We start from the raw sequence: 71,922 nt of genomic DNA, 5'->3' as shown, positions 1-71,922 counted from the left end.
CAGCGTGAACACTGCACTGCCGCCAGTGCACTGTCCTGATAACTCGTGTAATCACCATGCCGGGTTCCGCTAGCCTGGCAGCCACAGAGGCGGTAACAGAAAGGGTCGTGTAAGAACACAGCTTCGTCTGCAAGTTGTGGACTGAATAGCTGAAAATAGCTTGCAACACTGACAGGCGATGTTGCATGAAAGCAAATGACAGCTGTCTACGCCTTGTGACGTATTTTCTTCGTTACGGTATGCAGGGCTTAATGTCCCAAAGCACCACATTGTCTTATACCGAGAAATCCTTGAAAAGCGCAGTTTTCCGCGGGAAGTTGTGTGTGAGTGTACTTTTTTCGCATATCATAATGAGACACTGTAACAATATATATGTCTGCTGATCCTTACTTGGGACGCTTGATGTTTTCTGCTATTTGCTATCCAAAAACGCACTTCGTTGATTTTTTTATGGCAGTCTTAACCACCAGGTGCGAGCGTAGGGCAGATACTGCAAGCAAGAATTCAGCTACGCACCGGTAGGTTACACCTTAAAATGTTCTATAGTTGGCTCACCCTTATAAAGACTCCCAAGAAAGCTCCACTCGATGAAAGAGGCTGTAGTGGTTGGCTTGTTGTAAAATTCGAAATAATGTGATATTCTGACGTCTACTGCCATTAATTTGGCACTTCGTTTTCATCGAAATGTCCATCGAAATGTGGCCGCCGCCTTCGAGATTCCATCCCGCAACATCGATCTCAGCACCCGAGAGCCGTGGCGACTAAGCCACTGCGGAGGGTGCTGTGTCCTATATGCGCAACAAGCAGCTTTCACCGGGAATGAAAAATCGTGACACATTTATGTGTGCTTTATACTGCAGTATTCTCTCCTTGCCGTTACGCCACAGCTTCTGTTCACACACTCTCACTTTTCCTAATACTTCTGCCGGATGGATCTAAAACTTCCATACCGCAGTTATGCCCATGAGCAATGACTGCGTTACCGGTAGAGAGGGAATGAACTGTGTGCGCGGATACCACCGCAACGTATATTTGCCGTTGTTTTTGGACTAGCCCCACTCAGCGACACATATGGTTGTAGTGGTAGTGTGCATTAGCCATAATGAAAGCATTAAGTTTGGTGGTAGCCTGCCTCGCTCAGGGCGTGCGCATGATCAGTATGCAGCCGGTGGATCAGTGCATTGGAGGAAGGTTTACGGATCTCGGTGAATGAGAATGAGGATTCTGTGCCAATGTTGCTTTTCGGTGCTTTCAAATTAGCACTTGTGCAATCATAAATATGCGTCCACATTTTTAATGCGGTATATGTGACTTTCGAATACGCGGCCGTATATATGTTTGCCCACTCCAAGACCTCACAGACGCTAGAATCTGAGCTACCAAAATAACAATGCAGCGATGCTTGATATCGCACGCTTTGTCCATGAAAGAGGTGCATGAGTAGAGACAAGCAAACAAATAACGCAGTTTTACAGCACAATAACCATTACTCATTTTCATATTATATTCACACTAATCTTCACATTAAAATTGTATTTCATGATTTTGCAACGGCTTAGGAAGTGCACCGTCTAGACGTGAAACTCGGGTTCAGTGGCGAAGGAATTACTGCTCATTTCGTGCACTGACGCCGTGGAGATCGATAGTGTTTAGATGCCATCTGGACAGGAGGGCAGTCATAAGGCACATTTTCTTCTCTATGCTTCGTTATTGCTGACTGAAGCGAAAAACGGTATACGCTGCAGTTGAGGCCAGCAGCTGGACGCCCCACTCCAGCTGTAGTGAACAAAGTGTTGCGCGCGTGTGTTTTTCTCTCTTCATTGTGAACTAATCACGCCCGAAACCTGTACATATTTACTATCGTGTAAATAGTTTTTGTGTTATTCCCTCTCTTTCCTATCCTCTATTCCTGTCCCCTCACCTCTTTCATTTCATTTCACCATTCTGTCTGATATCCCCTATTTCGGCTGCCCTAGCTCAGGTGCTTCGGTATCGATGGCAGATGCCGGGGCTAACAAAACTCTTTTACTTCGTTTCTATTATTATTTCAATAGAATCCCTCCATCATCACCAGTTAAGGCGAGTGGCCATATTGGATCTCCGTGCAGGTGCGCGCCGAGCATCCAGAGTCAGCCGGCCTGCTCTTTGGTCTGTCCATCTTCCCCTACCACCTGTGCACCCATGCTGTGTTCTGCTGTTCGCACGTCAACGGCTCGTCGCTGCTCATCGAGGCGCCAGGAGAGGCGGACAAGTTCCCGCGCTACCTGCGCGGTTTGAACCCGCACCTGCGGCCCATGATTGGCTTTGGGGCAAAGATGCCCACCTTTCTCATTGCCAGCTGGGACTGGATGTTCCTCGAGAGTGTCCTTGTCTGGCTCACGGTATGCCTGCTTTCAACGCTTAACTGACGCCTCCACTATTGCAGTGCCAGCCACAGCCACAACTCATGATTCGTAATTGGGCCCCATTTGGACGCCTTGGTTCGTTTACACGTCGAGATGTTCATGGCGCCACTCACAAGAACCGATATTTCACGCCAGAGCATGGGCAGCAAGAAATTGCTGGCGAGTTCTGTTATAGGTATACGGCGCAAGTGCATGGGAGGAAATTAAAACAACCTTTAATTTCCTCTTTTAGCGAAACAAGTTTTAACAACTTTTAAACAACTTTTAGCGAAAGCACATCTTTACGCACTCACCGGGATTCAGCGATATGCGTCTATCTGAAGCTGTGAAAATGAAAATTTGTTCTGAAGAAAGGAAATGACGCATTAACTGTCTCACATATCTCGCTGGACACCTTACCCGTGCCGTAAGGAAAGGAATAAAGGAGGGAGTGAAAGAATAAACGCCGAAAGAGGTGCCGTAGTCGAAGATTCCGGAATAATTTCGACCACCTGGGAATATTTAACGCGCTCTGACATCATTCAGCACGCGGGAGCCTTTTTGTGTTTTGCCACCATCGAAACGTGCCCGCTCAGTCGGTTTCCAACCCGGGTTCTCCGGCTGTTGTTATTGCCACTGAAGAAATAACGGAACAAATATTGCACGGGCCCGCCCACTGCCTCAAGCTGAGCCACAATCGCTGCCACGTGAAGACAGTAGGAGAGTTAAAAGTTATGGTAGGACAGAGAGAGAATAAACTTTATTAATATAAACTAATTACGCAGGTGGTCACAACCACGTCATCTGAGACAAAGGTTTAGCAACAGATACCCCCGGTGAAAAGGAGCCCTAGCAACATGTGCGAGAGCCCCTAAATCGCAGCCCCGAAAGACCGGGAAGCCAACGCATCCTCTTATTCTGTATTTGCACATAGTGTACATTACCACCTACCACTATCCTTTCTCACTATCGCTCCATGCTTCGTTTTTCATCTCCTCTGTCCTCTCCCTCTCCTTTTATATTTCCGCTAGCCGCAGCTCAGGTGCTTTAGCTTTCGATGCCAGATGGCGCAGCTAGCCACATCGTTTTCTTCCATTGTTATCTTTATTGATAAGTAGCCACTAACATAAAATTCCACCGGGTACTCCGGCTCAGTAGGCGAACCACTGACCACGGCTGCTTAAGAGGCCTCTAAATAGCAAGCGTAGCTGGCTCAGTGGGTTGATGGACACCCAAATCCATCAGTCCATCCGCCCATAAGTCCATCCTGTCAAATTGACAACTATGCGCCTTCCCTTTCTTCAAAACTACCGGGAAGTTGATAAAATGAACACGAAATAAAAATTGTGAAAAAGAATAGCGGAGTAATTGTCTGACATATCTTGGTCGACAACGGAACCGCGCAGTAACGGAGGCAGAGACCGTTGATTTTGAGGAAACCAAAGGCGCATTCCTTGCTACCTGGGTGAGTGGACACCTGAACAGCGCCTCATTTACGTATTGGTGCTGCAGTGAGTTTGACTCATGCGAGAAGATGACCTCGTGGGTTACGTTGTCGAACGCTCCTTTCAGCTCGAGCACGAGGACAATTTTGTCGTTTTGGGGGTGTGTGATGGGGTTCAAGATTTCACGGTCGAGTTGAAGCAGGACATATTGTGCCGATCTGTGTGGGCGAAATCCGAACATTACCTTAAATTATGTGAAAACGTTCTCACGGACAGACTGTCCTACATCCGAATACAGGACTAAGAGCATTGACCTTTCCTGCTCGGCAAGAGGGGGACTCCACAAGGCGCGGTGCTGCCCCTTCTACTATTCAACATAGCCATGATGCGCCTACCTGCCCTTCTGGGTGCTGTCGAAGGGGTCCAGCACGCGCGGTACGTCGACGACATCACCCTCTGGGCTACGCAAGATGCCTAGGAGACATGGAGACGAGCCTGTAAAACGGCCACCGGCATAGTGGAGCGCTATGCCCGAGACAGTGGTCAGCAATTCTCCCCGCAGAAATCGGAATTCGTGCATCTGGGCCCCTTGCGCACATGCTCGACACAAATCCATCTCTCCTTGCAAAGCTGTCCCATTCATGAATCTAAATAAATCAGACTCCTCGGACTCTTCATACACAGCCGGCGACGCTGCGGCACAACACTCGCCAATCTCCGGCAGATGGGGGACCAGGTGGGCCGCAAGGTCCGCCGGGTTTCCAACAAGCGCGGTGCGTTACTATGCAAAGACGCCTTGCGGCTGGCGAACGCATTCGTGACCAGTCCAATATTGTATTCGACTCTCTACGTCCGCCTGCGGAAACAGGAATAGGATGCCCTTGAGGTCATCCTCCGCAATATCATGAAACGAGCGCTGGACCTCCCGGTCTCTACCTCTAGCAACCACCTCATGGCACTGGGGATGGGGAATATTTTCAGGGAACTTCGGAAGGCTCACCTCAACAACCAATACACTCGTCTCACAAAGACAGGGTCGGGTCACCGCCTTCTATCCCGTCTTCACATCCAGCACACCCAATTCACAGAGGAGAGATGCCGCCTTCCCGCACACTGGAGACGAGCGCTCCACGTGCGGCCTCTCCCCACCAACATGTCCAAAGAGGACCATAATGGCATGCGCCTTGGGCGGGCGGAAGCCTTGCACCGCCATATTGGGAGAAAACCAGGAGTCTTCTACGTGGACACCTCCGGCCCGGACCTCAGGTGATGGTACACGGCCGCGGCCGTCCACGAAGACAAAACAGCAGACGGCCTTACTTTCAAGGCCCAGTCAGCAATTCACGCAGAATAGGTTGCCATCGCCCTGGCAGCCTCCGATTCCTCCAAATACTTAATCACCGACTCGCGAGGGGCTTGTTGAAACGTCGAGCAAGGGTGGGCTACTCCCCTGGCTTACCGCATCTACCAAAATTGTAGCCGAGACTCGGATCCTGCGCACCGATATTTCGTTCGGGCTCCAGGTCACAAAGGCCTCTGCGGAAACGAAGCAGCCGACGCCGCCACCCGAGCCGCTCTCTCTCCGGGCATTTCCCGCGGGACCCGACGCTGACCAGGACTCCAATTTCAATCCGGTTTACACTTTTAAAGAAATATGCGATTATTACAAATCCACGCACCAAACTCTTCCCACCCCGTGCAAACGGCTGGGGAAGGCCAACGAGCGGGTACTCCTGCGCCTGCTCAATAACAGGATGCTGTGCCCTGCAACTCTAAAGCTTTTCGATCCTCAATTCTACGGGCGGTACTCACACTGTGGGGAAATGTCTGACACCTAACTCATGGTGTGGGCCTGCCAGCAGAACCCATCCCTACCCCCTATCCCAAACCCCACCCGAGAGGACTGGGAGGCGACACTGTCTGGCTGCTGCACCCTCGAGGCCCAAAGGGCCTTAACGCAGCGCGCCTGGGCTACAACCTCCAATCGGGTGCCTGACTAGGCATCTCACGTTGTGGTTGTAAGGGCGTGACCCTTCAGGTCACGATCCCCAACACCTCTCTCTATGATCAATAAAAGTTTTCACCACCACCACGTCCTTTATGTGGCAGTGGGGGCAGAGGTGTGCGCTGCATGCGTTGGCGCTGATAACGTTGTGGCAGAAATGTGGTAGCGTAGCAATAGGCCGCCGGCTTGCATTGGGTTCATTGTCCTTTTTGACAACGTTTAAGACTCCGTTGGCCGATTCCGCGAAACATAAAACAACCAAAATATTTAATATTTTCAATTTCCCCAATCGCTTTGTATCTTATGCACATATTGTTCAGTTGGACAGCATATCATTATAATTGGTTTTTGGGGAAAGTAAATGGCGCAGTATCTGTCTCATATGTCGTTGGACACCTGAACCGCGCCGTAAGGGAAGGAGGGAGTGAATGAAGAAAGGAAGAAAGAGGTGCCGTAGTGGAGGGCTCCGGAATAATTTCGACCACCTGGGGATCTTTAACGTGCACTGACATCGCACAGCACATGTGCGCCTTAGCGTTTTTCCTCCACAAAAGCGCAGCCGCCGCGGTCGGGTTCAAACTCAGGAACTCCGGATCAGTAGCCGAGGGCCCTAACCACTGAGTCACAGTGGCGGGTCAGTAGGCCAGCAGAGAATCTCAATTTCGTAAATTTGCATTGGGTATCGCAATATGAAAGCCTTGATATATTTTGCGTGCTAAATGTACATGTGAGCAAGATTATGTCAGGCTTACTTTTGCAATTGTGGTGAAATTGTTGCTCGGTACAAAAAAAAATAATTCTTAAACGACGCAAGTCGCAAATGAGACTATTTTCAAGATTATTTCCTATCAAAAGCCCCGCCGCGGTGGCTCAGTGGTTAGAGCGCTCGACTACTGATCCGGAGTTCCCGGGTTCGAACCCGACCGCGGCGGCTGCGTTTTTATGGAGGAAAAACGCTAAGGCGCCCGTGTGCTGTGCGATGTCAGTGCACGTTAAAAATCCTCAGGTGGTCGAAATTATTCCGGAGCCCTCCACTACGGCACTTATCCTTCCTTTCTTCTTTCACTCCCTCCTTTAGCCCTTCCCTTACGGCGCGGTTCAGGTGTCCAAAGATATATGAGACAGATACTGCGCCATTTCCTTTCCCCAAAAACGAATTATTGTTATTTCCTACCAAAATATAAAGCACGTCTTCTTCAACATTACACACTAGATGGGAATCGAAGTGCTAAAAGCATGTAAAGGTTTTAATTGACATAATTTAGAGCTGTATAATTAAAAGAAGTGCAAGAAATATCGCCCTAAATTTAGAATTTTTGAACTGGAGTGTTTTTATTCTGGAGTTTTCAATAATAATGATAATAATAATTGGTTATTGGGGAAAGTAAATGGCGCAGTATCTGTCTCATATATTGTTGGACACCTGAACCGCGCCGTAAGGGAAGGGATAAAGGAGGGAGTGAGAGAAGAAAGAAAGAATAGGTGCCGTAGTGGAGGGCTCCGGAATAATTTTGACCACCTGGGGATCTTTAACGTTCACTGACATCGCACAGCACACGGGCGCCTTAGCGTTTTTCCTCCATAAAAACGCAGCCGCCGCGGTCGGGTTCGAACCCGGGAACTCCGGATCAGTAGTCGAGCGCCCTAACCACTGAGCCACCGCGGCGGGGCTGGAGTATTTTTCAAAAATAAAAAAATGGGGATGACGTGTTTTTTAATATTTGGAGTATTTTTCAAAAATCAAATTTAAAAAACACGTCATCCCCATTTTTTTTTAACTCCTGAAACAAATCTTCATGAAGAGGCGAAAAAGAATAAGAAGGAACATGTTGCATTACTTTGTTCGCAACTATTTTATCCTAGCTGAAACTTGTAGCTTCTTGAGCATCGGCAGGAGCGCCTAAATGAAGAGGTGGAAGCAGCAAACACACCCTCGCTGCTCTAAGGTTTCCTCAAATTTCAAGACTGAGACGTTTCCCACCGAGAGAGCATACCTAATTAGTTTTTGTTGTCAAACATCGATCTGTGACGTAAGCAGGATCGGTGGTGCCGCTATCACCGAGTGCTGGTAACAACTGGGAGTGCGGCCCTTAGGAGTGGTTGTGAAGAAAAATTTTGAATGTAATTTTCTTAATGCACAGTATATATATGAAGACGTGCATGCCCCTGGCCACCGCTTTAACGTTCCACTCCAGGCACACCTTGGAAAATTCGTTTTTGGAGAAAGGAAATGGCGCAGTATCTGTCTCACATATCAGCGGACACCTGAACCGCGCCGTAAGTGAAAGAAAAAACGAGGGTGGCTAATCTTCTTTTCTAATCCATGTTTCATTACAAAACAAATTTTGGTTTCTTTTCTGGTCGTTGTTCATTCATTCTAATTGCTTGTGCTGGTTATATGCTGGACTGGTAAGCCATGCTGGAGTAGTCATTCTCTCAACTTATGGGCAATTTTCATTAAGTTTTTGAGTATGTCAGCGACTCGAAAATGAGTAAATGAGGTCGTCTTTCACTAACAAAAGACGATAAGAGTCTATAGTAGAGATTGTGGATTTTAAGAACGTTAGCTCTAACTCATCACGCTTCGAGATTTCGCAGGGTCTGCAACCACACTGAGATCACAGCGCCATCTGTGGCAGCAACTAAAAAACAGCACATCGCACACTGAGAATTGCACCGCCATCTACAATAGTATTGTAGGAACAACCACTTGCCGCGTAACAATGATGACGTCACGGTCTGATATGGTGGATAGAGGGAAAGTGTGAGTATATGACGGCAGGGGACGAAATGGCGCATAGTTCCTGTTTCACGAATCCAAAATGGCAGCAATTAAAATTAGTTGCGTCCTCCAATCCCTTCCCCATTTACCCTCCCTGTATGACGTCAGGGGACGAAACGGCGGCATAGTTTCGGTTTCTCGACTCCACCCTTCCATTTCCTCAATATCCTCGCTATCACTAGTGGATAGCGACGCCGCAAATCCTGCTGACGTCAAAGATCGGTCCTTATCCTAGAAAGCAATTAGGCATGCTCTCTCTTCATGGGAAATGTCTTAGTCTTGGGATTTGGGAAAAGTTTAGAGCAGCGGAAGGCGTGTTTGTTGCTTCCACCCCTGCATTTAGGCCATTCTGCCGATACTCAAGAAGCTAAAAGTTTGAGCTTCGGTAACATTGTTGGAATCAAAATATAGCAACATGCTCTTTGGTATTTTTGGCCTCCTTCTGGAGACTTGCTTAAGGAGTTTTAAGATAAATGGGAGTGGTGGTATTTTTTTTCCTTTGATTTTTCAAAACCACCACTGTGTGAATAAAATGGAAGATTCAGGGCGATAGTTTTTGCACTTCTCTATATTATATAACAATGAAAGCTGGTACACTCTTTCAGGACCTCTAGTCTCATCTAGATCGCAAATTTGAAAGAGACGTGTTCATATTTGCGCAGCAAAAAAATTCTTCAATATAGCCTCATTTGAAACTTTCGTCCTTTTCGAATTTTTTTTCTGATGAGCGACAACTTCGGAACGGCGAAAATAAGCCGTAAAATACGCGATAATATATCCATCATGGGTTTCATATCTCGATTCTTATGTCACTGCAAATTTGCGAAATTCAGCTGTGCTTGAAAACACTGCCTCGACCACGGCGTCATCATTTTTTTCTCCTGACATATTAGCATTTTCACAAAACGAAATTCACTCTTGGCGTAGCGATTAATGTGTACATATGTAGAAAGCAATTGGTAAAAATAAATTTTCAAATATTTAGGCACTTTGATCTCTTGTGTAATCACGCCTTTGATTTTGAGTTAAGGAAGCGCTTATAACTGGCTCCCTGGGCCGGTGGACACTCAATCGCGCTCTAAGGTACGACGCGGTGGTGTCCACCTGCGAAACTGTGCTTTCGCACATTATTTTGTCTGCGCCATTGCTTCCCTCAGAAACAATGCTCATTTCATTTTACAATATTTCGTACTTTGCAATGCTCAACCGCCAGCCATGTTTTTCGTCCAATTCTCAATTTATGTCAATGGCCATTGGATGCCCTCTTTCTCAACGTATGTGCGTGGAAGACACGAACTCCAGTAAATACGAATCATCGGGATGCGTAGATTGATTGAGTGACTGATTGACTGATTGATTGAGCAACTTTTATTTCCACCAGAAAAGACATTTCTCCCCGCCCCAGGCACGGAAGCCTGGGAAACAGGGAGTTACGCGTCCGCGGTTAGAGGCTGGCTGGCAGTCCTTTTCTGGTAGCGGCATCTTCCGCCAGTTGGATGGTGGTGCGCTAAAGCTCAGGATCCGGGCTTCTTAACAAGGTTTCCCCGGGCTTCTCTACTATCGATATTTTCGCTCAGGCCGGCAGAATTGGGGCAGTTCCAAATTATGTGGTAGGTCAGTCTCACCCCACTGTGTGCATCGGTTATGCGACCTCAGCCCTAGGTACACGTTGTAAGCCTATACCGGGTTCATAAATGTTTTGGTTTTTAGCCGCCTCCACGCGACAGCTTCTCTGTTGTTTAATTTTGGTTCTAGTGGGGAGTAACCTACGTCCAAATTTGTAATGGTCAAGAATTTCCCCGTAATTTTGCAGGCGGTCCTCATTCCCCAGTGCTCGGGGGGCTCTACGGCTACCCGGAAATAAAGAACTTGGGCAAGCTTGTCAGCCGCCTCGATACCGATGAAGGCAACATCTTCTGGACCCGATGTCAGTGCACGTTAAAGATCCCCAGGTGGTCGAAATTATTCCGGAGCCCTCCACTACGGCACCTATTCCTCCTTTCTTCTTTCACTCCCTCCTTTATCCCTTCCCTTACGGCGCGGTTCAGGTGTCCAAAGTTATATGAGACAGATACTACGCCATTTCCTTCCCCCCCCCCCAAAAAAACAATTATTATTATTAAGCTCTGCAAAACAGTCCGAAATTAGATTAGCAATGGTCCGACACACGTTCAATGGAGACAACGCAGAGTTTAAGGACAAAATGGTAAAAACGCACATTGGAGACACTCAACGTTCCCCCCCCCCGGACTTTGGTGAGGCTTCGAATGGGGCTCTAGACGCCCTCATATCAGAGGCGGAGGTAGGGCAGAAATTGTCAGAATAAAGGCGGAACCGGCTCCTGCCCTGACGGAGTCACGAATAACAAGCTAAGGAATTTAGACAATGAATCAATTGGAATCTTAACAGAATATACCGGACAAGATTGGTACAAAGGCAAGCTACCGGAGCAATAGAGGACAGCCACCATTATACTCAGACCGAAACCAAAGACAAACCTCAGGCCAATTCCCCTCAGGCCATGCGTAGGGAAATTGATGGAGCACGTCATGCAAACAAGGCTGACGGGCTTCATGGTGCAAAACAACCTGTGGCCACACGACATGGCCGGTTTCCGGCCACATTTCTGCATGCAGGACGTGATGCCCCAAGTAAAACATGACAATTCACTCGCGCTCCAAAGGAGCAAAAAAAATTTGGGGCCTAGACCTCACCAAAGCGTTTGACAATGTCAAACGTGAGGTGATCCTCAACGGGCTGAGCCAGCTCAGAGTTGGAAAGAGAACTTAAGAATATATCAAGGACTTCCTATCGAGCAGGAACACCTGTACGTGATAATAATAATAATAATAATAATAATAATAATAATAATAATAATAATAATAATAATAATAATAATAATAATTGGTTTTTGTGGAAGGAAAATGCGCAGTATCTGTCTCATATATCGTTGGACACCTGAACCTCGTCGTAAGGGAAGGGATAAAGGAGGGAGTGAAAGAAGAAAGGAAGAACAGGTGCCGTAGTGGAGGGCTCCGGAATAATTTCGACAACACCTGGGGATCTTTAACGTGCACTGACATCGCACAGCACACGGGCGCCTTAGCGTTTTTCCTCCATAAAAACGCAGCCACCGCGGTCGGGTTCGAACCCGGGAACTCCGGATCAGTAGTCGATCACCCTAACCACTGAGCCACCGCGGCGGGTTTTACGTGATTCCAAAGCTTATAATCTGGATGGCACTGAAATGAAAAAAACGTTTTCAGAAATACGCCAGAGTTCCCGGGTTCGAAACCGACCGCGGCGGCTGCGTTTTTATGGAGGCGAAACGCTAAGGCGCCCGTGTGCTGTGCGATGCCAGTGCACGTCAAAGATCCCCAGGTGATCGAAATTGTTCCGGAGCCCTCCACTACGGCACCTCTCTCTTCCTTTCTTCTTTCACTTCCTCCTTTATGCCTTCCCTTACGGCGCGGTTCAGGTATCCAATGACTTATGAGACATACTGCGCCACTTCCTTTCCACAAAAACCAATTATTATTATTTTATTAATACACCAGGATGTCGGTTTATACTATGTGCGATTTTTATGATGTTTCCCGCCGCCGCGGTGGTTCATTCGTTAAAACGCTCGTCAACTGAGCCGATGTACATGGGTTCGAACCCGACCGGTACGGTCGTGTTTCGATGGAGGCGACAAGCAAAAGACGTCCGTGTGCTGTGCGATGTCAGTGGACGTTAAGGATTGCCCAGATAGTCGACATTATTCCGGAGACCTCCAATACAGCACCCGTTGGTTCCTCTTCTTTCATTCCGTAATTTAATCCTTCCCTTACGGCGTGGTTTGGGTGTCCACCGAGATATGTTTGTGTTACTGCGTCATTTCTTCTCAAAAGAATTGTTTTTTTTCATTTTTATTATTACATTCTGTGCTGTGCGCGCTCTCCTATGCCCGACCTGTGAATACGTAATTGTGCAAATATAACACATTGATATTGCACCTCTCTCCCCTCTATCCTTGCTGCCTCTGCCCTCACCTCTTTCATTTCATTTCTCCAGTCTGCCAGCTATTCCTTTATTTCCGCCGCTCTAGCTCTGGTGCTTCCCGTAGCGATGACATATGCCGGAGCTAGCAAAAATCTTTTCCTTCTTTTTAAAGATTCTTTTAAATAAACCACTACTACTACTACTACTCTTTATGATGGTCGCAGCCATTATTTCACTTTAAGAGGGAACGCGCTTTTAAACTCACGAAAATCTAGAAAAGAACTGAATTTTTTTAAAAGAACGGATTTCGTATCTATTAAGTCTAATTATATTCAGGAGCATTTTCCCCCAACAGGCTAGAAGCGACCTGAATGAAAGTTTTGTGACCATAGGCAGCAAAATATTGGCCGTAATTGTGGTCAAAATGCCAGTTTTCTCTGAAGTGTTTTTGGGCCAGACTTCTCTGCTTGCAAAACACGTAGAGTGACTAATCCTTTACGGGGTACCTTGCGGTTTGTTGCATTGCATTTCTTGAAATATTCATGCAGTGGCGTGCATGGTTGGGCGGATCAGATTAAGAAGTTTGCTGGCACACGGTAGCCGCAGCTGGCAAAGGGAAGGCTTAATTGAAGAGACATGTGAAAGGCTTTTGCCCTGCAGTGGGTGTAGTAACTATCTCCAGGGAGGTATCCCTACGCTGGCAGCTCATATTCGTCCCCGTGAGAGCCAATTTCGCGTCCCGCTGGACAAACTGGAGCTTACGTCGGCGCTCACCCAAGCAGCAAAGGTCATCGGCCCAATATTGCAACAGGATGGTCCCATTCTGGTCCTTTGCAGGGCCAGCTTTGCCAATACAGTTCCAATGTTAGGCCTCTCTCTGTAAAAACGATCCTCTGTAAGAGGATTATTATTATTACAGAGGATTATTATTACAATGTACTCATCTGTAATAACGACGTTCACGTCTTTATTGCAGAGGAGTACATTTCTTGGACATAGGGTGTTGAAAACAAGACTTCAAAGACTACAGAAGCACAGCACGTAAACATGTTTACACATCGTATGCAGTACATGTAAATAGAACCACTTTGGTGTCTCGAGTGTTGCATGTACCCTGTTGCTGGTAATTAGCGAACGAATAAGACTATTTTCGCCGATTAAGCTATCCGGCCTCTTGTCGCCTTTGACAAATCTAAATGCTGCGGCTCGCCTCTGCTGGCAGCCTCGAGGCTACGAAGGCGCCGTGCTCCTGTGGAGAGTCTCGCTCGACACCATGGCGGCACGGCATGGCTACACCGACCTCCTGGACGCCTTGGCGCGCACCCGGGGAGTCGAGGAGCAGCGCTCAGCGGTGCTGTACGAGAAGAACAGGCTCCAGGACACACTCAAGCAGCTGCAGTTAACGCTGAAGCAAGTGCGTATAACACTACATGGATGGTCATGTACAGCGATGTGGTGCGTTCGGCCCTGAGGTATACAAGGGAGATAGATGTCCCCGATGTTCACCTTTTTTAGGAGGAGCAGTGGTGGTCGTTTTAAAGCTACAGCTGCTCTTATCGGCAGCTACACTCTAGATCTGTCATATATCGCACGCGGGTTGGCAACAGTTGTGGAAGCGCGCCAAAAGGGGAATAATTGGCCGAGGTTGATGAGCTGCGTTTCTTCAATCACGTAAGTGTTATTTTGTACAAAAATCCCAGTTTGTTTAACATTGTTCTGCGAGCACATACTGCTAAGCTCTTAATAAACAGCTGGACATTGAATATTACCTAATATCCACGCCAAGAGCTGTTTTTGAGCATATTTTGCGTCTTGGGAAATATTTGTCATTATGTGCATTATGGAGCCTATTTGGGCTTTCTAAACTCGCGGTGCTTGCCTTTCTAACTTTTGGAAAATGTGAGCGAGTTACACAAACAAGATGGTTGCTTTTCTTTCATAGCAAAACGTTCGAGAAGTGACGGCCCTAGTTCCAAGTTTATTTTGCATTGCAGGGGGATGTCGGGAACACATTCCCCTCCTCATATCGGAAAAGGAGATTCATCAGATTCTCTTTGCTGATGAGAGTAATGGCGAAAGGGCGTTGGTTTTAGATGAAAACGACGTTATGCTTTTAGAGGACGACGTTTGGTAACGTTGGAACAGAAATCACTATATAAACATCCTGAGAGAAAACGTTGTTCCAAGCCACCACGGAAGAGTGAAAGGAGGGGCGGCAGAATTCTTCACCAACACCGCCGTAAAAAAAAAACACAGAAGACTGGCAGAAAATCGCCTTGGCCTGGAGAAAGCAACATGATTCCAGGGTTTTATATACTCATCAGAAGTTTCACAACGATGCACTGCTATATACTTCCTACATAAAGGGAAGCCGACCGCGCTACACCACTCGATTTTTTTTTCGGCGATAGTGAGCTTTGACAGCCTTATTTCTGATGTGTCAATCAAGGAGAGTATTCGCTACGGCGAGCAGCAAGGAACTGTACTTCCAACAAATAATGAAGAAACGAGAGCATTCCTTGGCATGAACTTGGTGATGAGCTACCACACGTTGCCTACTATTAGGACTTACTGGCTGACTCAACCACACCTTGGCGTGGCATGTGTAGCCAATGTTATGCCTTTGCATCGATTTGAAGAAATTCGACGTGCGTTGCACTTCATAGACAAGTGCCAGCCCGAGAGAGGCGATTCCTACAAGGTGCGCCCGCTAATCACCCACTGCAACCAGGCTTTCCAAGCCGCTCCCGCCGCGGCGAAACGGCAGTAAGTCGATAAACACAATTAAATTCAAAGGACATAACATAATGAAGCAGTACATGAAAAACAAGCCGATTCGTTGGGGTTTAAAGATGTGTCGATGCGATTCTGAGACAGGCTTTTTGAGTGTGACATGTACACCGGCAAAAAAACCCACGGCACTGAGATGGGACTGGGTGAGTCGATAGTGCTTCAGCTCACAAGCACTCTGGGTGATCTCGGATGCGAAGTCTTCTTCGACAACTGTTTCAGTTTTCCAGCCCTTCAACGGGAACTGAGCGAGAAAAACGTAAAGCTTGTGGGGCAGTGCATGCAAACCGCAAAAGTATGCCAAAAGAATTTCCAAGCAAAGAAATTAAACGAGGCGACACTGTGTCGCTCTCCGCTGAAGACGTGTCCTGAGTATAATGGATGGACAATCGAGCTGTCTTGGTGGTGTCGAACTTCATTTTGCTGACAGAAAGTGTCCAGGTGCGGAGGCGTTGTTCTGGTAAAAATGAAAAAAATTCAAATTATGCGTCCTTTGATTGTGAGAGAATGCAATCGCTAGATGGGCTGCGTCAACCTCATGAACCAGAAGACCGTGACGTACGATGAGAATCGGCGCGCAAGGATCACATACTACATTCGGGTGTTTTTTGATCTGCTGGACGTCACTGTCCACAATGCCTACATAGTTTACACAAAGCTGCAAGAATAAGACTTGGGCATTCCGGCTCTCACCTCCCTGGAGTTGTTCGGCAAGGGGTTTCAAAGGGGCCCATAGGCAACTTCTCTATTTGACAGCGCAGTGCGTCTACTACCATGCAAAGAGCAAAGAGAATTTTGACTTCAACGAATCCTCAAGCTCCTGTGCACCAAATTGCTAAAGCCACCCAGAGAAAGCGCTGAGTAATCTGCGCCAAAAGCTAGGTCTAAAACCACACAAACATCTTTTGCACAGTCAACGAAGTACACCTGTTTCTTAAAAGCAGAGAAACTGTTCCAAGGCTCTTCACTCTGGGGAATAGTCAGCAGCCTCAGTGAGGTCATCGTACCGATACCGCACATAGGGACATATTTGTCCCAGATCATATCTCTCGTTCCATTAAGAATATTTCCTGTTCGTTTTACTTTCTATTTGGGGACCCAAATAAAAGAAAACAGCCATTGGGCCAGCTTCCTCACTGCCACATTTCTTATGTACCTGAAGAGGTTACAACAACAAAGAAATGTATGCGCTCAGTTACCCAATGTAGTGTCAATAGAATAACGCAGAATTTTGTTGGGCTCTTCGCTGCTTTGTGGGCATATTCTTCCTATATCGCTGTCTATAATGATACATGAAAAAACAAATTTGAAACATGGACAAACGAAAGGTGCAGTATCTGTCTCGCATCTCGGTGGACACCAGAACCGCACTGGAAGGGAAAGGATAAAGGATGCAGTGAAAGAAAGGCGGCTGCCGCGGCCGGGCTGCGCTCTTCGCGAAAAGGTGACTTGTAAATCATTTCTAACTCGTCGGCCAGTAACCCCACACTACCTACCGAAACTAAAAAATAGACCGCTGAGCCCTTCCTAGAACAAAATATGTATCTTAGCTCTATGCTGAGATTTTACAAATGAAGGAAGTAATTAGTGAGATGATGTTCATACAGGATCCGTGGCAGAGGTGCGGGGCGTGCCACGCCAACTTTCAGGCACACGTCTCACAATGCTAATTTGCATGCCTTGAAGATTATGTACTTCGAAAATGCTTTATTAACACGGATGGCATGTTCGATACATATGAGCCGGGCTGGCTTGCATGCGAGCTACGGCTCTGCACTGTAATGCGCGCCAAGGAACAACCTTTCTTTAGTAAATACAAAATATCTTCCCGGTAATGCCTTGATGGTGACATCAAATAGAAAGTATTTTGGGGATTGTAATCCCGAATGAAGAATTTCATGGGGGCATATGTGCCGCAGGGTAAACAAGGTAAGGGGCGGATATATCCTGGTGCCTATTTATGATTATTATAAATAACACACAAATGGGGTGCGAAAAGTGATCCACAAGACACCTTTTAATTACGTGCATGCTACATTCTTGCAGTAAGAGTTGAGAGCGATGTACTTAACTGTAAGCTAGTGTTTACGTCCTAAAAGAAAACTGCGTCTAGGGAGCAGCTTGGTGAAAGCGCTGTCAGGGTTTGACAAGAAATTTTTAGGCACGCAACTCTCAAACGTGAGCATAATTGAGGTGTTTCTGCCAAGTAGCTGACTGTTCTAAGAAGTTTCACTTTATCTCCCTTTGCCTGTCCGTTGCGCAGATGTTTCACTCCAGCAAAGTGTTCGAGTTTGGAGTGGTGTCCAAGCAGGATGCCACCTGTGTGCCCCACCTTACAGAGCTCGTGGTGCCGCCGTTGGCGCGCTTCCTGCACGAAAAGTTCAGGGCACGCTGCTACGGCTTATGGAAGCTGTGCCACGACGACTTCGCCGGAGTTTCTGGGGGTGGCAGCACCCGCTGATGAGGATCCTCGCCAGCATGTCCTAGTGATCATAGCTCTGCGCGTGGGCGCTGGGAACTCTAGGATAATAATGAAAGTCTAAATAAGTGTTGAACAGCCACCGGCTGAAAGTGTCCACCGTTTTTTTTTTCCAAACTGGCTCAGTGTGCTGACCGGAGGTGTCAAATTATGTAGCATGAGCGTAGATATTAACGACATCCCTTGTCCACTATGCATGTTGATAACCTCGATTAACTGCGCAGCGGGCTGTGCATTCACCTCATGATGGGGCTGATACCATGCACTATCTTCTAAATGGTAACTGGAATTGTTTTTTTTTTCTGAAAGATGACATGTAGAGCCCGGACAACGAAGTTTACGCGTTTCTGCAAATGATACAAATCTGTGAAGGTCACAGCACCAGAACTTGCGATGCCGCCTCGCAGATTTCTCTAGGTGCTTGTTGACCTCCAGCTCCTTAGCACCTGGAAGCGCACACAGACAGGTCGTTATTTATACAATGTATCGCGCACAAAATAACAATGTATTACAATTTTGACTGTACATCTGTACACAGATGTACAGCGAGAGAGGTCTTGAGTTCGGTGGCATTATTATTTCTCATCTAATGCTTCCCTTTCCGTGTTAGGTGTCACTGCGTAACTGGAAGTTTTGGTGCTGTACCGTAAGAAGAATAGAATCGCAAACTTAGAAGCTGCACCGCAGACAGAATGCCGTCTTAGTATTATATGCCAGTAGAGCAAGATTTGCGGTCATTGCGCGTTTGTGAACATCTGGCAAGAAGCAAAATAAGCAGAGCTGTAGTGCTAATTTTCCTTTCATTTTGATGCTGGCCTTTAGGGGCAAAACAATGTTTAATAATTTGAGCTTGTCCCGTCGCTTTGGGATACAAAACAGGAAGTTTGTAAGGGAGGGGTGGACTTCTGACTCTTCTTCCATGCTAGAGTCCTCTATAGAAAACCGTAATTCTCTGCTACGCTTACAGAGGCCAAGCAAGGAACATTTCACTGACAAACAATAGTGTGTGCGAGGTACACTCTGCCGTTTTTCGTTCTTTGCCAAGTGCAGTTAAATTTCCGCGGAAACACCTAGTGATAAGTCGTGAATTTTTTTCTGTATTACATGCGGTGAAGTGAACAAAAATATAAAAAATACAACGTTTTAACAAATCTGGAATGCTTGAGCTCTGTGTTCTCACCTGAAACGTTAACCAGTTCCCACCTCTGGTGCTTTCTGGCGTCTGATCGCCTTGGCGACCAAACAGTGCGTAATGCCTCAGCACAACTCCTTTCCACCCCGAACTAATCTGGAAATTTTGGTCGATTTATATCATATTTTTTGGCACCGGCATCTTCAGACGAATATAGATTTGTGATTTTCTCATTGGATGCGAACATGGCACAGAGTAGCGGCAACAACGTGACTGTGCTCCAAGCACAGCCCCCCCCTTCCCCCCCCCACGAGAGACATTTATGTAAAGCTTATTGTTATCCACTTGTTGGGATCCAATGTAAAGCTTATTTGGGGTGCACGGTGCCTTGTGTGCCTTGTGTTCAGCGTATGCGCATTTCGACACGCTAGTGTTCTAGTGGAGGAACTGTGTCCTTACCCCGCGCGTCAGTTCATACTAGTAAAAGCACCTGACGTCATATCTTTGCAATACGTGCCCGAAATCGGTCACCTGTTGCACACCTTGTAACTTGCCCTCGGCAGTGCACAGTTACTGCACAGGGCTGAACGTAGTGTTACTTTACTCGAGCAGGCGATCAACTCAGCGTGCAAATTAGATAAACTAAGCATGTTTTAAATCATTTGGCTACAAAGATTGCAACGGCACCTTCTTGCTCTTAATAACGAAATTTTGTGCTGAAAAGCGGTTCGAAATTTTTGTTATCGTACGTGCTTCTTTCGACGCATGAATGGATATTCTGCAACCGCAGGAACAGCATGAGCATGCCAGTCAACAGAGTGCGAACGACCCCATATTACTCTGTAAGGAAGCAGCAGAGTAGCATGTAAAATGAAGATTTGTCTAATGTAAGCTGATTATTCGCTAAGAAGCAGTAATCTTTTTCAACGTGAGATAACTTTCAATGGCTGCCCACATGTCGTTCCACATCGGTAAATATGACGTATGAGGTTTGCGGGCATACGGTGGACGCAGCTGGCAAAAGACGGGGTTAATTGGAGAGACATGGAAGAGGTTTTCGACCTGCAATGGGCGTAGTCAGGCTGGTTGTGATGATGATGATGATCTAAATCGCTGTCTGTCTCATTCATCAGGTTTAAATTCAAGAGTGCGTCTTTGCAAAAAGTTCGCTGTTCTATATGCGCCCTAACAAGGGTTTTCGTTAATTTTTTCTTTCGGTCATTAGCACGACTTTTGAGGAAATACGTGCTTCGAATTTCAACCTTCTGCAAAGATCGCGAAAGAAAATTCAAATGACCACAGAGGTCGTCTATTGTGCTTCTGTCTTGTGAAGGTGCCGTTCGGTGTTGACTGATCGGTTTATTTCTTCGCTCTTTTGTGCCTGTGCTCTTACTGCGTGCTTTCTTCGCGGAACAGCAAACTTGGAGCAGCTTGCTTTTTGATACGTCCGGCATGCAATAACGACTTTCTGGTACTTCAGTCAGGTGTTCAACTAAATAATGCCATACATGTAAGCACCAAAGGGAAGCCAGAAAGCACACGAAGACTGCTCATAGATGTTGGTGGCTGCACACTGCTGTAGGCCTGGGCATTTGGCTGCTAGCAGTGCCTGTCTTCGCCCACTTCGTCTTCGAGTCAGGCAGCGCTCTGCTTGTTGGCCGCTTTCCTGGTTTGAGCAGCCTCTGCGTGTTACGTTTTCTCTTCCAAGGGGTTTTCCAGATGTGAGCGCCTCATATGTGCAGCTAAATAAATCAATAGTAGATCCATGGAAGTCAAACATGCAAAATTGTGCGAATGCCTAATAGTGCCCCGTGAATCACAACGAAATGGAAGAGATGCCTGTTTAGGCCAAACTTACGGCCACCATTCCGAATGAAAAGTCGACATAGCAATAAAATTCATGCAGTAAATATACATCGTCACTTCAAAGAACAATCAAAGCGAAAGAGTAACCCCGGATTCAGAGGCCGTGACTTCTTTTATTCTAGACCTGGCATTCAGCTTGGACATCGCATTCGTCACAAGTCGCCATGTAAAACGTTTTGCTTCAGGAATGTCGAGGACATTGAACGATGACGCTGTCCCTGCTTCACGTGTTGGGACCCGTGGGCTGATTGAAGGCCCCATATGAGGAAGCATCACCGGCCCCCAGAGAAGTATCGCTTTCGGTTTCCGCTTTCCCAGGCACGACTCCAGGTGAACGGGAGCGCTTGAAGCGCATGAATGGATATTCTGCAACAGCAGGAACAGCACGAGCATGCCTTTCAGCTGAGTGCAAAAAACGTTTCTGCTAAGCGCGGACAAAAAGTTAAAAAAACCTGATAACGGCTTTGTTATGGGAACCACAGAATGAGACTAGAAATTGTATGTAATAAAGGTACACAACCTCTCTGTTCATGCTAAACATTGCGGTCATTTTATATTTGAAAGCAATCGCAGCAGAGGAGTTATATTATCGTGGTCTTATTAAAAATCAAGCAAGTCGGCCTAGACAGCAGTCAGGCAAGCTGGATTGGAACTCAAGCGAACACCTCATTGGGTGAACTTCGGCTCCTAAAGAATACAGCACGGATAAGCCATCGATGACAATATTAATGCGCTCAGCCAATCGGGTAAATCGAAATGCCTGCGGCCTCCGGCCGCACTAAGACGTGACAGGGAAGCTTGCACGGCTGCATCGACCATTGTTACTGCGGTGCATATAACCACGGTTTTATTAGAGGGATCTGATTTCTGCTGGTAGATGTAAAAGTGGTAAATCCACCCACCTGGGAGACAGAATGCAATAAGCCAGCATGGCATTGGCGATATCGGGAAACTAGACAAAACAGGGCTTCCTGGCATCGCCTAGCCGTAAGAAATATTTTAACAAAGCTCATACTTTTTATAGTACTTACGTGTACGTCTGTGAAACTACATCAAGAAGAACGCATTCTCATCTGATACAGGAAAAAAATATTGGGCGACTTCAAGAAGCAAAAAACTTGCCGCCAATGCTGACTCTGCAGGTCCTCAAGCGGGCCGTCATCCACGGGGCTACTTCCTGAATGCCGCGCTTCTCGCCGATGCATGCCCTGTTCGGCTGGGCGATGGCTCCATGCGGGGTCAAGTCCACACTCTGAGGAAAGACGATGCGCCCATCTGGAAGGGTGAAGCGAACCCGCTTCTGTCTTCGGGCCATGGCGGGGTGGATGCGAACCCGGTTGACACCTGCTACTTGCCCTGTTGCTGCTTGTGCATTAACGACTACCAAGGGCGGCAGCAGGTATCCACCGTCGAGACGGTTGTGAAGCAGGGCTACCTACAATCGTCCTTCTCTTTGTTCACACTCCGTTCTGAACTTTTTCCTCGCTTTCCTTAAAACAGGAAGTTTTCTGCAAGGATTTACTCCAACATTTGATATTATGGAGAAAAGTATGCGCAGAACTGCACAAAAATCTAAACAGGGAGCAAGGGGTCATTTTAGGAAAATTTCATTCGAATACTTATATAAATCCTATCAATCTCAGCTATACGTTTCTAAATTCATCGGATCGGCACGACGCCTTCTGCATTGAAATGGCTGGCTTATACTATCCGGAATGGGCATGTCAGAAAAACCCAGGCATACCAAGAATCAATGACCCAACCACTGAGAACTGGGAGGCGGCGCTGTCCATCTCACATTCGGAGGGCGAGTTTTCGCTGGTGAACCGGGCAAGAGCGGCGGCAAAAGCCAGTGGGCTCCTGGAATGAGGGCCCACCCAGACATCTCTATCCATTAAATGTTTTTCTCTCTCTATTTGTTATCCTATTCTTTCGTCTCTCGAAGTAACCGAGAACATGATCAATAACGGGTGTGTTCAAAATATTTTAAGAGCGTTAGCTCTTATTAATCACGTTTCTCGAATTCTTGGGGTCTGCGACCACCTCTCTTCGGCGTGAAATTTTTTGTCCGAGAAATTCAAGATGGTGGTCCCCATAGTAAATCCATATAACAACCCAACTGGTGATTGATTGGTGAGGTGACCGATTTTGCAACGTCATAATTAACTAGTAACGTGACTACGTTTAGTCGCTTATAACTCAGTAATTAATGAGGTCATCATAAAACAAATTAGGTATTTGGAATCCTCTAGATGATTTGAACACGTTAGACACCAATATTAACTAATGGATGAAATATTTATTTATGATTATGCTTAAATTTAATTGCTTATATATAACTAACCAATGAAGTCATTATCTTACTGTTGGAATATTCGTAACTGCCCAGTGACGTCAGCACTGGGTACCTCAGAGGGTGCTGAGCGCCCGCTCGCAGTGAGGTATGAAAAAGAAGCCTAACCACATGGTAATACATCTAATCGACGATAGAACGCGCTACCAAGCAGCTAACGCTCGTTACTCCAACGTCTTTCAGAGGTGGCTGCATAATTCTTTCGCCCCTTCCGGCTCCTGCTTAGTGGTGATTCTCTCCAAATAATAACCGACCTCTCTTTTAGTGTCGTTATCTTTTCCCTTTTCTGTTCTAAATTTTATCAGTGGTCAATGTAGAAGCGTATTTCCCTCGGTTTCGGTTTTTCGCCGCGTTGTCGTCCCGTCCGCATGCCAGTTATCTCCAGCTGCGAGAGACATCAGCGTAAGGACACTACCAGCAGTAAAATATAAAGCTGCCGAGCCGAATCCTTTGCAGTACCCCCTGATCCATACATTTAAGTGATGACCACTTGATCAAACGATATTGTACCATAGTTTCTAACCTGGACCGAAATGCAGTGTGTACACTTCTCTTCAGGTTCTTATCCACCCCGAATATGAAATATGCTACTGCTGCTATTTGCATTTAACCCATGGCAAATATATAGCAGGGGCAGTAATTCCTACCTTCATCACTGACTTAACCGTTTCCCGAACCAGCTAGCGTTGATCACTGGTCGTACTCTATGCGCAAACCGTTTTTCTAGAGCGTTGGCTCTTATTAGATTGTTCGCCCGGTTCGTGCCGTCGTCGTCAGCGCCCGCAGTGCCACGTGCCACCTGCATCGGTTGGCAGGTGACAAAACGGACAGAAGGAAATCCCCCTCTTCCCTTTTTGAAGGGAGAAGAGAGATAAAGTGGGGCGTAATGTGCGGCAAATAAGATGTAGGAAAACCCCCTCTCCAGTTTGAGGGAGCCGGTGCAGCGGGAAAGAGGCATAAGGTGGGAGCCGAAGGCTGGCTCAGTCGCTTGAGTCGCCGCCTGTGCGGCGAAATGTGGTTCGTTCGAAACGCACTCCCGTGCAATAATGGGTACAAGCGTCCCTCAGCACGGCGCCTTGCTTGCTTATGGGCGTGCGCTAGAAATATGCTCCGCAAACTCCGCTGGGCCCTTTCCGTGGAAATCCCAGTTTGGGAAACCTCAGGCTGCAAATTTGATTCGTGTAACTGTGTCCACACGAGTTTTCAAGTTGAAGTGCGCGTATTTGGACACATCTACAAGAAATCTTGTGCTGTCAGGCCGTTCCTGACACTCAAACAATCATAATCATCCTGCAATATGTTTACTACTTCTTTCAACGTTACTGTAAGGCTTCAAAGTTGACTACTGAACTCAATGTTATAGTTGCTGACAAGTGATAAAACATATTGCCGGTATCATTTTATTGCTCGCTATTTTATTTTTTACCGTTGTTTTTCAGTTCATAATATTTTTATACTGCAGCGCCTCCTGTGAACAACGTTCGCTTCGCCCTACGGTCGTAAAAATGTACGAAGTCGCCGACTTATCGTCAGCTTACATTTTACTGAAACGCTCTTAATTATTGTAAAAATTAAGAAGGCATGCTTCTCGCTTATAATAACCACATGAATTCCTAATTCCGTTTCTGTATTCATTCATTTAGAGCATACTGCACACCCAGTGACAGGCCCTGGCAGGAGGGGCACAATAAGTACAAAACAATAAGTACAAGGAAAGACATCAGCAAAAACAATTCAATGAACAGCCTGTTCTAAGGCATCCGTGTCAACTTCTGATGATGTTGACAGTGATTCCACTCGGCAGAAAAACCCCCTCTCCAGTTTGAATACGACACTTCTGGCAAAGTAAGGTTTTAATGATTTAGTGTGCCCGTTTCTTGTTGACCTCGGCATTATCGGTGGAAGATACAAATCGGGAGCCATGGACAATTTGTTATTTTTTGTCGAAAGAGAAATGGTAACCTTAGTATTCGGCTCCGAGATTCAAGGCACTGTATATCATGTTGAAGCATTAGAGCAGATGGTGAGTCAGTAGTGCGATATTTAGAGAATATAAAACCGAACAGCTTTCCCGGTAAGGAACCTAATCACTTATAAAACCACTGTAACAGTCAAAATTTTCTTAATTTGGACCTTGAAGTATCTGGAACATTGCTACGCACTCTTTTCTTACAACACCGATTTCTTACAACACCGCTGAGTTCTCGAGAATCTTTTCGGGTCCTCAACGAAGCATTCGCAACCTAACAGCGTTTCTTTTTTTCTCCAAGCGTTGATATTCACAGTATGTAGCCTCGTCATGACCCGGATTGGCATTTCAATTATTCTTTTATGAACTAAACTTCTCCACGCTACACTCTTGACGAGCGCTACTCACAACTAATTTCTTGAAGGTTGAAGCCTGGAGCGTTGATAAGGGTGTGTTCAAATAAAACGGCAAGTAACGTCCTATGTCAATTTTTCCTTCCAATTATATTTCTACCTCTGATATGCCAACGTGGCAACACAAAGGTACAAACCGTAATTTTTCAAGATACGGAGTAGGTTTGTTGGAAAAATATTCTATATCAGAAGGGATGAAAGACGACGATTTTGTGGTTCCGCAAAATTTAAAGGTTAACGCAGATTGAAAAATAATTTTTCCTTGAACTTGCACATTATGTCAATAAATGCATGCAATTTCTTCAGAGGTAAGTAGTGCAAAAGCATTTCTGGCTTTTAAAATTTGTCATCAAAAATGTCAAAAATCGTTCCAAACATTATGGTTCCAGAAGGATACTTTTCAACATCATACAGGGAAAAGAATGATAGAGAAGTTGAGGCTAGAATTTTCCCCAGTATTTGTCAGTCCTTACCTGCGTCGGCGATAATTTCCACATCTAAACAGGAATTTTTTTCTGTACTGAAACTGTCTTGAATTAAACATCTTCGAAAATAATGGCCGACGTAGACACCGATTTGAAATAAACTATTATCAAGGGCTATTTTTTCTCTCCAGGGCCATTATTAGTTCCTGGTACGTCCAAGCTAGCAGCCAAGTTTAGCATTCTAATGTTTTCAAGAATAAAATTAATTGCCTCATGCAGACTGTTAGAAAGCGCTAACGGCTAAGCATTGGATTTTTAACTGAAAGCATGTGGTCGAATTCTAGTAAGAATGTTAGAAAATGACTTAGAAGCATGTTTTTTCTTTTAAATCCTGTTAATTTGTCTCCTCTTTGTCTTACTCTCGCCAGCTCTCATTCATGTCCTAAAAAAGAAATATCCTGTCATTCCTAATATGCACATTTGTAATATATGATTTATTTTATCGCAATGCAAATGTATATTATATTTATTTCATTGTTGTTATCTAATTCTCTTTCTAATACTGCTGATTCCTGTTTAAATTAATGTGTATACGTTGTTATACGCTTATTTTCTTGAATATTAATAACAATCATTGGACGTGAGAAGGCATTTCGAGCCAGTAGATTAATTTCGGTTGAAGTACAAGTCTAGCCGGGCTTTGGTGTCAATACGTAGGATTTTTCGTGAAGTTTCTTTTTACAGGACACTGGCAGCGCACATTAACTGACTAACGAGCGCGTCACCTATGTATATTAGTTTTAGTATTCTGGTGTTCATACATGGCAAAATGTGTCGACAATATTTATTCTGCATATATGGGGTCGTTTCAGTTTCATTGTCTTTGGCGAAGATGCCTTACATAAAGCGGGAGCATCTTCGAACAGAAAGCTTCTTCAGGTGCAGTATTCCCATTCTGTAAACTGTATTACCACATTAAGAAGAATTGTTCATGTTGATATTTTCACAGCCAATGGCCGCCACAGAAGTGTAAACTAGTTCAGGACTGAATCCATTCGTAAACTGTTCTATAGACCGTATATGAACCGTACAATGTAATCGCGTATTAAGGCGATAGCCTTTAATCGCTCATACTTGCGGTGGCCGTCTGTCCGTTACATTGCCACCTATGTCACGCGACTTTGTGATGTCACATAATCTTAAGGTGACATGACCTTAAGATCACCAAAAGATCTATAATTTGGGTAAAAATTGCGAACGGGTTTGGCCTTCCCGCATTTTAGAGATGTCTAAGTGCCTCGAACGAATTTTTTTTTCTTCCCCTTTTTCCGCTCTTTTTTCCTGTCTTAATAGCGAGTATGCCGACTGTGCGCAAGGTCCTGAAAGCTGATATGGTTTCGTTTTCCTTCAAGCTCGGAAAAAAAACCACTGGTCCTTAAAGGTAACGCAGTGAGTTTTAAGAGAAGGCAAGCATAGCAGCGGGTGGCAGGAAGTTAGGTGGGCGCATGATATTAAGAAGTTCGACAGTGGCAGGTGAGCCACCTTCTACTGGTTACTTAAAGACGACAGTCCCCATTTCCGCTTCCACATATCTTTCTGATGCTAACCCATTAATTTGGAAAACTATTAGTAAAAATAGTCATGCGACCTCGATTATCGCTTGTATAAAAGTATACCCAGACGCTCGCGAAGAAGCGACTTTACAAGACATTTATACACGTGAAAGCTTTAGTCATCATAAAGGCGCGAAAGAGAGTAAATACTTTTTAAAATTTTAAGAAAGGAATCTCCAAGACGCAATGATGTAATCATGAAGAGAATCACTCACTGGTTTCAGAACTTAATTCCGTACCTATAGCCCCAATAGAGAGAACTGGAACAAAAAGAGGAAGGCCAAATGAAGAGTGGGGGATCGCAACGGGCACATTTTGATAAACGTCAGCATACGCTATTTATCTTTTTCTTTGGTTACTGTATCTTCCACTTCACCGTGGCTATACTGCGTGCTTCAGGGCCGCTTATCAGAGAGGGCACGTGGCCCCGAGCGAAGGGCCGCTTTTAACAACGGTAAGGAGATCCTCAGTGTGCCACTTAAAACGCGATCACAAGCAGCTACTGGATAGGAGCGTATTTGCACCTACACAGTTCTCTGTGGAGTCACAGGAGCCTGATAAAGGAGAAATATGCCCCGATAAATTAAGAGATCCGACGTCGAAAATTACAACAGTAAAAACGTGGACCGGCATGACAGCGAATCAGCGCTTACGTGTTTGCAGCAATTTCATGCTTTGTTCTGCCAACGCTTACTGTGCCGACCCTGTTCTTGTGCGTTTATTTGGTACAAGCCTTCACAAAAGGTGCGCACTGTTTACGAAGAGCACGTGAATTTTGGTCAATTTAATTAATAAATATTTGTTTTTCGTTGGGGTGCAAGTAGAGGATATAAGTTCTTGTCGATCTGGTGGGATATTTTTCTTATTGGCAATACCCTGTGTTGCACGCTACGGCCGACCGCGCAACAGGAGGCGCGTGCCACGCGCAAGGCAAAGAAGAAGAAGAAGAAGAAGAAGCAGGACGCATCACAGCGCTGTCCGCCGCGACCTCGCCCTTGCAGTCGAACAGCGCTCCACGTCTCCGCTACCCTCACAAGGCGGCCTGCCAACTCGACAGGTGGTGAGATTTCAACTCCCGCTGCGGCCCCTCAGCGAGAACTCCGCTGTTCGGGATGCCAGCGTGGGATCTGCGTAGCGGCGGCCGAACCAAGGCTGCGACCACAGACGCTGTCGACTCGGAGGCTCCGTCCCTGGCAGCCGACGCCCAGCGGCTCCGGCAGCGATTCCTTGTCCGCTACGGTTCTCCGGCAAGGTCGCCCGGTACGTTCGCTGATCTGCGCGCGAGCGCGCCATGCAGGCACTCGACGAGACCTCGTGAGCCATGGGTCGAAGATGTCGGTAGGAACGACGACGTTTATGTTGTTCAGGGCCCTTTTATGCAGACGGGTCACATTAGTGCTCTTGCCATGGAGCAGCGACATGCTAAAGTTCCATTCTTCACACACTCCGCTTTCTCTCTCCCACCCACGTTGTTCCTACAGCCCTTCATTCGAAGTGTAGGCACGGGTATTCTCTGAGATCAGCTCTATCGCAGTCACAAACGTCCGATTTAGGACAGATAGTATTAGCAAATAAATAAACAAAAACACGAGACACAGAGATGTACTTGGGTCTAGAATAGACATAAGTAGTATTCTGGTATTCTTTCTCCTTAGATGCAACAAGGAGGCATGAGACGAGAAATTATCATCAGCAGCAAAAACTTTCCTGAACAACTGTTATAGGAATATTATTAGGACATTGTCAGTAAGCTATGAGAACATTATTTCACTTAAAGACGTGAATCAAGGGCAAAAATGTCAACTAAGAACATCTGCGGTAACTGGTACCCTCAATGCCGTGATCGAATTGCTCAACGCACACCAACCAATTAGTCCGCCTTAGTCGCAAGGAAACAGGACATCTACTGCGACAGCTTCCTCTCAATCCACCCGTTCTTTGGATGGATTGAGACGATGCTGCCAAAGCGAAAGCAACATGGTTTAGGCGCTTTCTTCTCACCCCAACAAGTCCTACAGCTTGCATGATTCCTCAGCGCACGCTGGATCACATATACCAGAAGCCCTTACCGCGCAATATGAGCGCTAGCCTCCATTTAAGTAGGCGGCAGCCTCCAGCGATCTGTTACGCCGAAAAATACAGCAACCTCTTAGCTATCATTTATGTCGACGCAGAAGAAAATTGTAAAGCAGGTTTTTTCACGGTAGTCGCAGCCTATGAAGACGCCACTTTGGGGGCCGCCGCCACTATACGAACTAATTCGCCTGCAGGGGCGGAAGGAGCCGCCATCGCACTTGCGCTGGTCCGCTCAACCATTGAGAAAAACATAACCGAAATTTGCACAGATACACAGGCCGCCACCGCCACTACATAAAGGGCGAGGAGACGCCGGCCACACACTATATTATTTCCTCAGCTACTTCTCTCGGCCGAACGGTTACTCTGTCGTGGATCCCTGGGCACGCCTCGATCCTCGGTAATGAGCGCGTTCATGCACTGTCTAGAGAACTCTCGTCCCGGACCCCGGACGAACAGGCACCAAACCCTGCGCAAGAGGCCCCATCTGTCCTTTATACATACCATCAAATCACCACATTTTACAATCTCAGAAGCAAGACATTACCACCACCCTACGGTACCTTGTCGCCCTTATCCACCGCAACATGGCATCAATTGCAGACGGGCTGCTCTATTTCGTCTTACCGTCTCCCATGCTTTCACCCCGGCTTCCCCCCTTTAATGCCTGTGGCGTGCCCAGATCCAGACTTTCCTAATAGCTGTGGGAATGTCCTTCACCAAAGGCAGTACCAATCACTCCCATTCCTACTCATTCTTCCTGGCAGGCTGCTTTACGGACAATGTCAGCAACCAGCTAGCACAATTATCACTTCTGTTGATCACCAAATCAATTTGAGGTAGCGCAATATTGCTTCGAAACGCCGTGTATTCGGATATATACTACATAACATCGTCCCTGCCACCGTGGTGGTGCAGTGGTTATGGTGCTTGCCTGCTCACCTGAAAGACGCGTGTCCGATCCTGGCCGTGGTGCGGGCGTTTCGATGGAGACCAAATGCTAGAGAACCGTGTACTGTTCGATGTCAATTCATATTAAAGAACCCCATGAGGTCTAAATTATCCGGTGCTCTCCACTACTTCGTCCCTTCACGACTGATTTCTTTTGGGTCGTTTAACTCTATAAACCAAGCTCAACCGAACAAAAGCGCCCATTTTTACCTACCCGGTGTACAAGTCTCTTAACGAAGAAATGAAGATCCATGACCATATTCGAGGTGTCGTCGCAGTCCTCCTACATCAATTTTGCGTCTCCCGGCTGAACTGTCGTGGTAAATAGCTTAAGTGGAAATAATGGCATTCAGCTCTGGTTGCCATCATTATAATTGGAGAGAATTGAATAATGGCGTGAGGCGCAGACTGTTCGGGTGTTATAACACCGAGAGAAAGCTTCGCTCATCCTTTTGCGAAGCTGTGACAGTACTTCCAAGAATACATATAAAAACCGAGGGACCAAACCAAGAGCTGACTCCTTCAACAACCAATGAAAATTGCATGGCGGAAAATTTTTGCCCATTTGTGACCGCCGCCATCCCCTAAACACTTTACAAAAATGCTTTCTGTGCCGATCATTATTGTATGTGCTGACGTTACGTGTTCTAAAAAGAATGTTACGCTACTATAGTATGCCCTATATTTGCTCAGCTTAGCTACGGCTGGCTACCAAGCCAGTTTACCAAAATGGCCGTTACCGTGGTTGGAAGCAGGTTGATAGGGTGTGCATGACAGAGGTGCCCAAGTTTTTGTCTACAGTCAGCGTGTTAAGTTTATAGCAGCTGGAGTGTGGGCTGCAATTTTGGTAGTAATTCACAATATCTTATCGTAGTACATCACTGAAGTTTAGAACCATGACTCAGCATACCTAAGCTATATCACATATTAAATAATCCCACTGTCACTAAAACCGTGGAGTAGAGGGTAGTGTTTTTTTTCTTTTTCTAATTTGTGGTGTTGATCAGCGCGAAATAATGATGTGTAACGGGGGCTTAGATTAGCGCTCAGGCGGCGGAAAAACCACGGCGGCGACCGAGTCTCAGGTCTGTTCAGGTCAGCAGCCGCTCGATGTGAGCGATGGCAGTGCGGCTACTTCTTCTTCTTTGCCTCAGTAAATATAGAATGATGCCCTTCTTCACAATGGCCCTGGGGAGAAAAGGAGCAATTCTGGCTACTGAGGGCGCCGACTACACAACCGGGTCATAGTATGGCTTGAGTCGTTGGACATGCACAGTCTCGCGACCACGCCGGCGGAGATCGGAAGACGATGTGAGGGGCTCAATAAGGTAGTTGACTGAGGATGTGCGCTTCAGGATGCGGTAGAGGCCATGGCATTTCGAAAGTTTCTTTGAGATGCCGGAATAAGTGAAAAGGATCCACAGCCAGACGAGTGAACCGGGTGGGAAATCCGGATCAAGCTGACCGTCGTCATGGCGGTGTTTATGGCGCCCCTGAGTACCTGCTGTGAGCGACCGTGCAATCTGGCGGCACTCTTCTGCATGCTGGGCAGCTTCAGAAACAGTTCTACACTCAGATGAGGAAGGATGGTATGAGAGAACTGCGTCGATGGGAGCGGATGGATGTCGGCCGTAGAGCAAAAAAAATTGGAAGAAACCGGTGATGGACTGGGTAGCAGTGTTGTAGGCGTACGTAATATAGCGTAGAACGAGGTCCCAGTTCGTGTGGTCGGCAGCAACGTACATCGCCAGCATGTCGTCGAGAGTGCAATTAAATCATTCAGTTAGACCAATTGTTTGCGGATGGTAGGCTGTACAAGTCTGATGAATGATATTGCACTAGGCGAGCAGAGCTTTAACGACATCAGACAAGAATACGCGTCCTCTGTCACTGAGGAGTTCACGAGGAGCACCGTGGTGAAGTACAAAGCGCTGCAAAATGAAGGACGCCACTTCACGAGCTGTAGCAGCTGGGAGCGCGGCAGTTTCTGCATACCGCGTCAGGTGGTCAATGGCAACAATGACCCAGCGGTTGCCAGCAGCGGTGTATGGCAGAGGGCCGTATATATCGATGCCAACACAGTCGAAGGGGCGAGGAGGACAATGCAGTGGCTGCAACTGCCCAGTAGAGTGATGAGGCAGTTGCTTACGGCGTTGGCAGGACGGGCAGGAGCGGACGTACTTCATGATGAAGATTTACATGTCTCGCCAGTAGTATCCAACACGGATGCTAGTGTACGTCTTGAAGACTCCCGCGTGGCCGCATTGCGGGTCAGCGTGGAAACAGATGCAGATTTAGCAACGGAGATGTCGGGGAATGACGAGAAACCGTTTCCGTTCATAAGGGTTATAGTTGCGCCGATGTAGTAGATCATCGCGAATTGTAAAATGTGAAGCTTGGCGACGAAGGGCACGGGATGCTGGAGGATTAGATGAGTCGGAGAGAAAGTCAAGAAGAGAGGCAATCCATTCATCTTTAAGCTGCTCAGAAGGAATGTCACAGGTGGTGGGCGAAGGCGCAGAGGAATCGAGGGTGGAGAGGCTGGCAAGTTCGGCTGGTATCGGGGAGCAGGAGAGGGCATCAGAGTCCTGATGCTTGCGGCCCGAAATATACGACACGTATGTTATACTCTTGGAGACGGAGAGCCCATCGAGCTCGGCGACCGGAGGGATCTTTTAGCGAAGAAAGCCAACATAGGACATAGTGGTCGGTGACCACGTCAAACGGACAGCCTTAGAGATAAGGTCGAAACTTGCCAAGGGCCCAGACAATGGCCAAGCACTCTTTTTCTGTCACTGAGTACTTGGATTCAGCTTCCGTGAGGGTGCGGCTGGCGTAAGCAACCACATATTTCTGGAATCCGGACTTGCGTTGGGCTAGCACAGCCCCGAGGCCAATGCCACTGGCGTCCGTGTGTACTTCGGTTGGGGCTTGAGTGTCGAAGTGACGCACCGACGAGAGGTGCCGTGAGGAGATTGCGCAAGGTGTTGCAGGCGTCGTCGCAGACAGGCGACCAACTCGAAAAATCCACATTGCCGCCGAGAACCTCAGTTAAAGGGGCAGCAATGGCCGCAACGTTGCGAATAAAGCGTCGAAAATAGGAACAGAGGCCTAGGAAGCTGCGCAGTTCCTTAATGAAGTATGTTTTGGAAACGCAGTCCCAGGACGAAGTTTGGCGGTGTCGGGGTTGACGCCCTCTTTTGTCACAACGTGGCCTAAAATTGTCTACTCACGAGCAGCAAATCGACACTTTTTTAAGTTCAGTTGAAAGCCGGCGTCCGTAAGGCATGTTAAGACGTCCTTCAGTCGGGATAGATGAGTCGCGAGGTCGGGGAAAAGATCACGATATCGTGGAGATAACACAGGCACAACTTCCATTCCAGGCCACGCAGAATACTGTCCATCATTCGCTTAAACGTATCTGGAGCATTACAGAGGCCAAAACGCATGACGGCAAATTCATACAGGCCATCAGGGGCTACAAATTCGGTTTTAGGGCGATCGTCGGCTGCACATGGGGACCTGCCAGTACCCAGAGCCTAGATCGAGAGAAGAGTTCCGCTCCTTGAAGACAGTCCAGAGAATCATCAATGCGCGGAAGAGGGTAAACATCCTTTCGTGTGCCCTTATTCAGGCGGCAGTAATCAACGAAGAAACGAATAGAGTCATCTTTATTCTTCACGAGGACCACGGGCGAAACCCAGGGACTGTGTGAGGTCTAAATCACGCCGCACTGAAGCATGGTGTCCACTTGGTCTTGAATAACTTGGCGCTCACTGGCGGAGACACGATATGGATGTGGGCGCTGACGCAGAGGGGCGTGCTCACCGGTGTCGATATGGTGGGTGGCAGTCGACGTGCGGGTGAAAGAGGGTTGGTGTGAATCGAAGGAAGAACGAAAGTGATGAAGCGGCGCGGGAAATTGAGTGCGGTGAGGTGCAGGAAGACAGGCCTCGATGGAGGGAAGGAAAACGTCTGGAAACGAAGTGTCGAGTGCGGCACCGGCGGGCTGAGGGCATCGACGTCGAGAGGCGGCGAATCGTCATTTTCATCGCGATAGAGAATGAAGTCAATGATCGGCACGGAACCGAGACACTCACCGCGACGCACAGCGGAAGCATATGTAAACGGATTGGTCACGAACAACGCGCTAAGGCCAGCTGACAGAGTGAGGACGGCTTAAGGTATGGAGGTACTTGCGGCACAGAAAGAGGGGTGATGGTGTAAAAAGTACGTTGCCGTAGCGAACAAGGTCAGAAGTGAGCGGCACAAGAACAGAAGAACAGGCAGGTGGTTCAGTGTCTTCGGCAACGACGGCTTTTGCAGGTGCAGCAGAAGGGGCATCGGGCGGCGAGGAACCGCAGAGCACAAATAACTCGAGTTCGGCACGAGCACAATCGATGACTGCGTTATGGCGCGACAGGATCCCAACCCAAGCTGATATCGTGAGAACAGGTTGGCAAAATGACGAATTCAATCCAGTAAAGGATTTCCCGAATAACGACACGATCCGTACGCGTCGCTTACGGCGCAATAGCCTGCGCGCTTGCGGTGCGCAACGAGAATCCAGAAAGTGGGGCCGTCAGTTTTCTCAAGGAGCAGCAAAAGGAGGCGGCCATCGCAGAAACAGCAGCACCGGTGTCGACAAGCCCCAGAACAGAAACACCCTCTACGGAAACTGCGATCAGAATGGCGGGACATGATTGAGGCCTTGAACATTTCGCTGGTGGCGCGGTTCTCGCGTCAGGAACTGCGGCGTCTCTAGTTTTCCTCTTGAGAAAGATTCGGGCGGGCCCCGACGCATGGGAGAAAGGGAGCGGCGACGAGGAGAAGGTGAGCGCCGGGTGGAGAAGGTGGTGCGATCAGGTGAAAGCAAGTGACTCTGTGGCGGCTCGGCTGGCGATAAGTATTCACTGGTAGGAGGCCAGTAACCAGTAACCAGCAGTAAAGACGACGGCAAAGCCGGGCCATATGACCAGGCAGTCCGCTAGAGTAACAAACAGGGAAATTGGCACTTGTATGCCAGGGATTGCCGAATTGCTCAAGCTGTCGCAAAAAAATTCGTCGGAGCGCGAGGAAGTTGACGCACACACGCTTGAGGTGGGGCGTAGGTTGGGCGTTAGTTAGGCGGCCGCGGCCGTGCGACGGCGGCAGCGTAGGTCAGGGGTGCAGCGACAGGTGCGGGCGGCTGTACTGGTGCGGGCGGAGGGACCGGTGGAAGGGCCTCAGCCACTTGTTCGCTGATGGCAGTGTGAAGTTCGGGCGCCAGGTATGGATATTGCACGGAGGGGCATGGCAGAAGCGATAGCGAACGTGCACCCTCCTCACGCACAAATTTTTTTATGTGCGCCAACAGTTTGCCAGTGGGCGGGTGCAGCCGCAGGCCGGCAAGCGACTCAACAGGCGCTGCTGCGTGCTGGCGAGTGGTGAGCCTCTGCTTGAGCAGCTCGTCGTAGCTCTGGCAGAGACTGACGACTTCGGCAACGGTGCGGAGATCTCGCGACAGCAGCATCTGAAAGGTGCCATACTCGATGCCTTTCAGAATGGCACCTCGATGCCTTTCAGAATATGTTTGATTTCGTCAGCCTCGGACACCTGGGCGTTGACGCACGAGCACAGGTTGACCACGTCTTCAATGTAGCTGGTGAGCGTCTCCCCCGACTGTTGAGAGCGCTCGCGCAAGCGGTGTTTGGCGCATAGCTTGCGCACAGCAGGACACCCGAACACTTCGGTGAGGTTCGCATTGAAAGCACTCTACGTGGAGAAGTCTGCTTCGTGGTTTCGAAACCACAGGTGGGCAACGCCGGTCCAATAAAGGATGACGTTGCTCTACTCGGTGATGTCGTCCCACTTGTTATATGTGCTCACCCGTTCGTATGATGTGAGCCAGTCTTCAGCGTCATGATCGCCAGAACCGCTGAAGAGTGCGGGTTTCCGCTGCTGGAGGGGCCGGTACAGCCGGCTGGCTAGCCAACTTGCACGGCTTGGTGGTGAGCGGCTTCAGGCATATATCCGGCATAGCGGGCATAGCGGGAATAGCGGGGACCGGTAGCGTGCGGCTGCGCAGGTCCAAGGCGCTACGAGGAAACCTCCACCAAACGTAACTGGGGCTTTGGTTAACGCTCAGGCCGCGGCGAAACCACGGCGGCGACCGAGTCTCTTGTCTGTTCAGGTCAGCAAGCGCTCGGTCTGAGCGATGGCAGTGCGGCTACAACTTTTTTTCTTCTTTGCCTCAGTAAATATAAGATTATGCCCTTCTTTTTCACAGGAGTACTAATTTTATCACTGCAAGACAATTGATTACAAAGTAGAAGCAAAAACAACCACACGCTGCCGGTGGCATCCGAATCCATGAATTCCAAATTTCGCGTCCAGTGCTCTACCAACTGATGTACGGCGGTAGCTGTCCACTCTTCTAGTATCCGGGGTGTCTGTGTTGCGTGTAGCGTAACCTTGAAGGTATCTATCAGCGCCACCCTTGCCCATAGCAGCAGTCGGAGTACGTCCTGTACTATCGTGAGTGTTATGTGAAAGGTGATATAATGCCGAGGGCGCAAAATGGTGCGAGAACACTCTTAGGCTACTTATTGCATCGTCACGACAAGCCATGCTCACGGTATAACACGGTTCATGTGCCGGTAGATAAGCCATTTGCGATGTACCAGAAATACGGACAATGTCATGTTTCGCAAGGAAACTTTCTCACGACCAGAGGAATGCACACACATTTTGCGGGATTACTGAACTGAATGCCGCCTTTTCGCTGCTTGATCACCATCTCATTATGTGGCACCTCCCTACCGACCGATGTTGCCAAAGAGAGAGTGGTATGGTTGAGGCGCTTTCTTTATGTTAGCCTCGAGAAGGTGGCAACCGAGGTGCCAGACGGGCTTAGCCTTTCATAGATATAAGGTTGGGCTTGATACTTTCCCAACTGATATTTGTTTTGCTTTTTAGGGATCAACGTCTGAAAGCGACTCTGGCTATGAGGGACACCGTAGTGGAGGGCTCCAGAAATTTTGAACACCTGGGTTCCTGCAACGCTGAATGCCATCGCACAGTACATGAGCCTCTAGAACTTCTCCTCCATCGAAAGTCGACCACTGTGGCTAGGATCGAACCCGCGTCTTTTGCCATACCCAGCTGAGCGCCATAGCCACTGAGCCACAGCAGCGGTGTATACATGATGAAAGAGAAACAGAGAAACAACTTTAATGAAACACCACACAGTGAACGCCAGGAGAAATCTCCCTCGTCGCTCCTGGCAGTTGGTCGGAATCCTTTGGGACACAGCAGACGACTAGGATCTTAAACGGGGAGGAAACATTTAGAGCGATTAGGGCTACGAGCCCGAGCAGGAGCATGTGCGCTCAAGAGACATACCGCGACAAATCAGGGACAAGATTAAAATCCCTCCGCCGCCCAGAAATATACATAATGACAGGAAAGAAATCTGAGGTAAGGCTTCATCAGAGTCATTCCTGGCTCCCGCTCGGCTCCACGACTGCAAGAACCCTCGCGTTATATTCCTGTGCTCTATTTTCCATTGTGGCTGCAAATGGTTTCCTTAATTCTACGCAGATGCTGGCCGCCACAGACACCACCACCACGTCACGCACTATTTCTCTCTTTCCAGCCTTGGAAGCCACTCGGCAGATCCGTGAGTTTGCCTCACAAACTTTCAGTCGCTTCCTTGCCTGGGACATTTTGATTCGTAGATAGCCAATCTTAGCAGTTTATAATTTAGTTGAATCAGCTTAAATGGCTTTATGGGCCACTCTGGAAAAAAACCTATTGGTCCTTTCCACGGGGCCACACCCTTCTCTTTTACCGCCGTGAATTGCAGCAATCTTCCTTCGATCCTGGTTAATATTATGTGACCCACAATCTAGAGGATAAATGTTGTTTGCTCTGAATAACTTATGGTCTGATGCAAATCGACGCCCTTATTACTCTCACCTATAATTCGTCCACTACACGGCAAGCGTACTGCTCAATGTTTGCCGATTAGATATCGTCCTGTGGCAGCTGCGCATCGTTCCTTTTTCTGGTTTTTAACCATACTTTTCGAGTAGACTCACCGCCACAAATGAGGTTTCTGTGTCAGTCAGGTCTATCATTTCATCAAAGCTTCCCCCTCAATGCCCATTAGGTCTGCATCTTTGCGCTCAACGGCATTTTAAGATCAGCCCATGCTTAATTATTAAACTGTTTGGACAACATATATTTATGAAGCACTTGCGCTTTATGGAGTATGGTTAGATTACCAGGCTTGGCAACAATGCTAGGGGGTCGCTACGGAAGGGTTGATAATTCGCTTCAAGCGCCTGAACAACAACACGCCTTGCTGTGCATCCACAGTAATGACGACTTTTCTCGCAGGCGACAAAAACGAATTTTATTGACAACCTCTTCCCCAGCATATTTATCAGGGCTTGCCTCCAGCAGATGTGAAAGTGATGTGAACGTAGCAGCCCTTAGCGCTGCAAAAATGCATCATACCTACAACGTCCGGTGCGCTGCCCAGCAGCGAACTGGCATTTCACTTGTGGCGTCCTTCTGCACCATCGCTGAAAATCTTGGTATATCGTGCAGCATCTACTGCGCCAGTCCTATGCCTGCACGGCAGGACGACGACCGAGGCCTGGAGGCCGCTCTTCTGAGCGCCCTCTTCCTGCTCACGGGCCTCCTCTTCCTGGTGTCGCTCCTCGGCCTGTACTACTCCATCGCCTTCAGCCACGGTATGTACGCACTCGCTCATTACATGGCGCCTTGCGTTCGCCTGACCAGCTGTGGTACACTGACACAGCGCTTGTGTTGCCAGAAGTTGCGCTTATACAGCTGCAGCAACGCACAGCAAGGCTAAGCGTGGTTGCTGCCGAAGGCATCGTCGTTACCCCTCAAGCTAAACTTTCTCCGCGCGTGTTCAGCACAACCTTAGTGATCTCTGTCACCCTACGTGTTTCCAAAGGTTGCACCCACCCTTGTTTAGAGCGTTCGCTGCTGAGCCTGATGACGTGGGCTCTTTTCTGGCCTCGTTAGCAGCCTTTTCATGGCGGCGCAACTGTTGTTCCCCCCTATTTAATGCTGGCTCGGCGTTCAGGGTATTTCAATAAATACATAAATACAATACCACACCATTTTCAAAGGATACGGAAAAATGGTGACTTTCAAAGCCATCATCGAGGCATAAATTGTTCAGGCTACACAGCAGAAGGAATACCTTTGTTCATTGTGAAATGCCGCAGATGCTTGGAAACACTTCTGTTTCTCTCATCGGTTTTTGGAATCATCGCGCTCCCATTAACAAAAACAGTGCATGGCTATAGTGCTGAGCTGCAACTTTCAAGAGTGAATTTCACTACTAAGACCACAGACGCGCTGATAATAGAGCAAAATCTCAACAAACGCCCGATTGGGTTGAACTCTTACTGAGCTGCTGTGAGCTATGTTTGTGGCCGTGGAGAATATGCAAGCCTTCAAACGCAACTGAAATTAGTGCCGCAATTTACCGCCTTCAGTTACAAGTGATACTGTAAGAGGATGTGACCTGACTAATGGCGGTTTGGATTACTGCTGTGGTACTGGTTGCCGCTAATAGTTTGAGTTTATATTTGAAGTTCACTTTAACCAACCTTACAGAACAATCTCATACAAGGCTTGCAAAATGGGCACTTAAAATCGTTTTCAAAATGAAATCTCAACGTTTTTTAAAGGGTACTTTATCACTACTAAGGTTTCGTTGACTTCTTCAGTAAATATATGTGCTTTCATAGCCTCACATGCACTGATTATTTGTTAAAAAACTTATTATACCAGAAATGAGTAAAAAGAAGGTTCAAAAACTAACTGAACACGGTGATCCTTCATAATGTGAGCATTAGTGCCCTACAGGAATTTCGTTACTTGCAAATGGGCAGTGTGTCATTTTGTTATCTAGGAAGCTTGGCCTTTTTGTTACTATTATCTGAAGAGTTGAACTTTTTCTCCACTGTATCGTAAGTCGTGACACACACATTCTGAAATCTGCTAAAACAAGCCTGTTAAGTGCCGCATACAAAATAACCTGTGAATATCAGTTTCTCTTGGGGGTCATTGGTGTTTCTAGCAAGGGTGTTTTGAGCATTTAGCTAGAATTTTTGGTTAGAGACGAAAAAATAGCAACTTTGGCGACACGACTGAAGCAATACTACTGAAATCGCGTGCACAGTAGTCGAAAACATTAAAACTGCAACCGCTTTGGTATAGAGAGAAAGGAATACAGCCGTGCTCAGCTCTGTTCTGAGATGCAGCTAATCCTGTGATGAACAGAAACTGATAATAAAATTTTCAGTTGATGGGCTGTTCAAGCAATTCGTATCCACAGATCCGCATCATCGTGCTAGTAATGTAGGCGTTGCTTTCTCTTCATCCAACTTTATATAGCATTCAATAAGAAAAGCAGGGCCAACAAACGAACATTTATTAACAGGACTCTTTTTTCTGCTTAATATTACTATCTGTTCTCCCTGTGTTTCCGCACTTTTTATATTTTTGATCATCTAAGAGCATCAACCAACCGTTCCGAACCACAATTTTCGTTCAAAGCATTCTTACAACGCGCACTTTTATCTTATGAAATGGCAACCAGGAAAAAGCCACCGCGAGTGCTGACTATCAGTTGTAAACCTTATTTATAGAAGAAAAATGATGAAGGCTTCGCGCCTTATGAGAGCAAGAGAAAGAAAAATAGCGAACAATGACAGAAGGAAAATCCCGTGCCCAGTCCGGCTGCTCTGATACGGGAAATGTAGTATGGAGCGTGAAGAATGGCCAAAGTTAGATAAACATTGGGGAAGTAACCAACTAGCAGCATTTAACCGAACGTAAAGTAATTGAAAACAGTGCAATATGAACTCAAAACGTCTTTAGACAAGCGGTCACAAAAATTCCATAATAAAGGTTGTAAAACAGCAAACAAGTGCCAAGGCGTTTTTCAGAAAACTGGCGGTCATCTCAGGAGACCGGTGGCGTATTCACAGGATGACAGCTTCTGAAATCTCAAGCGAACGCTTGTCCTTATATGAAATTACATTCCGCTTTTGATAAAAAGAAGACAGCATGGGCTGCATTCGCTTAAATCGCAAGGACTGGCAAGGTTAGAACCCGTTGTCGGTTTTAGTTAAATTGCGTCTTCGCGCAACCTGTACTTAATGCGCCTTTAGGTTGTTCCTATGTATGCTTCCCCACAAAACTATAGTGTTTGATAAAAAATGTTTTCAACGTTATTTTCTAAACTATCTTATTATTGATCATTTTCGCTCTTGCCCTCCGCCGATTTCTTCCTGTTCTCATCCATAGTTCAAATGTGCTGTGCAGTTCTCAAGAACTGAAATATACATGTTTAATGATTAATTCACCCCTGACAGCTAATGGAGACTTGAACCACTTTCCTTCCTGCATCTGTGCCATTTTGGAGATTGTAAATATCAAGGATCCTGTATTTTCTGATGTTTTGTGAACTTATTATTGTCATTATTCCCCGAAGCGTTTCGGCGCTCACCATATATTGTAAAGTTCTAGGTCCTGAAAAGTAATTTAAATAAATAAGTTGAATTTCTTGCCAAGTGTGCATTCCGTGTTCTCGCCACAATATGTGATTTCGCCTTGTCAGAGTGTGAAGAATGACAACGGTATGTGATCGGTGAGTGACCGAGCGATTTTCGGTAGATATACGTAGATTTTCCTTCAGTTTTTTTCGGCAGACCTCGCAGTGCGTCTCGAGGAAATTCTACATAAGAGAGACGGCTGGCCTACGAATTGAATGCCGGGTGGGCCCTGATGCGGGTAGGACCAGCCGGGGGCATTCTGCATGGCGGCAGTGGGTGGACCCAGCTTAACTAGCTTCGAATGCGGAGAAAACTTGAACCAGGCTTTTTCTGGAACGATTATAGTAGTCCAGCAGATACGTGTTCGTGTTGAAAAGGCAAGTTAAAGGTGTCCAGTTAAAGAACCATAGTTGCTGATTCACACTCCGAGGCCTTCAACGTTTGAGAGAAAAACTTAGGGGGCGATCAATTGGAATCGTACAGAGGAAGTGCGATAGCTTCTTTTACTCCCAAATGTATTGCAATTTTTATTTTATTACAAATACAATTTTATCCAAACTTTCAATCCACTGCCTTTCACTTCCCAATCTACTTTAATTCTGATTCTATAGAAGTTTTGAATACGTAAATACCCAAAATGTGACGCGTTGTTAGATCGCAGCCAGTCCCCATACTTGGACTTACGCCAATGACTGGCACATTGCTGTCTGAAACACATCCGCTGGTGGGGCTATGAAACTCGGTTTGCTCTTCCTGGGCAATACCAGAAGGAATAGCTAGTTACTCGTAGGCTGTATATTTAGCACCTAGGCCTCCTGTCGTCATGGTTATTTTCGCTTTTGCCGACATCTCTCTCCTCCGCTTAAAATTGGAGAGGGTCAGAGGAACAGCTGGAAGGTGGCAAGCGGAGATATGCAAATCACCCTAAAGACCACTTACCAGGTGGGGGTTTCGCCGTCTGTTTTCGCCTTCATGACCCTCCTAATCCTGTTGCACTAAGAGACAAGGATGTGCTGATTTTTCTTACGCTTTGCTGAATGGGTTTTGAAAAGTGACGAGGTAGTCATTGCCATAATCGGAGGTTTTGCGTTCTGCCGAAATTGGCAAGCTGGCCCGTAGACTGGTTATTATATTTGGCTAAAAGCAATTCTGTGGACATAATTGTCCCAAAATATTTATACACGGGTCCTCCTAGAGTATATGTTAATCTAGCCCTCTAAGTTAACTAACCAGAGAAGTAGAAAAGTATAATAACTATTCCTGAAGTGTATTTGCGCTTGCTTCTCCGGCGGTCATGACCTGCACGGCTCCGTGCACCTCTGTACCATCTCTGACCACTTCGAATGGTCAAGCTAAATTCGATGGTCATATGTAGATCACTACTCAAAAGTCTTCCACCCGCATGGTTTGCTTGATAGTCATGTACTGAAGAGCTTAAGAAACAGTGCAAGGTCTAAAGGTCTTTTAAGCTGAGACCAACTTCATCTCCCCCGCCTTTAAACACATTTTGGTCTTTAAGCGCACCGTAGAAGCGCTGCTATTAGTCTGAACTAAACATTATGTTGCCGAAAGCCTTTTGATCAAAACTGCACTACAAACTGATGGCGTCTGCATCAGATCATGCTTAAATACTGCGTTGACGACTTGCTTTTTGCCCGATATGACAGCCGCCTATAGACAAGCTTCAAGAGTTCAGCGCTATGCAGAATATCCAGATATTTCAATAACGTATGTTGCCGGGCTAGTTGGTTTTTCCTTTTTGAAAAACACATGGCACCACAAGAACACGCACAAAAAGACGAGTAGATGAATGACAGACGCCAAAGTAGCGAACATGGCGCCTGCTCCTTGTCTTTTTGTCATGCAGGTCATGTTTTTGCCAAACTCGTAGCCCTACGTAAGCGTCTTAATTCTCACAAGGGTTAAGGCATAGGGGGTGCAAGAAACACATACGAATATTTACAAAATGCAATAGTAATTTTTGCTGTTTGTGGAATACCGCTTTTTTGTATTTAATGATACGTACGACAAATCGAATTGCGCATTAATTACGTTTTGCAGGAGCACGCCAATTCAGTTAATAAGACGGCGGCCTCAAACCTTGCTGTTCAATGTGGTGGTTGTGATTGCGCCCTGCACCATCCCTATTTAATCAAATTAGCATTGTAAGTAAATGCCACGATCCGCACGCACGTGATTTGAGTGTCCTTGATCACCGAAAAGAAAGCTCGAACTTTTGTAAGCAGGCCGTTTGTCACGTTGTTTCGGAAACAAATCATATTTCTTCACGCCAATTCTTCTAACTCCTCTCTTATCTCGACTTTGCGGTTTTACATTCCTGGTTTGGCTTTTATTTTATTTTTCGTCTAAATGTCATTTCTTACCGCTCCGGCTTTTGCTTATTATTTAAATGTGTCTTGTTGGCTACTTATTGCACCAAATATTTTACGCCTAACGTGACATAATAAGATTTCTGATTCATTGCCGCGTATTTTGCAGTTCGACGGTGGCTGAGGCTGGCCGAGGAGTATGACGAATGCGAAACGAACTTCTGCTGCGTTTTCGGTGAGTGCGTCTTTTTCATTCAGCGCATCTACTGTATAATCAGGCTCGAGCTTGTTCACGAAAGGTTGCTTTTCTTTAAAACGCATACTACAATTGTGGAACAGTTCTCAAGGCCCTGTGCACGGTGCCAGTTCTTTTTTTGTCTATTTTAGCCCTGTGCTCTTTTGTGGTGACCATTCTTCTCCGTCATTCATTGGCTCTTCCCCTGGGAAATAAGTGATGGCTGCGCTGCTCCGCTAGCGTCATGGTATGGCCAGATCGTTTTCGCTTCTACACCGTAACGAAAGCAAGAATACAAGCAGCCGTATTGAGTGTTCTCCAAGTCTTGGCGAGAAGCAGTTGATCAGCAATAACTTCAGGTGTAGTCGCAGAGGCTAACAGCGCAGGTCGCGTGACAGACAGCCACTCGTTTCCAAGTAGCGATTCCCCGCTACCATGCTCACACTGGCAAGCATGAGATGGCAAGCCAAGTGTGTAATCAGCGCCTCGTCACTTCTGATGCACCGCTAATTGGTCAAGCCTCTTTACGACTCCAGTCAAAAGAGTAAGAAATCTAGGAGGACACAGTGACTTTCTGACTGTCGCTTTTCCCCCGAACGACATTTGGAGACAGTTGATTTCGGATCACGGTTATTACGCGACCTGCTCCCCTCTCCAAGGTGAATGCGTCTATCAAGCGATTTTGTTACAAAATAAGAGTCGGCAGAGATTTGTTATTTCATGCAATATAGTTTGAACGTGAAATATCCATGAGTGGTAAGCACACTGCTGGATTTATGCAGCTGGCACTCTGAATTCCCTTCGAAACAATCGTTCGATCCACTCGCACCAAGATGACAGTCGCCGGACGCATATTTCCTAATAGCGTAGGAATGGTTATACCTAAATTTGAAGGCATACGAATATCTTCGACAACTGCTGCAAAGCAATATGCTGCAAAGAAATATGCACTACAGACCACTCGCCGGGAGAGAAATCAACTGCGGGATTGTATGACACTTTCTTTCAGCAAGCTTCTAACTTTTGGCTGGTCCTGCCATGGTCGTGCTTCCACATTTCATTCACCGTATTTTGACATTTCGCACGAGAGGCATTGCTGCAGGTAGCGAACAATTTAATGTTACACGCTGTTCAGCGGGCCACACAGTCAGATCTTGCCTTGATGTTTCGGTTGCTGTAGCAATGAAACCGATAATGAAGGAGTATAGCGACTTTTAATGAACCCCGGGTGGTCGAAATGTCCGGAGCCTTTCACTGCGGCGTCCCTCATAGCCTGAGTTGCTTTGGGGCGTTAAACTTCCACAAACCAAACCAGTCTTCTTGAATGAATTGCCTGCGGTCTTCGCACATTACTTGTCTTCACTCAGGCACCCGAATCAAGGCCGTGCGCAACGAGACCACCAACCTCTGCGAGGACATCTACACTCCCCTGTGCTCCACAGTGAACTTCACGTGCTCGGTGAGTATGGGCACTCTCCATTGAATTATACATCGGGAGAGCATTGGAAGAACTATGCGCCCATGTCGCGATGAATGGAGGATCAGGTATGGTACCAACGTCAGTTCGGCAGACAAAGCTGAGCTGAGGAAATACTGCGAATCTAAAATTAGTCTGTATGCTTTGCTACTTTTCCTCAGCATTATCGGTGTGTTGTGCCAATAATAACCGCACCCAGGCTTTGCAAATGTTCTACCTGCACCGCATTTATATACTACTGTAAAGTGTTTACCTTTCAGGATGGGGCAGTGCGAAAAGAGGGGAAGCATGAATTTAACAACCTTGTGTGCCGCTCCACTGCTTCTTCTATCTTCGGCCTATTTGCCGTCTCATTAATTCGGAACTGTGGTATGGCAAGGATGTGTGAAACAAGATTTATAAAGCAAGATATTGTAAGGCGTAGGCCTTTCCTATTTCGTGAAAACCCGTCTGTGTGTGTGTGCGGGTACACGCGAGTGTGTGTGTGTGGGGACACACGATAGCACCCATAAAAGATGGCGTCTTCATGCAGCCTGGCAGGCGGCGGTTAATAGTGACACACCGCTTAGCCGCTGAACTACTGCCCCAAGAGAGGTACGAGGACTCCCAGAGGTATACGAATATTGAGTAGAGAAAGACCATTTCTGCAATGTGGGCATTAACTCATTAGTTCTCGCGTCATTATCTTAAGGCGGCGGCAGCCTTTATGAAGTTACCACATAGATCACAAGGGATGCAGCGGCGGCTTTGTAGAGCCATACAGAAGTAGAACTGCGAGCTTCTTGGAATCGTGTCTCATCACGCACCAGCGCAAGGAGATTGCATTCATAAAGTGGGCGGGTGAACTTACGCCTTATCACACGCAAGCAGTCATAAGTGCCTCTGCCGACTTTTTTTTCAGCCTACCCAGCTCTGGCCCAAAAACATAATTAACTTCTGTAAGGAAAAACGCACATCCAAGCACGTTTTAATGGTCGCATGTATTGTAACAGAAAGATTTCTAGTAGCGCGCTCCTCCAAAGGACGCCACTGAAAGTACATCAGAAAAGCTAGTTTTTGCTAAGCCCCCCCCCCCCCTTTTCGTTTTTGTCGCGAAACTTCAGTTATTGCAGTGGCGTGAGGTATACGAGTTGTACTTTTAGGAACACGCACGCAGCACGTTGCCAGCGCTTCAAATACTACGCATGACCTCCGACTAAAGAGCTCTGGAAAATCAGACCGCGTCTTCTCCATAGAGGCAGAGGAGTGTTGGGCTACTTGCACATCTTCGTTGGTTTTGAAGATTCAAGCAGTGCCCCTAAAATTGCAAAGCAAAAAAACAAAAAAATTGCTGAGGAGGAGCCTAAGCGGATCAAGTCTCTGGCTTTTGAACGGCGCAATGGTTGCTTGGGTACCGAAATGTAGAATACTTGTGCCAGTCTGTGCCCTACAAGTTTTGACTCTCTAGGGTTCCCTTTTGGTGTATATGATCTTTTATTTAATGTCCTTGTGATATCTACGATCCTGAACTCATTATCTGACACAAGATAAAGCCTAGGCGCTACGGTACAAGTGTTTGCCCTCCTGGCCGTTCGCTAATTCACGTGCCTCTTGTGGTGCATGCAAAGACCATTTATTGAATTGACCTTACTCCTGTTTCCTGCCCGCGCCTGAATTCAGTGCAATAGAATGCAAGTGTTGCACAGACGCCCCCGATTTCTTTTTATTGGAAAACATTTATTCGCCGGCAGAAAGTGGCTTAAGGTGAGGTCTCGGTCGCGCTAAATGGCCGTTAGCCCTTGGCTTACGGCGACCTCGTTGGCTCGCTCCACTGCCCAGAGTTGTGTCTCCGTGTCGGGGCTGAGCAGCATGGCCTCCCACTGCTCGGAAGTTGGGACCTGAATTAGGTTCGGGGGCATGCGGATCCTCCGGACAGTTCCACAGGTTGTGGTCTAATGTGGCTCTGTCACCGCTCTTGTTACACTGGGGGGGGGGGGGGGGGGGGGGGGGAGTATTGCCCGGGGTACATGAGCGAAAGTACAACCGGGTGTGGGTGGGAATGAGTTTGCAAGCGAGGCCAGGTAGTCTCCTGGGTCTTGTGTGAGCGATTTATGTGGCGCAGGGTAGGTGCGTCTTTACAGGCGAAAGTGGTGTGTTATGTCGTAAAACGAGTTCAGGCCATCCTTCGAGAAACTCGGGTCAGAGGAGCCCACTGCCCGTCCGACGAAACCTAATGCGTTATCGTGGGCTGCCTTATTCTCCGGGTTGCTCGAGCGGGTCAGAACCCATAACAGCTCTATCTCTCCTGTGGGTGTGGGGTGGGTACTTCTGAAGATTTGGAGGGAGATGAGGGAGACGCGGCCCCTCGCAAAGTTGTCTATGGCTGCTTTTGAATCGCTGATCATAATGTCCGCCAAGGTGTTGGCTATATGGCTAATGCAATTGCCGCTTCCTCCGCGGTCTCGCAGGATGCGGTGTACTTCATGGCGGCTGTTAGGGGCGACCCGGTCTCGGTCACTGCGCCTATCGCGTACGCTTTGTGTGGTGTTAGATATTCCACCGCGTCCACGTAAGCGGCCGCGGGGTAGTCCTTCTATTTGGCGTGTAAGGCGCGGGCTCATGCCTTGCACCTTCGCTAGTGGTGCGCAGGGTGCATGTTCTTGGGTAGGGGTTTGACAGTGAGCATTTTGTGTACTTCGGGGAGGAGTTATTCCGAGTATTCGGTTAGAGGTTCGGCGTTGATCTTCATACGGTGCACGATGGCCCTACCTGCCTTGGATCGCGTGTGGCGTGCGTGTTGAGAGGTGAGGTGTGCGTCACACAGTTCGGGTAGTCTGTTGTGCATAGCAAGGGCTAGCATACTGTGCGTAGGCGTGTTTTTCGGAAGACTGAGCGCTGTCTTGTAAGCGTTACGGATGAGGCATTCTATCTTGATCTTCTCCGCTTGATAGAGTGCAGGTACGGTAGAGTGCACATGAACCTACTGAGGACGAATGCCTGCATCAGTCGGCAGAGGTCGTTCTCTCTCATGCCGCGTCTCTTATTGACTATTCGTCGTTTGAGCCGGGTGGTTTGATTGACGGTGGTGGTCAGTTTGCCGATTGTTTCTTTATTCTTGCCGTTGCTCTGAATGAGCATCCCGAAAATTCTTATGGTGGGTACTTCCTTGATTTGATGTCCTCCTACAGTTATCTCTAGTGAGGCGCTGCTGCTTGTCTCGGATGCCCCGAACTTTGGAACTGAAGTACCTCTCCCACAAAAACAGTAAGCTTGCCAGAGTTGTCATTCTAGCGTGAAGCAAGGTTCTATTTGCTGGCTTCGCCATCTTTTCCTACGCAGTAGCAGGAGCTATTCATTTGGTGCTGCTGCCAGATTTGATGAATGCTCCTCGAGCATCGTCAGGCGTTCTGAGTACAGCGGTGTCTTCTTCAGGGGTTCTTGTCCCTGTACGGCAAAAAGTGCGCACCTTATAATGACACAGGGGGTAGACCTGTCCAAGCAGCAGTCGTGGAGCGTGAACGATGCCCTGACCAGCCGGCTGTTGGGATTGGCCGAAGTCCTGGGATCAGAGGAGGCCCTGAGACACCCGGCCAGCAACGTCTCTTCGCTGCTCTTCCGTTCGTGCCTCGATGGAGGTACGTGACCTTCTTGTCTTTTCGTAGTGGCACACAATTGAAGTGGATAACGAAAAACATAGTCCAGAACAGACTCTTGTACCGGTTTTTTTCCGTTCACTACTTTGATTTAATGTGAAGTGTCATAAATGATGCCTGAGCGAGAAATAAAACTTAGGCGCTAGCAACATTTCAATTAGAATGGTTTATCAAAAACTCAGATGTGCAGTAATTTTCGGCTACTTGAGAAGGGCAAAGGGAGGGAGAAAAAACAGGAGGAGTCGCTTAAGCTCCACTTTAAAATATGGCTAGAGACGGTTAATGGATTATTGCCTATATATGCAGAATTTTTCACTCTCTACTTAACATCCAGAGAACCCTGCGAGTTCTCACACCACTTCTGGCTCAGTGCTGCAGCGGTTCAGCGATGCACCACTGCCTTGCGATGGCAGGTGCCGCCACCGGTTGGGCTTGTGCGACACAGGTTGCTCTTCCCGAGTAACCTCTTGTTGCCAATTATTTATTGAACTGCCACATGCCACGGTGCGACGTTTCCTTACCATCCGGTAGGAAGGTTGGGCTTGCGCCACAGTGTTACGCCGCCTAAGTGGACCAGCTGCTTTATAGGTTGCTTTTCTGGGGGTTCTTTGCGGATTTTTTCTTCACGGTCAACGACGGCGCCGACAACCACACCGGATTTTCTTCGAGACGCGCTCCAACGCTATCGCGTTAAAATGAGCCAGAAAGAAAGACGCGCACGTTATAGTCCAAGGCTCCGGGTTAATTTTGACTACGTGAGAATTTTAGACAGGGCCCTTAAGCCTCCTGTCATTCACCTTCACAGAAAGGCAGCCGGCGCGCTGGGTTTCGATCCGCGGTCACGTACTAAGGCTCCGAATGTCATGACCCCTGAGCCACGTCGGCGAGTCCAAAGGCACGCCTTCGAATGGGGGTCAATAAGGCTCTGTATCAAGGGCAGCGGCGGGTGGGTAGGTGGGCCTTGCTAGGGTGAAGTTCAGGAGGGCGTCTAACTGAAGGAGGAAGGTGAAGGAAGGAGGCTCCTCGTTTAGGCTGGAGACTTCTCCTCAAAGGACATCAGATTCGCTGCTGGCGGTGGAGGCGGAGGGGGGCGGAGTACCATGCAAGGTGTACGTAACAAAAAGACACCTTTTTCGCAGTTAAAAAAAGGTGACAAACCCATGCTGCTGCTCAGAGAGGAGAAAAGGGTGCACTAGAGAAGATATGCGGCGTAAAAGAACAATCGGAGAGCACTCCTGTCCGCAGCATTTCCGTCTGAACGTCAGCTTTTAAGAGGGCTAGCTTTTACTCATCATGTTGCGAGATTTCGTAGTGTCTGCTACCAACCTGAGATCACAGCGCCATGTGTGGTAGTAACTATTCATGAAGTTTCGAGATTTGGTTGGTCTGCTACCGCCATGAGATTACAGCGCCATCTGTCGCAACAAGTGGAAAACAGCAAGCACATCTTTCATTGAGACTTGTAACGCCATCTACCATGTAGACATTCGTTCCACTATATATACTCCGGCGACAAGAGGCACCTATTCGGGGATAGTTGTGTACCGAATTTGGTAGGCAAATAAAGCCCTATGGGTTGTGGTGCAGGAATAAAGCCACAATTAAATAAAAAGGAAAGATTTTATACATGCAATTACTAATTGAAGGATTACCATATCACACCGCAAGGCGAATTTTAGGCCCACCTTGACCCCAAACGAAAAAAATGAAAAGTAGTTTTTGGGGAAAGGAAATGGCGCAGTGTATGTCTCACATATAGGCGGACACGTTATGTGCGCCGTAAGGGAAGGAATAAAGGAGGGAGTGAAAGAAGAAAGGAAGAAAGAGGTGCTGTAGTGGAGGTCTCCGGACTAACTTAGACCACCTGGGTTTCTTTAACGCGCACTGACATCGCACAACACACGGGCACCTTAGCGTTTCGCCTCCATCGAAACGCGGCCGCCGCGGTCGGGTTCGAACCCGGTATCCGTTTGGGACATATCTTGAGGGGATGTAACTCGACAACGGGTAGACGTGCATCGTAATTGCTGTGATAGATGGCGCTAGATGTCGAACGCACCGCTAGGTGGAAAAGTTATTTTACTTTTCCGAACCACTCACGGTTTTCTTCACTGGCCTCGCTGGATGCGGAAAGTCTTTCGTTTTATGCGTGGAAATAAAGCTAACGCTCGTTACTTAACGTACGTCTTCCTGACGATAGCGGCCTTTTTTTCAAGTCATCGTTGTCACGTGCAACTTATCACGTGGCCCTTGGATGACATCGGTAACGTTTTGCAAGTCATTGTTGTCCCGTGACACTCATCAAGTTGCCGTTGGATGACATCTGCAACGTTTTTGCAAGTCATCGTTCTCTAACGCCAGTACACATGCCCAACGCAATTTACTGATGTGCAAACCACACCACGTTTACTTCGTGCCCCTCTAATGTGTTTCAACCAACGGCCGTTCGTGTCGTATGCGTTGCGCGCCCACCCGCCTGACACAAAGAGGGCCTGAGTTTGAACCGCAGTGCCAGCGAATTTATTTTCTCGAATGGTCTATTTCGTCCCGACAGGCTCTTATGACCGGACCTGTCATCAGAGCAGACTTTTAATTGATGTGATCTTTATCCGTGTGATAAATTTTAATGCTTTCGCATTAAAAGTAATCACATGAATAAAGACTTAGGTGGAAGGTGCTAATAGCAGGAAACAAACACATGGAATCACTGGTGGAGATGTTTTTGGTACGAATACCAAGGAAAGGCCAAGAGAGGAGAAGAGCGTTCCTGGCCACCTGGTTGCACAAAGTGTTCTAATTTTGTTCTGCAACAGGATCACACAAGGAGCTCTTACATAAATCCTCTCTTTTGATTGTCTCAGATCATGTTGATGATCATCCTGGTCATATCATCCCTTAGCCCTTGCGGTTGGAGATACTGTTGAATTAGAGAATGCAATCCCATGAGCCACCATGGTCACTTCAGTTCATAAATGTTCACATTTTAGTCAGCGCCTTGTGGTTATGTCGCCTGTTTTGAAGTATGCTTTGGAGTCCACTTTCTGCGTTATTTTTCTGTGGCCGTTTTCAAAAAATTTACTTTTGTATGCATCCTTACATCCTTCCGCAAAATATTTTCGCGTGTGAATATGCACTCGTTTTGTGAAAAGTTACCAGGCTGCGGGGCTTCATTCGAATGGTACATTCGGCCACATAAATCGCCTATGGGCCTACGAAAGTCGTCAGGTGTGAGAATAAATCTTTTTCCAATCTACAAAAACTTCCAGCCTAGGGGGTGTCGTAAATGCACACTACACGGCTCAAGCAGAATCTGTTCAAGCAGAGCCATATACATTGTATGTTTGTCTACGTACGCAAATAAACACTGACCTCAATGTTTTTGTATGCACACGCACGCATGCATCCTATCATTCGGCGCAGCGTATGTGGTCTCTGTGCGGCGACTAAATACAGTGGCAAGGCAAGTTATTGGGTGGTCATTATAGGATTGCGTTCCACAAGCGACAAAATGAACGTTTAGTGCGAACGTCGTCTAGCATTATTTCGTCTGGCGAGTGTGCACCATAGCATGAAGTCAACATCGATGGCAATAAATCTTAAAACGCCTGCGTTCCTCAAACGTCTCCTCTAAGACAGTCGTAAAATACTTCCAACAAGGCCGCAAACTCTGTGCGGGGTTCTTGCAGGACGCCGGCCCTCACTGTTCGTCGACGTGCGCCGGCTCCTCTCGTCCGTTGGTCTGTCCCTGTGGCCCCTGCCCACGCACCAGCCCGTAAATGTGGCCGCTGCGTTGATGGCGCAGTTACGAGACCTGGCAGCACCCTTCGTCACCACACTTTCCGTGAGGGAGCACGCCGGGGACCTGCGCAGGCCTGCCATCTACGTCAGTAATAGGAATGGCCCGCTCCCGGCAAGGGCGCCTGATTTGCCGCTTCAACCCTTTGTGGAGCCACGAGAATTGCTCGCTCAAAATGAGGGTTACAAACTCTACAAATACATTTTGATTTGATCGTGCACTCGTGATGCTTACACATATCAGGTTTACTGTAGAAGTACAACCGGCAATGAAAGCGACCGCAAAGGGGCGAATGCGAGTTGAACTCAAATGGAAAACTAGGCATTAGGCTGAATCGGCATTAATCTCGAGCAATATTTCAAGCTCGTCGCAGAGAATGCCTTTACTGCTTTTTTCCGGGCTGTGTGGCTTGTTTGTCTGGTACTTTCGTAGTGGGTCACTCCGTGACGCAGTGTACTTATGTGAGTCGTGGGGTAGAGTAGGAATTATCCACAACCTCAAGGGTAGTATGCCACCTATTTCTGAACCACCGGAGCAAGTTTACATTTTTCTAATGCCGTTGGAGATATAACCAAAAACCTCCTCTCCACTTTAAATGGTTCATATGAATTTTTTTCAAATCACGTATCTAGCCATGTTGCCTTGAAAAATTATAAGAGGCGGAGTAGCTCGCAACGCTACAGAAACGGACACAAGACGTGCATGCTTTAGAGGATAGTGTTAAGCCGCCTCACGAAGGACAGAATATAACTGGCTAGATTAAAGCCATGACACACGACAATTCGGATTGTGAGTTGTGCTTAGAAATGCAGCTATGAATTCGATGCCGTCATTCTTGCTTAATATTCACCATAGTGTCTAAGAAAACGCACTTCTTGGATTTTAATTAGCAGCTTTTCAGTTTCATCGTGATGCGTCAATTAAATCCCAAGTTTTTAAAGGAAATTCCCACGGCACACCAGGCATCGGTTGCGCGTACAATATCCTCCAAGCGCTATACCGTTTCATGTTTGTCTCTCGCTGGGTGATCAAGAATCGGTAATTCTTTTCCATATTTCATTGCTCTTGCGTAGATTTTCCAACCTGCTTCAGAGCGACCAATGCGACTCGACATTACATATTTTGCAGCCAGCATTCCTAACTAATACCGGCTACCGTGTCTCGAAAATATTGCTATAATTTCGTCGTCTTCTCTAACACACTTCGTCATAAAGTGCTTCATGAATGAATCGGTCACATTTTATATTTTCTTTCGAAAATCCCTCTGCATTAGTTCTTAAGTTCCCAAAAGTGAGGCTGCTTTCTGCACTGGTGCTTTTAACGTTTTGTCGCGTACAAGGTCGTGTTCTAAGACGTCGGTATGGGAAATACATTACTGTTAAAAAGACTGGCAAGGTGCGGCCCTGTATCTTCATCTGTATATAGTTGTATATACGCGTGTTGCCTCTGAAATAAATATTTGTCGCCAGTCATCAATTCGTGCAGCACTGTTACTCAGCCGCTCGATGGAGAGCCCACCAGGCCTTCCAAGAAGCCTCTCTGACTGCCATAATTGGGCAGCATTCGCTCGTGTCGGCGTCACGTAGGAGTGATGCTCTCCAACAAAGCTCCTGACTTCCGCCTGAATTGCACAAAAAACTGGAGTTCGCAAGGCGGCACACCACATGGTCCAGTAGGCAAGCTAGACGGAGTGTTATGTGAGCTTGATAAGAGAGCTGACGCGTTATACCCGGAACAGATTGGTTTGGTCAAGAGCTATAACCTCGACACTCCGAGTTTATTTTAACCCCCAAAAGGGACCGCTTCTCCTTCGCGACTTTCTCCTCCGCGAGTTTGGCCTCTTAGACAGCATTAAACTACGTCTCACGGACCCACGGATCCAGGCACGTTAGGCAGCCAACGCAGGAATCTAAAACACCTCCGCATCCGCCAAAAGCCAGCCTACACGGCAGGAGTGAATCTGGACAGAGCAAAGCTCGGTGGGAGAGGAGAGCGGTGTGATGCTCACCCTAACATCACGAGCAGGACTAACGCTACACTTCACCGCGGTCAATCGTTGTGTAGCCTCGCACGTCAGACTGGCACTTTTTTGTGAAGACTCGTTGCTGACCCTTGCTACTTGGATGTCACGAACGCAGCGCCCTCAGCAATTCTCACTAAAACAATAACGACTTCTTTTATTCTACCTGCTCTGCAGAGGCTACACGCAAGCGGGTAGCCTTGAGCAGTATCTTGAGTAGAACCGACGTCGGAGAAAAAGCTAGGTTCCCAAAGTCTGTGAACGACTACAGCACACTTAAAGTAGACCCCAGCGATGAAGTGACTGCTGCTTCACATACTGTCCTGTGCATACAGTCACATTTTATTGGCGTTTACACTAAGCTATACAGACACGGTACGCAAATGATTTTTTTGAGCGTAACATTTGCAAAGCTTTGACGCAGCGGCTGGTCCTCTTAGTCAATGTTGGTTGTGTAGGGCTAATCACTTCCCTCTGCACACTTACAGCAAAATACGCCATAAGGTTCAAAGTACAGAGACCGCCTTTTCACTTTAGCCTGCTTCGTCGCATTCCCATGTAAAAAAGACAGGTACCGCGGCAGGAGCATCATCATCAGTAACATCATTTCCACACTGTGCAGTTTACCCTCCTGCTTTAGACGGCAGCCAGTATCCCGTACGCGCTAGCGGCGTCTTTTGCCACTTGTATGATCCTTGCTTAAGTCTCCGGGTAGGAACTGAATAGATGAGTCTCCCGCTGGTCCTTAGACTATTCATGGTACCCCAACGGGATCCGCAGCACATTTCCATATTTTATGGTCGAGCTTTTCGGGTATATGACCCTCCACATACCACATAGCCGGACTGGGGATGTGTTTGCAGGCGACGCCAGTTGGCGGCCTGACTTTTACTGAGAGAGTTGATGACAGGCTATCTCTGTAGGACCATAGGAAGCCGCGCTCAGTGTAGACTTATACCAACCCTCCCGCTCGGCATGCGAGACCTCCAGCTAGTTCGTGGGCCGTTTCGTTCCGAGCTAGGGAGGCGTGTGCGGGGGTCCAGAGACCCTGCATATGTATACTTTCTGTGATCGTCTGCAGGATTCGTCTCGCTTCGGGAGTGATTATCCCTGTGGCCAGACTCAGCACTGCCGATATTAAATCATAACTATGGTCAGAGCAGTTGTGCGTGTTATGCCTAACGCTATGGCAGTTTCTTCTGCCATCTGTGTCTTGTCCGTGTTGACAGAGTGCGACAAGTCATCCTGCCGTTGCCTCGGTCGGCTGCGTGAGGGTAGACCACGTCCTTTGAATTTCGGAGGCTCTTCTCTAGGACCTCGGCTCTCTTTTCCGTGTATTCGTTATGATGCATAGAGTCCATATTTTTGGCAATGGTGGGATCGTTAGTTTATTCCACACTTCTCACGGCATGCCTACTTTTCGTCCCCGCTGTCTTTCGTACGTGATGGCCACCCTGCACGAGATTTTCGTACCAAGATATTCACAAACTTGAACAGCAAGGAGTGTCTTGCTGTGGAAAAATCCCGGACCACTGAGCGTGAGCGCAGTGATCGGGCCTTAAATCAAGATATGTTGACTGATTTGTCTGTCCAGTTGGGTTTGATTACTTTATAATAAACTCTAAAACATCTTCAACAAATAGCTCCTGCCCCCGGTCACCCCTGAAGGAGGAGCTCAGCCGTGCCCGAAACGTTGGGTTTTCAAGTTTTCGGTTGTGAATCTGTCAGAGCTTACTATAAGTAATCGTGCCAACGTTTACACGTACCCACTCTATACGCGTTCACTTCACCAAGCTCAACCACGTCGTCTTTTGTGAGCATCATGTCCTTGGAACATTGTACGCGAAGCGTCAGGTGCACTGGGCGAATCAACGGTATTTGCCCTCACACATCCGCCGCGTAAATATTTCACTGGTATAAGGAGCTAAGCATTACATCACTTCTCGGTCAATACTGTTGGTCCCATTAGTCTCTTGGCCTGGTATCAACGGAAACTTTCAAACACAACTTGGACAATTTCTGGAAGAGCAAGTACAAAGCGTTCACATGCTCTAAAATATATCGTTCTTCGGAAGGACGCACAAGTAAATGGGCGGTAAGCATAATTAGGTTCACTGTCTACTATTCTGCCATCACACTCCACTGCTAGCTTGGGATGTAAGATTTAACCCCAAGATGAGTAACTAAGCTCTAGATGTCCGTCTTAAATTGCTTTGCGAGCTTCTCCGGCGTAAGGCGCGATAAATGCTCGACACCCAACGGAAGCGTCAGAAAATGTTCCAAAGGCGAAAAGAATGCTCAGAATGGCCAACTATTTTGGCTTCCGCGTTCTTCATATTTCTGAACTCCTTGCACTTCGGAAAGCATCCACGGCCGAGAACACGGCGGCTTTTGGAGTTTCGCAAGCAAAACTTTCAAATAGCTCAAGGATTTAATTGTCTCGGACTTCTGCCGCCCATTACTGTCCGTGATATTGTCAAAATTGGCCATACACACGCAGACACTCGGTTTGGGCACTGCTTTGCTCCAGAGAAAACTCGGAAGTGAGCTGTTACGTGTCTGTTCAGGGGCACGTCATGTAAGTCTTGTCAGCATCAGGCTCGTCACAGTCCCCATTTAAAAGTAAGGCATTCGCAGAAGGCTGGTTTGTCGTGGGATATTGTAGCGTCAGTGTTGGAAAGCCAAGTTCGTTATGTAAGGTTCGGTGGGCGGAAAAAGTAGGCAGAAAACTAACGTTCGCTGCAGCGACACGTCGCGATGCCTAGTTTTCACCAGCTCTTAAACTGGATCACAAACATTTCCAGAAAGTGTGGCGCACCTGTGGTGTTCCCAGGCCGGGTTATGCTGGACAAGTACCATTTAGCTGATTTGGTGACTGTACATATTGGCTGCACGCAGCACATAGAGCGACAGGAAATGACACCCCTTACGAGCTGACTTAAATGATGCGTACAGACTGTGATTTGAAGGTCTTCTCACGGTCATTCAAGAAAAGAGCCTGAGTAAGATTTTTGTTGTTTTCCAAGCAAGCGTGATAACAGTCCCAATGAGAGAAGGTGCGGTCATGTGCACCCAAAAAAAAAAAGAACAGGCAAAGAAGCTAGTAAGCAATGGCGGGGTGAAGGCAGGACGAGAAATTCGGGACGAATAAACGGTCACAAATGCACAGAGAGAAGCGTTCCGCGAGAAGAAAAAAACGGAACTGTGCTATTAGGAATCAAATATAGAAACACCACTTGCGGAGCGACGATCGAGTGCATAAAGCGTTGTTCAAAAGGACATTACAAAAATAGCAACCCATTTACTAAAATGAACTTCTCTTAAAAACAACGTTTTTAAAGGGCTGCTACGAAGCGTATACTGAGTGACAACAAATGGTGGGTGTCAGTATCTCCAGCGTATAAAACTATACATCAGAGTCACCAGACTGAAAAACAGGCAAAAACCATACATCAAACAAAACACGGCGCAACAAAATACGCTGGTCACAGTCGCAATTCGTGTTACAGTGCTGATGACCATCAAGATGAATACTTACTACAGGTGTTGACTGTAGGGATTACAGGTTGTGAGGATTATAATGTTCGTATTGTTAATGCCGCGCAGACATCAACCAGGCGTGGTGCAAGAGGACAAGAGCACACGCTCGCAAAGCATGTCGATAACGTTACAAATTCCCTTTTCATGCATACCGACAACTCAAATTAGCGTTTCAAGCTTGCACGCGTAGCTGATTTCAGAAAGTTTGCATGCGGTGGTAGTTTACCTATTCTCACAATGCTTGCGTTTACCGGACATTGCTAGAGTAAGTAAGAGTCAGTTGACAGGATGGACGGCCAGGAGTTCCCGGAAAATTTGTGAGCTTACCGGCCCCTAAAAGTGTCAGTGAGGGGAAGGTGACCTGAATGCAAGGTTTCGTTCGACTTAATGCTGTATAAAAGCCAGCAAAAGTCATCACCACCATACCCGACGCAAGTGCTACTTCTGCGCCGTAGGCCTCTCCTTTCCTGTTCGGGAAAAAGAGGAATAATAATAATTGGTTTTTGGAGGAAAGGAAATGGCGTAGTATCTGTCTCACACATCGTTGGACACCTGAACCGCGCCGTAAGGGAGGGAATAAAGGAGGGAGTGAAAGAAGGCAGGAAGAAAGAGGTGCCGTAGTGGAGGGCGCCGGAATAATTTCGACCACCTGGGGATCTTTAACGTGCATTGACATCGCACAGGAAGGCAAATATTGTTATTTGGTGTACTTTTCGTCTTGTTCCTTCTGCCTGTTTTCTGGACATTCTCGTACACTCGAGGTTTGCTCTCTCTCTCTGGTCTTGCTCTCTTCTTTTTCTAGCGCACGGCAGCGCCTTCTTCCACACAGACTTCTCATGACGTTTGCACTGAGCGTGTTAAGACGACAGAACCAATGAGAACGTTCAGGCTCACAACCACATTTCTTATTAAACGCGTACACCACAACGTATAGCGATGAAACAACAGGACATTTACCAACAAAATAACGGATGAAAATAAATGTCGAAAATAAAGTACCCTTTTCGTTATGATGAAGGTACGACCAATAAAGCTATAGTCGGAGAGGAGTAGAAGTACCTGGCAAAAGTCTTTCGAATTGTGCAGTTGAAGGAATTTTATGCGCTAACGAGATCACAGATCCCGCTTGACCTGCGGGTTATTTATCTTCCTTAAAAAAGGTTGGTAGCCGCAGGGCTCAGAATACGCGCTTCCAGGCAATTGAACAGAAGTGGCGAAGTCAGCGTTCCCTCGGCAGAACAGCCCAGCAGTGCATAGTAGGCATACTCTTTTGTGCATATTAAATAAAATTTGCGCATCACTGAGCATGACAGACATTCTGGAGGCGATCGCTGTTTCGTGACGCATCGAAAGGGCTTCACCCTCTCAACTCTGTCTTTCCTTCAAGCATAAAGCTGTCCCCTGAGCTGCAGTGGAGACAATAAATTACCCTAGACGGAGTAGCTCTCCGCCAGGTTGTCCATGTTGCAAAAATGTTATGAACACAAAGGAAACAGGAAATTTCTATTCTAAGCACCTTATGCCTCCTTTGGTAGCTGTTTATTAGACTCTGTTTTCATCAATCTCGCACTCACACTCGGAAAAACGAAGATAGTAAAATGTGCTGCTGGGGGGTCAGTCTTCCGTCCTGCTACAAAAGGCTTCGCGCATTTGTGGGGAAGACAGAGAAGCACTCGCTCCGTCATTTAAATTTATCGTTGATTGTTTACACCTGCATACCAGGGGAGCCTCCATGACGTACTCAATAGAGTTAGGGCGTATGTACATGAGAAAAACGCAGCCGAACATCCATAAGGTGCTATTTGCCATCTTTGAAAAATTAGCAAGCCCTTCACTAACGCGTCCGACAAACCTCTGTCTTGGGGAGGAACATTAAATCCTCCTGCTTCATCGATCAATGTTCTTTTATTGCTCTCTTTTATTGCTCGCACCTAACAGCGCATTTCACTGCCCGCTTTCTTAGTAAACCTTCAATAGTCGTCTTTGTTGCACTCAAAGAGACCTTATTCACGATGTTTGTTTTTTTACAAGATCAACTTTTGACACTAAGAAGTTCGAAGAACGACAGCAACCGTCTGACCAGTACAACAGCTTATTTTAATTGAAATCTGTCATTCCGCCACTTACCAAGCTTAAGCCGATATTGCAGAAAACAATCTTACTTTGTAGCGCTTCCCTGATGCAATTATTAACTGTAGACATAAAGGGAGCAGCTACCACGGTGGCTTAGTGGTCTTAGTGCTCCGCTGCTGAGCCGAAAGAAACTGGTTCGATTCCGATCGCAAGGACCTCATTTCGATGGAGGTGAAATTATAGAGGCCCATGTATTTTATGATGTCACTGCACGTTAAAGAACCACAGGTGATCTTATTTTTCCTGCGCCCTCACACTGCGGAATTCCTCACACTCTGGCTCACTTTGGAGCGTTAAACACTATAAGCCAAACCAAACAAAGTGACCATCTGGTAGCAGACCGCAGCACATAAAATGAGTATGCTGGCTTGGGACTAAGTTTATGTGCGAGCTTGTGAAAGCGTATTTAATGCGCAGTTTGGTACATATTTGCGTTAGCCAGCAATCTAGTGCTCTCGAGTGCACACATTTCTTTCTTCGACATGTTCCAGCCTCCATACAGATGTCCTCTTGCGCTGGCGTCGTTCCTAACGTATGGCTTTTTTGGAATAGTAACACGGCAATGTTGACACGTTTCGTTATTTTGTCATACGAAAAAATACTTGCATTCTGGTCGTCTTTTGTTCTCTCGCCTCCTTCCGCTTGTTGTGCGCGCTTATTTTTATCATGAATGGAAACTGACAGAACAGGCTCTTTGAGCGCATGCGCGTACTGAGTTTATTTGCAAGAGCAGCAGTCGAAGCAGCGGGAACAAGTATTCGAGTGCAGGTAGCAGATGCTCAGGCTTTGAAGCTGGCAGTGCATATTGTGTTGTCAACATCTGCTGTGGCGAGCATGGCCGGCCAAACGCAAGTATCTGCTTTACAATTCTCTAGAATTGGACAGTGGTAGCAGAGCTGTTGTTTGGCATGAGAAGCGAGTGCAAGAATTTAAGAATACAATTAGCATTAAGGCCGACAAGGAAGTCAAGCACAACAACCCTTGCGGTGATGAAGTCCGCCTGGCTTCGACGTGGCACTGTTTACAATAATGAAAAGAAACAGTGAATCACAACAACCACTGCAGCGATACGTCTTTCTGCGTCCTACGTGGCGCTGTTTACAGTAATAAAGTGATACAGTGAATAACAACAACCACTGCAGCGATAACTCTGTCTACACCCAATGCGGTATTGCTTAAAATAATAGAGATAAAGGAGCCCAATTCGCACCCAGAAAGTTTCTCAGTGCGCGTTGGGTACAAATTAAGCTGCAAAACTCTTACCCGCAACTTCTACCGTCAAATGGGTAACTAGAAGAGCGCGGTGTGAAGTAAAGAAGTTTCAAGACAATATACCGGGCTCGCAAAAAACTACTGGGACAACTCTAGTGTTTTTGGGCACAGTTCAGCGAAATTAATCATAACTGAGGTAGACTTCAAGGCGACAGACAGTCCGGACAGCCATCACCAGACCATGAGACAAGGAGGAGCCTGTTTTACAAGACATATCAGAATGAGGTTTTACCTGCTTTTATTCACCCGTGAGCTGCCCATTACTCTCCCTGGCTGTAGGGTACTGGTGCTGTCCAAATGGTTTCCAGACGAATTGGTGAGACCAGGAAGCCCTCAGCACTGTTGCGCCGAAACCGGCAATAGAGTCCTCCAGCGGGTCTGCACGGAATGTATGGCCTGTTCTACAGGAGAGTCTCAATCTCCACGATCGTTGGAGGAGGCCATCCTTGTGCAGCTGACTAGCCAATTAAACAACAGTTACACCCTCCATCATCACTGTCTGTGGCTTAGCATACTCGCAGCTGACTTATGGCAGAGGGAGACATGGTTTTTGCATGGGAGTGTGCGGTTACAATGGCTCCTCTTAAGTGCTATGGAGGCAGTGACCTGTAGTGAAGCAAATTCTAGGGACAAGAATCATCTTGACTGTTCAGTAGGCATGGCATGAAACGTAATGTCACTTGTATCATTTCCTCTCTGTACCGTCATGCTATGATTCAAATAACGGTACTTGTTCGGCATCGCATCGAGTAGCAACGCCTTATTTTCACCTCCAAGATCGCTTACTACATATACTCAGAGGCCTTAGAAGATCATTTCTGAATAGCAGTTAATTCTTCGGTTGCGAATCGTTTAGATATATCATACGTACTCAAGTTTTACATTCCACCTTGCTGTTTCCCTTCGCATGTTTTATTTACTCATGTGGTGAAACAATTTCTAGCGATAAACGCTACCTGGTCCTCTAATAAAGCACACACCGTATATGACACATGTTCGAGATGCGCCCACTGAGTGCCACGTATGTTGCTTATGGCTCAGGAATTTCTAGGCACAATTCTTTTCACGGATACTACGGCAACAATAATGTTTATAACGGCGATGGTCCCTCGCAGAAACAGGTTTGTAAAATATTCGCAACAAAGCTCGAAACAAATTTACGCACTGCAGGCAGCCACATTTCCGTTGTGTTGGAATAAAAAAATTACGATAGCACTTAATTAATATTACGGGTGATAATGCGTTCGAATGCCCCTTATCTTCAGTTCATATATTCTAATATAGTACTCCTTATTGTAGTAGATTTTCATAGATATTAATTTTCTTACTCCTTAATTTTTGTTCATTTTTTGTCTCGTGTTCATCCTGAGGCAAACATCTTCCGGCTTCTCACTCCTCTCTTCTACAAGTGAGGAAGGCAATTTCTGCCTCTTCATTCAGCCGCATGCTAACTGTGTAAAGTAGGTTTTCCGTGTACTAACCGTGGAAGGTGACTGGGGGCTCTTGCCACCGGCCTTGAGGCACCTGCCGCCTTGACTCCTGCCCAGTGGAGGGTGGCAAGTATACACAGCACTATGTCGGACGCCGCCTTTTCATCACGACGGGGCATCTAAGGCTGAAGCATTAACGCAACTATTGAACGTTCAGGACCCTAAACGGACAGTCATTGTGGTGTGTTCTTTAAAAGACACTGAACGCGTGAAGCTAGTGAGCGGAACTGGGCATTCAGTTATTCCTGAGGTTTTTTTTTTGTGAACAAACGCAGCTTGACGCTCCGGAGCTTCTGCTGCGCCTGACTCCGTGGCAGCGGACGCAGTGGCATGCCACTATGACCACTGGCGAGAACAGCGACGAGAGCTGGCTGCTTCATCGTGAGGCCTACACGAGCTATGCTCTGGCCGTGCTGTCCGAGCTCCTGCCGGCTCACACGTTGGACGGGACGGTGTCTCGGCTGGCCGCGCTGCTCTTCAGCGTGGAGACGACCCTCGCTGCGAGCATTCCCCGGGGTTTGACTTACGCAGATCGCTTCGAGCTCCACCTCGGCGAATTTGGACGGCTCGAGGATCTGGTGAGCACATCTGCTAATTGCACCTCTTGTCTGGCTATTCTTAGTACCTCGTAGGTCAAAAAGTATTTGCGATTAAATTTCCGTTATCATGCAAGACAGAACTTTTGTAGCTCTAGTTCTTCGCGGAGTATAAAAGAAGTGCAGTTAACTGAAGGGGCCTATGTTGAACGTTCCACGGATTTTCATGTTTGCAAGAAGGTTTTGCCTACATTTTAAGCAATGTCTAATGGAATAGTTTTCTGAACTGCACAAGCTGGAACTTCCTTCAAGATACTCTAAAGGTAGTCCTTTTAACCGAACAAAACTGATTAGAATGAAACTAAGCGAAAAGAATTTTAAAGTAGCTACCACGATGGTGGATGATTGGTTGAGTTTTGTTCTAGATTCGGCACAATACCTGTTGCCGAAAAGTTGTGAAAATTCTTCAGAAAATTTTGTTTAAAGTTTACCAACGAAGCTGACGTCAATCAAAACTGAGTTTGAAAAGCCGAGATTTTGCAAAAGAGCGCATACAGTATAACCTCTGCATATATAACCTCCTGTTTTATGAAGCCAGAATCTCGAGCAGCATTGTAATTATGAAGGCACGTAGCTGAGAAGATAGAAATTTGTGCAACAATAGTACTCAATACATCTTGACAATGTGGCTCTCAGCCCTGTGTTTTTAAACAAATAACACAAATAATGTTCTCAAATACATTATTTCACGGACAACTTTTCAGGCGTTTAAGAGCAGCGTTTTTTTTTTTGCGGAATGCAGCTTACCCACTTCCTTTAAAATCAAATCAAAACCTCTTATTTCTCCTTTACGCATCACTGTTGCAATTCAATATCTATCAATAAAACTGAATAAATGTAAAAAAATTACCCCCATTAAAAATGTTTTGTCATACACGACACCAGAATAATCACTGAAAGGGAGTTATGTCGTCTAATATGCAAAGTTATCACTTTTATGCAAGTGCTGTTAAAGCATCTACTTAACGTAAACACTACAGCTATTAAATAAAACTTCAGGTATCTGAATAAGTGAAGAGCGCATACATACCTATATACGCGTAGTAATAGCCAGAATACGTGTTTCAGTTTGAATGGTAATCAGCAACAAATATGAGGCGTTCGTTTCCAACTTTAGGCACAAATAAACGAAATTTAGAATGTGTTTAAATGGTTGTACATAATTTGACTGATTTCCCATAAAGAAAGGAAAGTAAAAACGTGCATGTTTCGCGTGCAATTGAAAAACCGTCCCCATCTACATGAGAATTGTTTGTGAAATAAAATGTACTGACGCTGTTTTATGGGAAGCCTTATGGTAGGAAGATATATTAAAACCTGCGCACCCACTTGTAGAAGATATGTGCTAAAAGTTATTATAAATTCTGAAATCTTTGTAGACTGGCGTATACACTGCGCGCGATTCATGCCACCACCGGCATTCCCAACTGCGGAAACGATGAGTACGCGTTTCCTGTGTGAGGAACATGTGAAGAATCTCTCGGTGAATGACACTTATCGACCTGGCACAGTTACAAGACACCTACGTGTCGACAGAATAAAAATTTTCCAAGCACATATCTGTGCCTTACCGCTGTAATGAGCAGATTGCCGGACTAAAAACACAGTTGCCAAGAGCTGGTGTCAGCGGGCTGGAATGACTGTTTTCGCGTGCCTGATCAACGCTGGATGGGGATTTATTGCGTAATGCAATGCCAGGAAATATCGCCTCCGGTCATTTACAAACATGAACAGATATCACACTACTCAAGCGCTTATCCCTTTCGCTTACAAAAAGTTGACCTACCCCTGGCGCCGAAACTGTCCCCTTCAGATCACGAACTGAACGTCACAACCACTGAATCGCTGCGGCCTGTTAATGTCCGTCCACATCCACCAGGTCATGTGGCGGGACGTGCTTCACGGCGTTATCGGAGGTGCGGAGAACCGTTCACTGGACCCCGTCCCGGTTGTACTCTTCAGCCGCAGTTACCTGGCCTCCATCAACAGCCTCCTCGCTAACAGGTACAAGCGCACACTGAGAAGTGGCTGTGCAACATGCGTACGTGTGATATTAAATTATTCATATACACATGCACTTAAACTAACATTGGAAGGACTCTTTTTAGCTCTTTGCTGTGCGAAATCACTATTCCGCACACCAACACCGACCAAGAAGCTTGTCCCAGTACTTATGTACGATCTTGTGTCGCTGCCTACCGACCCGACTTACTACCCCAGCTTACTTGATTTTCTCCGGTATGCTCGATAGTAAGGGTAAGCTTCGGTTTGTTCATAGGAGCGTCGAGCCCGCTGCGACATGGAAGTGCGACATGGGTCGCACAATCCCTACCGGTGGCTATAATAAAAACAGCCACTTTCCAGTGCCGTAGCGCATCACTTGGCTGCTACGCCGGTAATGGTATAAGGACTAGCCGCCATTCATGTATGTTAGGTATAGAATGACCAATTCTGCATATATGGGCACTAACCCACTATAGGTATCACGTCATACCCTTAAAGCGGAGCTTCAGTGCCCCATCCAATTGAGGAATAAACTCCTGCATTCGCACGTCTACCCATGTTAACGTTAAACCGCTACCAACTATTTTGAGACGTATCAAATGTTTGTACGTCAAGACAACCATGTTTAGCGAAGTTCTTCAAGATAAACAACTCGCACAGAAGTTCATGCGTTTCAGGAAGCAAAGAAAATGAAAGCTTGCACCACTCTCGGGCTGCGTGAGGGAATATCAACCACCCCGTTTCGACATCGGCACTCTCCACACCAGGCCGACAAGGCCATAAGTAGGAGCAGGCATTCCCAGTAACCAATGATGCATGGTGAAGGAAGGCTTAAATTACTGTACGTTTGGGTCCTCTTAAAATTTAAAGAGGTGACAGCACTGTTTTTATCGTATTCTGCACCTCTTACCCTCGCCAGTATTTCTGCAATGCCTCACCTCCAGAACATTGCACCAAGGGCCAAGCTCGCGCCAGATGTACTCCTCAAAGTACGCAGATATGTCTACTTTTCAGTTTTAAGTCAGAGAAACTTGAGTGGATACTTAAGCTCCGCCTTAAAGGTATACCGCGCTGCGTTTGTCGGTCCCTGCAGTGGCCTTCGGTCCTCGGTCCATATCACTTCGCAGACAGGGTCATTATGTACTGAAGGCGTCGTCTTCCATAAAACGGAGTCCGAGAACTGTCGTCTCACCAACTGGGTAGCACAACCAGTCACCACAAAACAGACCTGTTTATTCCAGACAAAAACAACGCTTCAAAAGGGAATATCATAAAACGACGGAGCCAAGCATGGGCTGCACTCTTGGAACAGCGCAATGCTAAAAGAAAACAGGCGCTACACCTGAGCGCAGCTGAACAAAAGTGCAGAATAGAGAAGACAGTTAAAAAGAACTAAGCAAGAAGTACCAAAATTATTGTGCGACCATAAAAAATGAAAAATTGTGTCCCTGCCCGTACCACTAAGTATAACGGGCTTAAGCAAGAAGTATATATAATAAGTTGGGGCAACCTAAAACGATAGAAAAATAATGTTTCTGCCTCCACCACTTATGTACAACAGGCTTAATCCAATTTGAAGCTAAATAAAAAGGCCCGAAGTGAATGGCGTAATTTTATCACCCGTAGGTGGGGAAAATAGAAAAAGAATGAGGGGGTAAAAGACTACATAGCGACCCCACAGCCAGGGGAACGGACCCGGGGAGACTCCCCTGATCTCCCCTGGGACGTAACGGAGAGGATGGATAAAATGGATAGGTTGTACGGTTGTCGGGAAAGGGGTTATGGGCATAGGGATGGGAACGGGGACAGCGAGTTTTAGGCTCTGATCCTTTGAATGTCTTGACTCCATTATTGGCCTGCCTGGCCAGGACAGGGAGGGCGTCAAGACTGCCCAATGGTGCGGCCCCACTGACGGGATGCCCGACCACCCACCAAGCACAACGGGCTCCGACCACCGGAGACACGAGAACATAACCCGGGGTCAAGTACCTCGGGCCCCTCCATGACTTTCAGCGTTTGTTTCAGACCCGCCAGCTACTACCCGTCGAGTGCTCTTCGCGGTTTCTCAACATCGGAAGTATGTGTTGCTTAGGAAGTAGAGGTTTAGGTCGTAAGCCTATCGGCCCTCCGGCGCCCGGCACCATCACCTAACACCTCCGGGAGGATCCACGTGTGCTTCCAACCATTCAACCATGCACTTATTTTCTCCCATGGCAAGCAAGAAGTACATAGATTAGTGTGGACAAAGAAAAAGAAAGAAAAATAATGTTGGCCAGCCCGCACCGCCTAAAGCACAACTGGCTAAGCAAGAAGTACAGAGATTAGATTGGGCTAAAGAAAAAGCAATTGCCCTGCCCGCACCGTCTTGCGACACAGTGGGCTAGCAAGAAGTACATTTGTTAGGTTAGTGCACGGAGCAAGACTATGGTCTTCCTCCGTGGATTGGGGCAACCTAAAATAAACGAAGAATATAGCAATAAATACAGAACCTAGCGTGTACTTAAAAATAATTAAAAACACTTGTGGTGAGATTCGGATGAGACAAAGCGGCAGCGGTGAGGGCTTGAAAAGCTTCACGAAATCTGGCTGCTTGTGAAGCAAATAATCACGCCACACAGCGATTCTATCCTTCCATCTGCGCTCCTCATCTCTGTAAGGTGCCGCCTCACCGTTCGTGTACATCCTGTTGGCTCGTGCTGGCCACCTAATTCGTGGCCACGCTCTAGCAACGCTCCCGCATGAACCCCAGCGCGCGACGCTTCGCTGCCCTTATAAAGCCTCCACCTCAGCAATCGCCACTTCTGGCCGGCAACAGTTTGGCCATGCGCAGTTGCGCTACCTGCGTGCGCACCTAGATGGCCGGAGGAGAGAGTGCGCAGTTTAAATGGCTAAAAAAGGGCCGTAGACCACTAGACTACTTCATTTTTATTTACCGCGATGTGTCCTCATACTATCTTTGGCGCAGTGGTGCGGTGACTGAGCGATAAGTGACTGTACTGGCAGATGGCTGTTTCAAACATAGCTGCCGGTGCGGCTTGTGATGCCAAGGTTGCTCTCCCCGAGCAACCTCTTGTGACCAATGATTCACTTAAGTACCACCTGCCTCGGTCGGTAGTTTGTGATGATGTCACAAAGTCAGGTGACCTAGGTAGCAGGCGGGCCATCAGGTTTTTCGCTCAGAACTTTGACGCCGGATTTTCAGCAGAACGGGATCCTTACGCTTTCTCGTTAAAATCACGTGTCCTCGCTGAAGCAACAGACCCGATATGTCCCATGCCTGCCGGGGCCTGTGCACAAATACTTCTGTCTTGTGGCGAGGCACATCGGTAGGACACCTGGTTATACTATATAACCATTGCCAGTGCATACCGGATCTCAGTGGTATCACCGTGATACGCAGAGACGGCGACACTTGTTGCTGCACGGTATGATGGAGGCATTACCCATTCATGGCAAAGGACTATCAGGCTCCCATTATGGATAGATAATGCATCCGTCATACGGCGCACCACCTGCCGCCTTATGCATAGCATCGATTTTTATAACGCGCGCAGCTTTTAGGCTCCCTTTTCTTCTCTCTGCGTCGCTGACGGCATCGGCATTGTCGGCGTACATAACCGGTTGTCCAAGTTGCAGAGCGACACGTCACCTGTAAGGCGGCTGGCACGGGAAGACCCCGGACAGTGGCTAAGAAGCGTAACACGCCACCTTCCACTACGCGTCGACCTACGTAGTCGGCGTAGTCGGTATAACAAGCCTTCTGACAGGTCACAGGTTACCGTGTCGCCTGTTACTTGACAGGTGGCGAGTAGTGGCAGATTGAAACGCTGCCTGCCATGGAGAAAGCGGAGGAATTGGCAACCGGAAGGCTGCCGCCATGGTGGCGTGTGAGGAGCTGCGGCCAAACTTCGCATTACCGACAATTGTAATCGCTTGTTCATTTTTCTCGGCCGACAAAAGGGGCGTTGCTGGGCAGTGAATTATGAATTGAGCAGAAATGAATTCAGTTTGCTTTGTTATATCGGGTGGTTCAGGGAAGCCAACCACTAATTTTTATAAATGGGTTCTGAAGCATGAGGGTGGCTTCCACCAAAGAATAATGCCAGTGATGGCGGACACCATAAAACAGTTTAATCATATTAACTTGTAAGCCAGATAAATATTTCATATCAGTTACCATTCTAAGCCATGTAGAAATGCGCTTGGTTGATTTTAGAGATTTATAGATTGCCGATAGCAATAGCTGTATCAGTTCTGAAAATTCCTAAAACGCGATTATCTTCAGCGCTGTGGCTCAAAACATTAGGGCATCTCGCGCTCCTTTCGATAAGCGCGCGTCTTGGGCGCCCGCTGAACAATGCTCGCCAAAGACGCCACTCTGGCTCACGCAAAGGCTTGAGCGCCTGGTTGACAAGATAACCAGTAGAAGACAGATCACCAACTGACTACCTCAAATGACTGACCGGTTTTCTGATTCCCGCCATCGCTGACATTACTAGGCGCTGAAGCTACCTTTATACTTCAAAAAGCCTGCTTGAAAAAATCAGGGGTGGATTTCGAGGAAACGCCTCGTTTTTAGGCGGCGGTGTTGCGTCACTAAAATTGGTGCAAAGAGTGCATCGTCTTTTGTGGACATTGTCTCGCGCCGTGTGTTTTCAGCTGGTAGCTAAAGCTCAGACGAAAAAACTAATTAAATACCGAACTGTTTCCGGGTTGAGTGCCGTCCCCCACGGCTCACATCTTCCTTTTTACCCAAACCGATGGAGTAGCGATTGGTTCCATTTTTCTCAAGCGTTGCTTTTAATACAGCGAGTGCATGTATACACAGTGCGTCCCACGTGGACTGCAGGTCCTCGGCGCTGGCCAACTACCTAGGGTGGCGTCTGGTCGAGCAGTTCGCCTGGTCCGGCGGCTGGGCAGCTCTGCGCGATGCCCGGTTGCGGTACCACGATCTGGTGCGGCCCTACCCGCTGCCCGAAAGGACTGACGCACTCCAGTGCGCCGCCGAGGTGTCCAGGGCACTGCCGGCGTCCAGCAGCCGTCTGTTCCGCTTTGCGGTCTCGATGGTGCCCAAAAGCGAGCGGGTGAGAGTGGATACACCCGACCACAGGCCTAGACCAAGCTGTCTCTCTCAGCTCGCGT

At 47.2% G+C, this 71,922-nt stretch overlaps 1 protein-coding gene, 2 long non-coding RNA genes and 1 other non-coding gene across 4 annotated transcripts; 3 read left to right on the top strand and 1 right to left on the bottom strand.

The window, feature by feature from the left end:
* Positions 1–6,693: 6,693 nt before the first annotated feature.
* Positions 6,694–6,765, top strand: TRNAS-ACU (transfer RNA serine (anticodon ACU)). The gene has a single exon. It is a non-coding gene; the product is annotated as a tRNA-Ser (tRNA).
* Positions 6,766–20,973: 14,208 nt separating this feature from the next.
* On the bottom strand, positions 20,974–22,319 carry LOC144118742 (uncharacterized). Its single transcript, XM_077651586.1, has 2 exons — positions 21,990–22,319; positions 20,974–21,233 (listed from the first exon to the last, which is right to left on the bottom strand). Exons 1-2 carry the CDS (start codon positions 22,180–22,182, stop codon positions 21,091–21,093), a joined length of 336 nt encoding a protein of 111 aa, XP_077507712.1. The 5' UTR covers positions 22,183–22,319; the 3' UTR covers positions 20,974–21,090.
* Positions 22,320–28,642: 6,323 nt separating this feature from the next.
* Positions 28,643–38,331, top strand: LOC144119838 (uncharacterized). The gene is made up of 2 exons (XR_013312412.1): positions 28,643–28,900; positions 38,249–38,331. It is a non-coding gene; the product is annotated as an uncharacterized LOC144119838 (long non-coding RNA).
* A 977-nt stretch (positions 38,332–39,308) lies between these two features.
* On the top strand, positions 39,309–49,884 carry LOC144118741 (uncharacterized). The gene is made up of 4 exons (XR_013312120.1): positions 39,309–39,408; positions 44,755–44,820; positions 46,188–46,279; positions 49,758–49,884. It is a non-coding gene; the product is annotated as an uncharacterized LOC144118741 (long non-coding RNA).
* The last annotated feature ends 22,038 nt before the right edge of the window (positions 49,885–71,922 follow it).

The sequence above is a fragment of the Amblyomma americanum genome, chromosome 2, assembly GCF_052857255.1.
Source record: "Amblyomma americanum isolate KBUSLIRL-KWMA chromosome 2, ASM5285725v1, whole genome shotgun sequence".
NCBI classification, from domain to species: domain Eukaryota; kingdom Metazoa; phylum Arthropoda; class Arachnida; order Ixodida; family Ixodidae; genus Amblyomma; species Amblyomma americanum.
Note: the sequence above shows the minus strand (reverse complement) of the source record. Positions and strands in the feature narration are given on the sequence as shown.

What these genes read in the sequence shown, in the direction of transcription:
- LOC144118742 (XM_077651586.1), bottom strand. Translation starts at nt 22,182, where the DNA reads ATGGCCCGAAGACAGAAGCGGGTTCGCTTCACCCTTCCAGATGGGCGC. An exon ending in CTGCAGAGTCAGCATTGGCG is followed by an intron (nt 21,234 to 21,989) that starts GCAAGTTTTTTG and finishes CTGCTGTTGCAG; the next exon opens with AATATCCATTCATGCGCTTC.